Source organism: Clytia hemisphaerica, unplaced genomic scaffold (genome assembly GCF_902728285.1).
Source record: "Clytia hemisphaerica strain Z4C2 unplaced genomic scaffold, Clytia hemisphaerica genome assembly, whole genome shotgun sequence".
NCBI classification, from domain to species: Eukaryota; Metazoa; Cnidaria; class Hydrozoa; order Leptothecata; family Clytiidae; genus Clytia; species Clytia hemisphaerica.
In genome coordinates this window covers 163,983-236,071 of record NW_027103855.1, presented here as the reverse complement: position 1 = coordinate 236,071, position 72,089 = coordinate 163,983, and the positions used below count along the sequence as shown (strand labels likewise).

General features: G+C 35.8%; 3 protein-coding genes and 2 long non-coding RNA genes across 5 annotated transcripts; 1 reads left to right on the top strand and 4 right to left on the bottom strand.

Moving 5' to 3' along the window:
* Positions 1 to 10,253: 10,253 nt before the first annotated feature.
* LOC136808168 (uncharacterized) lies at positions 10,254 to 11,020 on the bottom strand. Its single transcript, XR_010846830.1, has 2 exons — positions 10,687 to 11,020; positions 10,254 to 10,436 (listed from the first exon to the last, which is right to left on the bottom strand). It is a non-coding gene; the product is annotated as an uncharacterized lncRNA (long non-coding RNA).
* Positions 11,021 to 12,676: 1,656 nt separating this feature from the next.
* Positions 12,677 to 20,464, bottom strand: LOC136808148 (protein unc-13 homolog B-like). The gene is made up of 5 exons (XM_067064689.1): positions 20,459 to 20,464; positions 20,124 to 20,180; positions 18,378 to 18,568; positions 13,625 to 13,790; positions 12,677 to 12,772 (listed from the first exon to the last, which is right to left on the bottom strand). Exons 1-5 carry the CDS (start codon positions 20,462 to 20,464, stop codon positions 12,677 to 12,679), a joined length of 516 nt encoding a protein of 171 aa, XP_066920790.1.
* LOC136808147 (protein unc-13 homolog B-like) lies at positions 20,124 to 34,294 on the bottom strand. Its single transcript, XM_067064688.1, has 17 exons — positions 33,957 to 34,294; positions 31,760 to 31,823; positions 31,274 to 31,349; positions 30,846 to 30,953; positions 30,415 to 30,474; positions 27,675 to 27,795; positions 27,108 to 27,214; positions 25,781 to 25,819; positions 25,210 to 25,312; positions 24,380 to 24,549; positions 23,648 to 23,763; positions 23,396 to 23,458; positions 22,821 to 22,918; positions 22,261 to 22,411; positions 21,085 to 21,153; positions 20,459 to 20,537; positions 20,124 to 20,180 (listed from the first exon to the last, which is right to left on the bottom strand). Exons 1-16 carry the CDS (start codon positions 34,292 to 34,294, stop codon positions 20,493 to 20,495), a joined length of 1,728 nt encoding a protein of 575 aa, XP_066920789.1. The 3' UTR covers positions 20,124 to 20,180; positions 20,459 to 20,492.
* A 7,814-nt stretch (positions 34,295 to 42,108) lies between these two features.
* LOC136808145 (uncharacterized) lies at positions 42,109 to 42,842 on the top strand. Its single transcript, XM_067064687.1, has 2 exons — positions 42,109 to 42,269; positions 42,584 to 42,842. Exons 1-2 carry the CDS (start codon positions 42,109 to 42,111, stop codon positions 42,840 to 42,842), a joined length of 420 nt encoding a protein of 139 aa, XP_066920788.1.
* A 23,210-nt stretch (positions 42,843 to 66,052) lies between these two features.
* On the bottom strand, positions 66,053 to 70,324 carry LOC136808169 (uncharacterized). The gene is made up of 4 exons (XR_010846831.1): positions 70,163 to 70,324; positions 69,540 to 69,572; positions 67,788 to 67,905; positions 66,053 to 66,127 (listed from the first exon to the last, which is right to left on the bottom strand). It is a non-coding gene; the product is annotated as an uncharacterized lncRNA (long non-coding RNA).
* Positions 70,325 to 72,089: the final 1,765 nt, after the last annotated feature.

Here is a 72,089-nt window from a genome sequence, read left to right as displayed (position 1 = left end):
ATCTGACTACCCTTAGGAAAGAACTAAACAGCTGTGATATATCCCCGAAAGAGCCAGAATCGGTTAAGAAATACAACCCACCGAGAGATGGTAGAGCGTATTACTTTCAAGACGGCTCCCAAATAAGACAAACCAGAAAGTTTGATATCGATAAAGACAAAAAAGACAAAAAATCTAACTTTGATGATTTGCCTGACAGTGACGTGTGCTCAAAAATTTTCCCCACTTCAAAAGGGACCTCTTACTTGTTTTTGTGGTTTTGCCCAGCCCACGGGCATTGTTATGAGTATCATATTATACCCCATGCTGAGGGCAGAAAAGATGCTGCGGCATCATTATACGCGTACATGAAGCAGGCGCCATATGAGATTTTTTACGATTTTGCTTGCTCGCTTGAAGAATATTGTCGAAACCGAGAAAGTGGCGTTTTCAGGACACACGTTTTTTCCACGACATTTTCCATGGATATGGACATAAGTGTTCTGATGTGTTCAAGTCAAATCGGTTACTTGGCTTTAATGGCTTGAACACATCCACCTGTGAGCAATTTAATGCTTTCTTGCAATGCATTAAAACATCTGCAAAATTGATGACGCAAGAGCATTTCACTTTTTATGTACAATTTTTTGTCAACCAGTGGAACCTTGCAAGGAAAGAATCGTTCGCCAAACGAGTCGCTGTGGCAATGGCATGTTCTAGATGAACACATTTATCGAAACAGTTATTTTTATAGCTACAATTCTTTGTAAAACCGAGATTTCTACCTCTCAGATTCGGTCTATTAGTTTCTATTCAATTTTCATGGGTGCATTCAGAGGTTTGGAAAAGGGAAATATTAAATGAATTAATTTTACCGGTTATTTAAAATATATTTTCTATTCAATTTGGCTACTATTAAAACTGGACTGGCTAAAACTGAATTCTTCAATATTCAGCCCTCCAGAAATCTAAAGGGCACCTAGGCCAGGTTAGGGGTTGGGGGTTAATATTTTGCAATTCTTTGAGGTTACCTATTCATTTGGGGTACCTAGCTGTTTTGATGGAGGCTCTTGGGACTGTATATTTTCCAAATTTAATATTTCAAAATTTTCAAATTATTCAGTTTTTTACCCCAGCACCCAGTTTCCCGAGTTTCCCGATTCTCTTGATGATTTCAAAGGCACTCAAAAAGAAACAATTAGATTTGATGGAACTCGTGGACAAAAGTTGAAAAGACGTCTTAGTTTCCCTTTTCTAAATCTCTGATGCATTATATCAGAAAGAGTTATTTTTATAGCTACATCTTATCAAACAGAGTTGTTTTTATTCTTTGTAAAACTAGTTTTTTCAATTTGAATTTTCGAGAAGTCCATCTCTCAGATTTTCAGTCTGTTAGTTCTAATTCAATTTTCATATAGATACATTATATCAAAATCAGTTATTTTTTTGAAGGATTCATTTTCAAGTATCAAAACTATATATTTTCTAGAACTTGCAAATTTTACTTTAAAATGAACAAAAATTGATGTCATTATCTTAAATGATACCCTAATATCATTTATTTTTGCGGGCCTCTAATTTTCGCACCTTTTATTTTCGCGCAGCTTTTTGAAATACTGTATGGTATTCAGACACCTTCGCATCGCATCTTGTAATTTATCTGATATTTTTTTAGTATTTTTAATGAAAAATATAGGTAAAGAGGTAAAAAAGACATGAAATCAGTATTAGTTCTTTTTTTAGTTCCCAAATTAACTAGATCTTACTTTACAGAGGCATATTTAACCTAATTAGAGAACTCGCTTCTAAAAAGAGCACCGAGATGAAAAAAGCGCGCGGAAGTTAATGGAATTAAAGATGAACTCAACTAAACAAAAAATCGTTGATCCCATGCAACAAACTAGTTCGAGCTGTTGATGGGTTTACATTACGTTGTTCTGCTCATATTCTAGCGAAAAAAGTTTCTTATAGAGGCTGCTTAATACTCGGTAGATCGGTAGACTCGGTAGACTCTTTCCTAGAAAATGCCGATTTTCGCCGAACAACTTTTTTTAGCTGGTGAGTGCTTATGATGAAGAATTTATAAAGATACTCTCCCCGTTACGATTTAGATTTATCATAGCCTGTATCAAACCAATAACAAATATTTTCATTTATTGATGGCGATATTCAAAATAATATCCGTGTTACAGGCTAGCTTGATCGTTCAAATTTTGAGCTTCACAGAAAATCGAATGACATTTGAAATATTGGACATGTCATTCCTCAGAAACCTGGGCATTACAGTTATTGGGGACATAATGAAGATCCTCCAACACGTCAGTAGTAGCTGTACCCCAGACTCGAGCACGCATGCTACTAATCCGACTCCTTCGATAGAACCAACCGCCTCAAAATCTGCAAGACTACCTTCTATTACGTCTGACATGACACATCCGCAATTTCGTAAATTCAAAATCAATTGAGCCGTTTACAAACAACTTCCACTTCCAGGGGTCCCAACAAACCGGATTACATCAACGATTTATAACGCGTGTGATGATGCTACACAAACGAATGTCATCGACAACCATCCAAACTTTCTAACGTTCAATGAAAACGATATCCTAAGTACCATTGAAACCATCGTTGCTCATCTATGCAGGCTCAACATTTACATCTGACTCCGAAAGCCGTTACAGTCCAACAGAAGGAGACGCACTTGCCGTTACCTTGTCACTCGATCACGCCAAGATATTCGTCCTTGGTTGCAACAACCTGATCATCACAACAGATCATGAACCGTTGCTGGGTATTTTCAACGATCGAGACCTCAGGTCGGTAAAGAATCCTCGAATTATAAAGCTGAAGAGCCATTCCCTCAGATTCAGATTCACCATCCAGTATTGCCCCAGAAAATGGATGCGTGTACCCGATGCCTTGTCCAGGAACCCAGCTAGCTTTGCTTCCATTGACTCATACAAGGAGACATGGCCTACTAAAAATACGGCCATATATGTCACATTTTTTTCAAAAAATTAAGAGGCCTAATATTTGTTGCTTTATTACTATTACTATTATAATCTTGGTCATATTTGCTGGAAAGACACAGGGTTTTGGCTTGTTTTTTCAAGCTTGTAAACCATATTCCTTTTATATTTTGATTTTTCTTCTTCATTTATAATACACAAAGAAAAATACAGTAAACAAAATATCCAACAAACAATACAGAATAATATAAATACCGGAGAATGAAAATATTATGTTTAAAAAAAAACGAGAATGTTCGAGAGGCTGCAAGACAAGTTGTTGTGAGCTCTTTTAGCTTTAAAATGATGAATTATGAGTCTTCCATGATTATTTTTAACTGGCTGTAGTGAGCTAAAGTCAAACCCAAATTCAAATCAAAAGTGGAACAATAATATCACATTGAACCATACTACATTAAAAGGAAGACATCACTCTTTGGCACAGATCCTGCAGACTCCCAAAGTATTCCAATCACTTTTTCTCTGCAAAAGCAATTCAGAATTACTACGGTTACTACTTCATAGCTTCACAGCCTCATCAGCATAAATTTCATACATGTAATCACTTCATATCATCCTCCAAGAAGTTAGCACCCTCTTTGATTTTTAAGCTTGAAATGCTAAAATTCTCTCCAAAGTATATCATTTCACGCACCAAAAATTTACCACCGTTCATTTGACGATACTGAGAAAAGCGACGTTCGATTGGGTCACTTTTGAAAACGTACTTTAAAAACCAAATTGTAGCCAACAATTACAACTGCTCATTATTTACGATAGCAGCTCGTGATGTACTAGTGGTTCAAGGGTTTGAATCATCAAAGTACATACAGGAGGTTTTGATCTCTCATAAGTCGAAATAGGCAGAAATATTCATAAACTTAAGTTCCATTTACTCTGCAACAGGAATGTACCTAGCTTTTATCGTTCATTAGTACAATATCGTTCGATCACTGACACTACTACAAATTTAGTGACTCCATCTAACCACATCAAACATAAGTAAATCCATATGAAAGCCACAGAACGACAGTGTTTTCAATTCTGAAAAGTAAATTCTGATGGAGATTTGTTTAAAGTCAATCGAGTTTTAACATATAATAATGCCTCTGGATTTGAATTCCTTGTTAAATGGTCTTCTTGTGAGTTTTGTTTGATGGAGGCTTACAAGAGGCTTACAAGTTATTGTTTGTAGTTAGTACACCGATTTTCAAGCTCAGTCAAGCTCCTTAGAATGTTTTGTTGGAAGAACAGGGTCTAAATGACCTAAATCCCAGTTGAGTGAAGCCCTTTTGCGATTTCATGTCAAACATTTATACTCCGAATACTGTGTGTTCACATAAAACTGTATGTTTTATTGGAGTCCAGTGAGCACGATTGGGCGAATCCATTTGTTATTCATCAGTTCCTCTTTACGTTTGCTCAAAGAAAAATGAAATGTACATTATCTCTACGATTTTACCAGTAGGGTCGTGGCTTGTGGCCTACAAGAATAGAGTTATGCAAGAATACCCAGTCTTGCATTTCATTGTAGTAGAGCATTTGGTAACCATAATTTTATGTTCATATAATCATATAAATAACCTTCTGAAATGAAAAAGTCAGTTAGTTTGAAAAAAATATCCCATCTAATTTCTTTCTACACACTACACTCCACACATCTCACACAACAAACTACCATAACCTCTTGTGCACACACTCGCACAAAATAATCGGTTTTTCTTTCCTATTGTTTTATTGTAAAGTACCTGTCTGTTTATTTACTTTGTATGTAATGAATTTTTAATGAATTTTTTTTTTTAATAAATCTTTTATAACAATAGAAAATCTATAACAGTCAATTAATAGGTAGTAGAATTAAAGAGAAAGTATAAATAGTTTTCAAGTCTACAGTGCCTTTCGGTAGTAAAAATTTTTAGGCCTCTTAATTTTTTGAAAAAAATGTGACATATATGGCCGTATTTTTAGTAGGCCATGAAGGAGACCATACAAGTGTTGCGTTAAACAACAACTACTTCCCTTAATCCAGACATTGATTCATAAATTGAGCTTCAAAAAGCGCAAAAACTGGACAAAATAGCTGTTTCTGGCTGAAAAACACGGTTTTCAAGGGTTAATATCTCGAGTTAGGTACAGAAATCACCTATACTTGCAATATATCTCTAATCTTAATTTTTTGAGAGCTTTCCAAAATTTCCAACAGGTCTCCGTTTTCTCGAGCTTAAATTTTAATTAACTTTTAACCCTATGATTTTTGCCTGAGACCGTCATATTTGTCCGAAAATCACACCAAAGTGTCCGAAAAAAAATTGGAAACATAGTAATTTCGATTCCCCTACCCCTTAGCTTTCCAAAAATGTATAACAAGTGCTTCTAACAAAACAGTCAAGCGATTCCAAAAAATCGAACAAAATTCCCCCTACTAGAAGGCCTAAATTATGTGGAAACAAACTGAATGTGATTTGTGTGAGATCTTAGGCTTGGATGTTAAAGTTGTCGTTCTTATAGTTTTAAACCTTTTTTGCTATTAAGGTGGAATATGCCCCAAGACTGTTCAATTGAGTAGGTGAGCTGCGAAAGAAAGAAATCTGGTGGTCTGGTGGATTGCCTAGTGCTAAAATGTGAAATTAAATAAACAACAGATGAGATGGAGACAACCCCACCAAGGGGGTGCCTGGAGAAGACAGGTGCAGATCCTGGAGTAAGCTCTCCTTGCCAGTCTAGAGTCACCCACCATCTCATCCTGGCAAACTTAATTCTGTAGTGCTGCAGCCACCACAGTGTCAACATAAAAAAGAAATTGATTGATTTGTGTTTGACAACGAGGCATCGAAAGTTGGCGAGTCCCACCAATCAAATTTTAGTCCCAGCTAATCCTATTTATCCCCCCTGAAATCCAAAAAATCCAAAGTCCCCCTAAAGTTAGGGGGTGCACACTATGAACATCCATTCTAAATGATCACCGGTGATTATTTCATTATTGCAAGTCACCACTATATCTAACAATTATCGATAAATATAGCAGCTGGAACTGCTTGTATCATTTTGGAACCAATAAAGCCACTAGTGCTACTCTAATATCCACTTGTTGCATCCTCTTCACTAAACTATGGCGTGCCAGAAAAATTCCGCTCAGATGGGGAGGACCTCAATTGACTGCAAACAAGTTCCAACAATTTTACCGGTGTGGAGTCAAACACCGTCTATCATCAGCAAAATACCCTCAGTCTAATGGCAGAACAGAGCTAGGTGTGAAAGAAGCAAAAAGAATCCTACTGGATAACGTATCACCAAATAGCACCATCGACAACAAAAAGGTTGCTCGAGCAATCTTACAATTATAGAAACACTACTCGACCAGATCTTAAACTCAGTCCTGTCCAGATCCTGTTTCGCTGCCAGCTGCATGACCACATACTCACACACCCATCGCACTACCAGCTTCACCGGTAGTGATTGGCGCAAGACAACGGGAAGAAACATTCTCCAAACAAAACCACATCATCAGTGAGAAGTATGACTGTCATGCCAAAATATTGCAGTCCCTATCTGTTGGAACCAACGTCGTCATCCAAAACCGTAGTAAGAAACATCAACGTCAATGGATTTGCTCTGGGGTGATCGTAGAAACACTCCCTAACAGACAATACAGGGTCAGAACCAATGGCTCAGGGAGGATGACACTGCAAAATCGTCGCTTCCTTCGACCAGCAACATTTCTATCACCAACAGTACTACCCACACAAACCAATCTGCTTCCATCAAGCTTCACCATCAACCTCACCATTCATTAGAGACTACTGCCCCTTTAACCACTCCTCATCCAACAACTCCTATGCCTGCTCTGCCTCGGCCTCAACACAAGTAACAGATTCCCAATTTTTGTCTTTCTTTTCCAGTTTGTTTTTCTCATTCTGCTATTAAACTATTGATACTGTTGCTCGAGTTTGAGAATGTCTGAAGACTTGTTAGGTCTTCAGTATTTGGCTCTAAAGCTCTAAAAAGAGCACCTAGTAACATGAAAACCTGTAGGGATGTAGGATCTTCAAGAGAAATCAAAACAATAAAGATTGATTTGTCAGATGGCACAAATTTAATATCGGCACTGTCATCATTTGACAATTCAACAAAAGAATTATGTTAAAAATCTTGTATATAAACATTCAAACAACCATCCGAAATGATCTGCCGTATGAAATTCTACTATTTTGAGAAAAAAACATGCGCAGATTGGGGTCTAGGTCAAGTGAAAAAGATCCACCCTCCTAAATGCCATTGTGGGTGAACAAATTGGCTAGTATATATTCAATTATCAATATCCCTTTATTTTCATTTCTGGAACATTTATAAAAAATTGGAAAAATAGAAAAGTTGTATTTTTAGTTGTTTGATCCAAATGCTAAAATTTGAAAAAACTCCTGTATTTTGACCTGCTTTTGTGGGATATTTATTCATTATAGCATTACAGGTGAAATCAAAAGTGCAGCATTGGGTACAAAGTCCAATATGTGTTTTATGTATATTTTGTCTGAAGATTTTTAGAGCGATACTGTTCGGTACTTCTAAAAGCATCCAAGAATTCGCACTCGACGACTGTCGAGTGTTAAAATTTCTAACTTCAAGCACCAGAACTGTCGGGTGATTTGGCAGATTCGTTAGATTTGAGATTGAGGATACTTTTCCCTCACTCTTAAAAAAAACAAGCAACATGCTGAATGGACCTACCTGTCGATCAAAATCAGAAAAAAATAGGACAAATAGCAAGGGAATAAGAAAGTGTAGTGAGCAGCTTGAATAGATTACCGTGAGTATCAGAGCTCAAATTAGTCTAAAAAGTCTAAGAAAAACAAACATTAGGCACTTTTCTACCCAAAATACCACTATACAAAAAATAAGAAAAAAATACCAAGCCAATCTCGAGAAATGCTCATTTTCCCTAAATATGACAAAAGGGAATTTCCCCAAATAAGAAAATCCGATTTTAACGGCCAAAATAAATTTTCCGAAAACAAGCGATACTTTTATGGACCTACCTGGTTATCAAACTAATCAGTGAACATTGAAACACATAAGACATAACTGGTCAAAATACAAAAAAAATAAAGAAAATGAAAGCATATCTATTGAGAGAAACTATCAACACTATTGAAAAAGATTTTTGAAAAAGAAATAAAAAAGCTATTAAGCGCTTTTCTTTATAAAAACCACTATCAGAAAAATGCACAGCTTAATAAATAAGGTTTCCAGAAAACTCAAACCGTCGCACTCTACCGTGACATTTTCTTCTGTTAGAAAAAATAATAATAAAACAATTTGGCTGATAACATTGATATATGCTCATAAATAGTGATTCTTATAGATAAAGATTCGTTTTTCAGCCAAAAAAATAATAAGTGTTTACAGAAAACTCAAATCATTACCCTCCACCGTGACATTTTCATCGTAAAAAAACTAATAAAAATAATAATAATAATATGGCTAAGAACATTGATGTTTTCTTATTAAAAGTGGTTCTTATAGATAAAAATGCGATTTTTGAGCCAAAAAATTTTTTTTGCAAAAATCTGCTTGAGCCAAGCTTTAACTATGATTGTACCCTACTTTCATGCTAAAAATCAGAAAAAATTAATGATCCAATTTTTCACAAAGTCCAAAAAACCCGTTTTTAAGCCGTTTTTTGGCCCAAATTTGCCCAAAAATTTTTTTTTTCGAAAATCGGGCTCCGTCACATTCGAGGGTTTATGGTCATGCACCTTTGTGCCAAAAATCAGAAAAAACTAATGAACCAATCTCGAGAAAAGCTGGTAACTAACACACTAACTAACGAACGAACGAACATGGGTTAATTTATAGGACCTCCACCCCACCGGGGTAGGTCCAAAAAACTACTTCAGTCACGTTTTAGAGAACCTTGCCCTTCATCTTTGTACAAAAAATCTGAAAAAACTAATGAAGCAATTTCAAACAAAAGTCCAAAAATCCCATTTTTAGGCACTTTTTGGCCCAAATTTGCCCAAATAAATTATTTTTTGAAAATCAGGCTTCAGAGTTTTTAAGTATTACCATTTACATCAAAGTGCAAAAATTCAGAAAAAAATATCAATCCAATCGCAAGAAATGCTCTTTTTCCCTAAAAATGATATAAGGGAATTTCCCCGAATAAGAAAATCCAATTTTTACGGCCAAAAAAAATTTTCCGAAAAAAACTGCTTCAGCCACTTTTTAGAGAACCTTGCCCTACATCTTTGTGCATAAAATCAGGAAAAACTAATGAAGCAATTTTGCACCAAGTCCAAAAAAACTTATTTTTAGGTAGTTTTTGGCCCAAACTTGCGAAAATCCGTATTTTACGACGAAAAAAAATTTTCCGAGAAAAATTACTTCAGCCACATTTTAGGGTACCTTGCACTCTATCTTTCTGCCAAAAATCAGGAAAAACTAATGAAGCAATTTTGCACAAAGTCCAAAAAACCTTTTTTTTAGGTAGTTTTTGGCCCAAATTTGCCCCCAAAATTTTTTTTCAAAAATCGGGCTCTGTCACTTTTTAGGCATTGCTATTTTGTATCATTGTACAAAAAATAAAAAAAAACTAATGAGCCAATCCCGAGAAAAGCTGCTAACAGGAAAACGATAAAAGGGAATTTCCCCAAAAAACGAAAATCCGTATTTTACGACGAAAAAAAATTTTCCGAGAAAAATTACTTCAGCCACATTTTAGGGTACCTTGCACTCTATCTTTCTGCCAAAAATCAGGAAAAACTAATGAAGCAATTTTGCACCAAGTCCAAAAAACCTTATTTTTAGGTAGTTTTTGGCCCAAATTTGCGAAAATCCGCATTTGACGACGAAAAAAAATTTTCCGAGAAAAATTACTTCAGCCACATTATAGGGTACCTTGCACTCTATCTTTCTACCAAAAATCAGGAAAAACTAATGAAGCAATTTTGCACAAAGTCCAAAAAACCTTATTTTTAGGTAGTTTTTGGCCCAAATTTGCCCCCCCAAATTTTTTTTTCAAAAATCGGGCTCCGTCACTTTTCCGGCATTGCTATTTTGTATCATTGTGCGAAAAATAAAAAAAAACTAATGAGCCAATCCCGAGAAAAGCTTGTAACAGACGAACGGACAACGATCAAATTAAAGGACCTCCCGGTAGGTCCAAAAAATATGTTTAGGGGCATTTTGTTTGTTGAGGAACCCCCTGAAATGTTTTATGTATGTGAACTATGTCTGAATTGTTATAAAAGGTAGGGGGATCAGTCGAAATTTCAAAATCATTTTCAAAATGTCAAACCAAGTTTAATGAAAAGCCCTTATCCTCAGAAAAAAAATGAAGGGTCACTTATCTTTCAACCTTTAGTAGTTTTTCAGATATTCCATTTTGAACTTCAATTTTTTTGAAGATTCCTGTTCAAAAACCTCCTACCATCTTGTAACATGTCCACGGCACTGAAATCAAAAGTGTTTTACAAAAAAATCTGCGCAGGAAGTTTGGGGCGAGAGTGTTTTTCCGTAGTGCGAGCCATAGAGACGGGGTCACTATACCATTAAACTTCCCTTACAATGGAGCAGATATAGATACACAAAAGATAATTGCACAGTATGAAAGAGGAAGGTCTAAGCTCTCTGCTGTTACCTTACACCACATAAAAAGTCAACGGATTCTTCGAAAAATTTTGGATTTAATTCTTTGATTTACATTTGCTGGAAGACAATGCACGACCCCACAGAACGAACGGTTTCAAAAGAAAGCTTGATCTACCATCTTTAAAACACAAAAAAACCATTTGTTACGGGACCGATCTGCTCCTTCGTGATTTTAACAAAAGTAACCATGGTTTTTCCAAATTTGCGGTGCCGTAATCTTGTTCACAACAAATAGGGCAACCCAAGCTCTGAAAATCGAAGATTACAAATGAACGAAGAACGTTAAAGACTTCTGGTTTAACATGCATAGCCCTCAAATGAAAGACCTGGCTGGTCATTAAAATACAAAATTAAATCAAAACAAAAATGGTAGAGTAGAGCTGCGAGCGGAGTTGTGTAGTTGTATTAAAATTTAGACAGTTAAATTTATTCTCACTTTAAAATCCACAAATATAATAGGCAGGGCAAAAAGTGGGCAGTCTATAAACCAGAGCTAGTAATCTTAATTCTCACCTTTGACATTGTTCCTGAATGCTCGACTTTTACTTTTTGATAACCAATATTTTTTTTCTCACGGCATAAAAACCCGAAAACCTAGGGCCCAAACATTCTGCGTAAAAAAGCCTAGTATTATTGGCTAGACTTTTACTTTTGATAACGAATATTTTTTTTCACGCTGAATGTGATTTCGCCTCCGTTTCTGACGAAATGTAAGAAAAGACCCAATCTTAATTTTTTAGCAATATTACCTAAAATAATATATTGTGTGATCTCAAGGAGCTATAACTATTAAGGTGATCGATCTTCCCAGGTAAGCCATTCATCTTTTTCTTTGATAATCTAGATACACTGAAGTTGCCAACAATGTACAGAAAGTGGAGACCATTGTCAACATTCAATTCGTTCTTCTTGATTCATCACCTCTCAAATTCTCAATCCTCAGTCATTGTAACGAATGGCAGAATGGATTTACACGAGTTCTCAAAGAGATGGCTATTTTCAAACTCACTGATCTACACACTTTCATGGAGGGTAACTCGAAGAGAGTCAGTTCAAGGTAAATTCTCGTATCTACCGAATTTATCGGATGCCGGCAAATTGATTTAGCATTACATCATTGAAACTGGTTCAATACGAGGCTATTCTACAATGCTAGTAGGAGTAGTGCGTCAGAAGTACAGTGATTTTTTTCAGGATGATGGGGATGAAGATCTGTTGTTCCTGTTTATTCCTTTACTGACCAAATTCATTACACATTTGAAATATTGGACCTTTTGTTCATGCGATGGGAAAATTTACCATCTTTTTATTTATACGGTCTCAACACTGAAAGTTTCTGGAGGGTGAGATTATGGACAATTATTGGTGATAATATATATACCTGCTTTTCGCTATTGACTGACCTGCTCTGCGCAGCAAGATGATAGAATAAGCATGCATGATGGCTGTTTTCAATTTGTGGTAAAGACATATTTATCTTCTTTCTTTTCTTAAAGGTTTTTATGAGCTGTCAGCTTGGTCTTGTTGCATTCTCAGTTGAAATGTTTTCATTTATGGTTGTTGAGCAAACTTTTGGATTGTTAATTTAGCTGCCGTACAGTTGCATTTAACTGTATTTAATGTAGCATACCAAGACCTTGCCGTATATCTTAAAATAGTAAGACATAACATCATTAGGCGGCAATCACAAATATCTTCATCTTGCGTCCTCGTTGGGTCTAGCTAAACATCATTATGAGCTTTTCAATGATGCATAACCCTCTTTTGACGTCAATGTAACGACATCTGTCCATCTTTTTCAAGCAAATAATATAATTGCCAACTCTGTGTCCACTTTTGCCAACTCTAACAATTAGAATAGACAAGGCAGAAAGTCGGCCGTCTTAACTAGAGCTTTGTGTTATCCAAATATTAAATGAACCTTACCTAGAAATATCGGCATCAAAAGAAGAGACAGGTGGGTTCAAACGTTGGTAACGGCGAATGAAAGCCTCTTTGTCTAGTTCCCAGATCTCTCGATAACTATCCCACGTGGTCAAGTATTATAACAAGAGGGTGGAGTTTTGTGACATTCCTGTTGCTAAGTGACTTTGTATTTTCTTTGTTTCATCGTCGTTTCCAACGATCACGTGATAAGGCTGAAATGAGAAATGAAAATAAAGTTGATACTCTGTAAGTCGACGTTCAACAGTTCGATATGCTCCATTATCTAGTAATATTTAAAGTCACATTCAACAAGAAATTCTCACAAACGGCGCTCTACTATTCGATACTCTCTCTTTTATTCGATATTTGAAGAAAATTACCCCCCCCCTTGAAAACAGAGTCAGAGAGCGTTAACTTATAACTTTAATTTCAATTTGAACTAGCCGTACTACATTTCACGGCCACGGTGATATGAATTATCAATAATCAGAGCGCGCTAGTAGAAAGAGGGGATATAGTACTCGAGAATTCTTTTTTGAAATACCAAAATAATTGAATAATCCAAAAAAAATCGAATAAGATTCCACAACTACATAAAAAAACAAGAGAATTCCAGAAAATACCTAAAAATCCCTATTTCAAATTATTCCACTCACATTTCGAATTTGTAAATTTTTAAAATACACCCTAACATAGTTTCCTGGTCGAAATTTTGTCCAATGGGATCGTTTTGGAGTGCAATTTTCTCATTGAATTTCCAATGAATAGAATAGTAAGTAAAGTAAGTTTGCGACCGCAGTCGGAGGCGACCCAAAGGCTCCTTTTTCGATAGCTATCTACCGGAAGGTAGGGGAGGGCGCCACTCTTTCTCCCTCGATTTCCCCACTTACCCTCGATCCTTCTCTTAATTGCTGAGCACCAAGCAAGAGGCATTAAGTACCATTTTAAGAATCTTTGGTATGACCCGACTGGGGGTTGAACCCACAACCTTGCGAGCCGTAGCCGGATGCTCTATCACTGCACCACAGTTCGAATAGAACCAAACCTTGATTATTCAGACTCACCTTGAAATAGAGATTCATATAATCCGTTCGCTTCCACGTATTCGTTTTTTCTTCGTCAGATAAAAACAATTTTTCGTGTTCCGAAAGAAACTCTTGTAATGCCTCACCAAACATCGTCCACATTCTAAACGCACTCAATTCACCAACGTTCAAGTCTGATGGAAACCTTCAAAGAAAGATGATTTTGATATACAAAGTCTTGTTTTATTAAGCAAGCAGATTGATTACCTTATTACATGAATATAAGTATGGAAGTATTTAACGGCCTTGAAATTAGCACGCAAAAAAATAACATGAATTTTATTGCTTTTTTAAGGACACCACGGCTGGTTTTAATTAAAGGGGTTTTAATTAACACGAAATTTCTCAATTCGTATTAATTACACGTCCCCTAATATTCATGTAATAAGGTAGGTTCGAGCCCTAGAATGAGCCGAAATCTTTCCTAAACAGACTTGGCAATTGACGGAGGTACTGAGTAAATGCCTCGGTAAAAGCTGCGGTAAAATGGTTAAAAAATATATCGTCAATTTCGGTAAACGATAGCATAAATGGTATAATTTTAAGGGTGGTCACACCAAATTTCACGGAAACTGACAAAGCTAGGATTCAAAGCAACCTGCAAGGCTTTTTTCAATGCAGCCAAAGCAAAGAAGATTCGGAAAGAACACTTGCTCACAATTACTCTCAGTTATGCCTAAAAACAACTTTCGTCATTTACTACGTACAGTCGATGCTCTCGTTTTACTAATCGATACGCTCAACTATTTAACAATGTTGAAAGTCACTGTCAACAAGAAACTCTCATAGACGAGACATAGACATTTACCTCCACTGTTGAGGATATTGATTTTTCGAAGTATCGAACCCCCTAGATATCCTACTTTATTAGTAAAGACCCCCTGGATATCCTCTCTTATAAAGATGCTTACCCCTGGATATCGTATTTTTAATTTCGCCTAGCGAAAGTATTACGATAGTCTTTCGCGGCGGTGCGGAAAAAAAATTAGAAAACGAAAGTACTTGATACGGTGGACGAACTCACTAAATTTAATTTACAAATTACACGCTCGTATAACCACGGACAATTTTCGCGGGTTTTCTTTGGATTGCGTCATATATTTTTGTGTCTTTAGCTTCACAGTTTTGATTTTTTCTTTATTTTCTTATAAGCATATACTTTATAAGATTCTATAATAAAGAGTTGACACAATATCTTTGTTTCAAACTCAGAGTTTCATGGTGCACAGGCACCAATCTTCAGTGAAAATTGGGCTACTTTATAAGATTCAAATCAATAACTCTTGATAGACGGTGATATACCTTTCGTCAATCAGATCTTACAAAATAAACAAGAGATGGCGCACAATATGAGCATATTCATTTTTCTTATAAGCATATACTTTATAAGAATCAAATCAATAAATCTTGATAGACGGTGATATACCTTTCGAGAATTAGTTCTTTCAAAGTAAACAAGGCATGGCGCACAATATGAGCATATTTATTTTTCTTATAAGCGTGTACTTTATAAGAATCAAATTAATAGCTCTTGATAGACGGTGATATACCTTTCGGTAATTAGTTCTCACAAAGTAAACAGGAGATGGCGCACAATATGAGCATATTTATTTTTCTTATAAGCATATACTTTATAAGAATCAAATCAATAACTCTTGATATACGGGAATATACCTTTCAGTAATTAGTTTTTACAAAGTAAACAAGGGACGGCGCACAATATGAGCATAATTATTTTTCTTATAAGCATATACTTTATAAGAATCAAATCAATAACTCTTGATAGACGGTGATGTACCTTTCGGTATTTAGTTCTTACAAAGTAAACAAGGGATGGCGCACAATATGAGCATATTTATTCTTCTTATAAGCATATACTTTATAAGAATCAAATCAATAACTCTTGATAGACGGTGATGTACCTTTCGGTATTTAGTTCTTACAAAGTAAACAAGGGATGGCGCACAATATGAGCATATTTATTCTTCTTATAAGCATATACTTTATAAGAATCAAATCAATAACTCTTGATAGACGGTGACATACTTTTCGGTAATTAGTTCTTACAAAGTAAACAAGGGATGACGCACAATATAAGCATATTTATTTTTCTTATAAGCATATACTTTATAAGAATCAAATCAATAACTCTTGATATACGGGAATATACCTTTCGGTAATTGCTCCGGCCTAGGAGCCTTAAATTCTCTCTCGTCCGACGACGGTCAAGACATTTTTTGTTTGTTTATCTAATCCGATGATCTATTCCGATTTGATAAAAACGGATTTTCCAATAATACTGTGATTTGATTGGCCGAAAGTATTTAAGAAAAAGATGGCTGCCGAAAGTGGACTAGCTGACTGTGTAGCAAATACTGGCAAATCTCAGTGAAAAATTGATCATTTTCATCATTATTCATAATGTTTTGGACATGATTTATGAGAAGTTTGATGCATACTGGCTCTCTAACAATGTGGAAAGACTTTGGAGAAATTTTGGCTATGAATCGTCAGCTGATCGAGTGCTTAAATCTTGCATATATGGCTAAACAAAACCATAAAACTCTGTACAGGTAACTTGACAGTGAAACTTTCAATACACATTGGAATTTAAAAGAGAATACTAAAATTACAACATTACGGTGCAAATTTGAAAACGATCTGAGTAGTTTTTGTGGTGTTATGTTTATGGCTGAAAATGATCCTGTTTTGGATTATATTAATCATTGTTGACCGTTCCTTTTGATTTTTCAAACCCGACACAGATTTTTTACAAACGTATCACTATGAGAATTCAGTAAAGGATACTGAAACACAATTCCTGTGAAAATTTGGACAAGAATGGAGAAATTTTCACAGTATTATGGCTGTAATTTCAACACGGCTTGCGATTTTTCATACCCGACACAGATTTTTTACAAACGTATCACTATGAGAATTCAGTAAAGGATACTGAAACACAATTCCTGTGAAAATTTGAACAAGAATGGAGAAATTTTCACAGTATTATGGCTGTAATTTCAACACGGCTTGCGATTTTTCATACCCGACACAGATTTTTTACAAACATATCACTATGATAATTCAGTAAAGGATACTAAAACACAATTCCTGTGAAAATTTGAACAAGATTGGAGAAATTTTCACAGTGTTATGGCTGAAAATGATCGTTTTTGGACTTTGTCGTAATTTCATATCATCGCGGCTGGCGACCGTTTCTTTTGATTTTTCAAACCCGACACAGATTTTTTACAAACATGTCACTATGAGAATTCAGTAAAGGATACTAAAACACAATTCCTGTGTAAATTTGAACAAGATCGGAGAAATTTTCACAGTATTATGGCTGTAATTTCAACACGGCTTGCGATTTTTCATACCCGACACATATTTTTTACAAACATATCACTATGATAATTCAGTAAAGGATACTAAAACACAATTCCTGTGAAAATTTGAACAAGATTGGAGAAATTTTCACAGTGTTATGGCTGAAAATGATCGTTTTTGGACTTTGTCGTAATTTCATTGCGGCTGTCGACCGTTCCTTTTGATTTTTCAAACCTGACACAGATTTTTTACAAACATATCACTATGAGAATTCAGTAAAGGATATTAAAACACAATTCCTGTGTAAATTTGAACAAGATCGGAGAAATTTTCACAGTGTTATAACTGAAAATTATATTTTTTGGACTTTGTCGTAATTTCATTGGCTGGGGCGACCATTCCTTTTGAAGAGTTTTCAAACCCGTAACAGGTTTTTTCCAAATATAACACTATTTATTACATACACACTATTGTACCAATTTATTTGGTTTATCCTACTCTCCTCCAAGTATTATCCCAACAGAAAAAGTAATGCTTAGCTAAAAGCTGTGGCCTCTAATTTAGGCTATTTTTCTCCCCAAAATTTTATCCGGACAATCAAATCAACGCAGATCAACGGCGTATCATGGCTTCGCTATTGGCAAGTTAAGAAAAAAAAAATTTATCAAGAACTTGGAAATATTCACTTCTAAATGTTTATCTCCTTTAGCTCCAATTTTGAACTTTTTAGTCATGGATGAGTGGGCGGGGGTGGGGTTGGTTCTTTAGGCAAGAAAGTGCATGTGTAATCACTTAGAAGAGCTAAACTTCCAGCTGGTTTACAGTATTTATTTGTTAAGATTATTTCTCATACTCGCTCTGCAATAGAATTATTACTTTGCTTTCTGATGTGTTCTGATTAGTAGTTTGTGGGCAACGTTCTGACACAACTAACTCAACAAGCTCATCTTTCACATCTTTTTATCTCTTAAGCCGGAGCTTCCAGCGCAGCTGGTTTATTAGTTCTTACAAAGTAAACAAGAGATTGCGCACAATATGAGCATATTTATTTTTTTTTATAAGTATTTACCTTATAAGAATCAAATCAATAAATCTTGATAGACTGTGACATGCCTTTTGGTAGTAAGTTCTTACAAGGTAAACAAGGGACGGCGCACATTCAGATTAGCTTTAATCTCTACTTCTTGTTTTTCCCATGCAATTCAAATTCTAGGCGAAATTTTCGACTTCAAGTCGTCTTGTTTACTTCAAAAGACACTTTACCCCCTAGATATCCGCTCCCTTGAAGATATTTAACCACCTGGATATCCACTTTTGAACAAAATTCGATATCCAATATCCTCAACAGGGGGGGGGGCACGGACTATTTTTGGAAAAGCCCAATCAAAGAAGATGATCTTACTGGTTCAAATGGTGAGTGTAGACATCTCCGTCTTCTTCAATCACACATACAACCAACTCCATCAATTTCACCCAAAAATCTAAATCTTGAGATACAGAAGAAGTCCCTGTGGCGTCATCATTCTTCTCTTGGTCATTGCCAAGCACGGTGCAATTGTTGTACAAAAAGTTGAAGTTGGCTTCGATACAATTCTAAAAAAGATAAAGATCGAATATCTTTACTTAACCCTTTCCGTACCGATACCTTATTTTAGCACCTCGATCTATTTGCCGAGGCTTTAAAAAAGATGAAAATTCTATTGCCGAGAAAATTTATAATCAAAAATAGATTTCCACAGGTTACCTATTGTACTAAAGTTCCTTCGGCTATACCTTTACTGATCGTATCTAGCGCCCTTCTAACGCCCAACTACGCCTTCCACGCTCCACTGGGCAGCAACTTAGCAATTGCTGTCCAGCCCTCCTAAACTTTAGTGTTGTTTCGGCAGCGATCGGCGGCGGACCTGCTCAGGACATAGGTTTGTAAGTATCCTTTTCTTATTTATAACACGATTGTAGAGCGTTGTCATTATTAAATATTAGTTTATTGTAACTGCACAGTCTCCCGTTCCTGTCTGCAAATAGGATTAGGTTCTACTCCCCTAGGTTCCTCTAGCCCGCCCCTTTCGTAGTCTAGACTCACTCACCCACTGCGTCTTATTCGTCTGCTAGGCAAGCACTCGGATAAGGCTCCAGTACACTATTTTTTTCCGAAAAATATTAACACTACGGGGCCGTGGGATCAGCATTGTGCGCCAAAATTATGAGACGTCAAAATGGTTGGACTTGGTTGGAATTCGGCATATTTGTTCCTTGGGTCAATAGATAAGACCCTTGTATGGAAATTTTTTAATTTTGGGGTTATGAGAAATTTAATGCATGTCGGGTATATCCGTCATGGGCAAATATAAATAAAATGTGCGTGTTGGATACATCAGACATGCGGCAAAGGAATTGAATTTTCGCATGTCGTATATATCCGACAAATGACACGGAAAGGTTAAATGTTTATCTGTAATCTGGATTTATACTCAAGTCAATTCGCTTTAAAATTGCTCATTCTTTTTTGCCACACTGTAGTCTAAAAGCAACCTGACATGATTTCTAAATGCTAGCAAAACAGAGTTTCACAGGCCCAACTAATGCTTTTTTTCAAACATCGAAAAAAAATATTGAATTTGTAAAGCTGGAGGATGAACTGAATAAGTTTTTTCCAGATCATTAGATGAATTTAAAAATAACATTATGGAAATGGCACGGAAGTCGCTCATCGATAAAGATGAAAAAGTCTACTGCTTCAAAACGTCAAAAACTTATTTAGGTCTTGACCTCCGACCCTATATTTTAAGAAATTGATCTTTATAATCACAGTATTCTCTCGCTTACTCGAACTTCCACTATTCGAATCCTGCCATAGTTTGAATCTTCTTATAGTTCGAATCTATTCCCAGTCCCCATCAAGGAGAAACCCTCTTAATATACTTTCTATAGTTCGAATCTCTCTGCAATTCAAAAAAATTTTTGAGTTCGAATTAGCGAGAGTCAAGTGTACCGACCGACCTATATTTTTCTGAAGACCTTCCCGTAGAACAATAAATTAAATTTGTCTCGCCAAAATCGAAAATAATAAAAAAACAGAGACACAATTCAAAATCCTCAATAGATCAAGGACCCATTCTTAGATGAGTTTGAGACAAAAAAGAATTACCTTGACACATTCTGTGACAACGTGAGCGGCGCGTGGCGGAGCACTGAATTCTTGAACCTGCCAGAGAAAACAATACGGAGATTCAAAGCCAGGAATCCAATAACACACGGGACAGAACAAATTAGACTTCTTAAAAACCTCAAGAGTTTGTCTAAATAAAATGATTTCATGAGAATGATGTTGAGACCGAGGCTGCTGACATCAACTAACGGATTCGTGCTCTTAGGGTTATATTACCATAGTACCTGGGGTTTTGAAGGTCTTCGACTCAGACTAGTTTTAATTAAAATGACGGCTAATAGCTTTAAATTAAAGCTTTAGATCCTATCACTTACCTTCATTCTAAAGAAAGTAATACTGGTTAAAAGGTCAACAGTCGATTTGAGATCTGCCAGACGACGCTGGGAACAGAGACTGAAAAAAAAGTTAAAGGTTTTGTTTTTAAATAAGAGGTCACTCTTCGTTTGCATATTCATCAATTTTAATCCACAAGTTTTTCCACATTGGATTGACACGGATGTGGAGCAAGATTAGTCAAAAAAGTTGAAAAGAAAAACATTTTTTTGCTTATATCAGCATAATATAACAATAGGCAGACACTGTCCTGATATGAAATATGTGTCTGATATGAAACGGGGACATTTATGTTAAATTAAACCTCCTTTAAGGTTTGCATCACTTTTGTTGTCATTTTAACAGAGCTGAACGATAAAGCAAATTTTTCGGTGGGGGTAGGGAGAGTAGGGCTAGTTTCCCTAAAAGTCTAGTTCACTAACTTCCTATTCTTTTAAGACCCCAAAAAACGATAGGTTTTATTAATGAAGAAGAGAAAGTTTTCCTATGCAAACTTCCATTACAGAAGGGGTTTAAAATGCCGCTTTTAGAAAGTTTCTAATCGCACCGGTGTCTTCAGATGCTGAAATAATCGAACAAACGTTCTTAAAATATGATATTGCCTTACTCTGTATGAACACAAATCGATTCTCAGCTGGTTATGAAGTTGGTTCAAAATCTTTTCGAACCGTGCTTTCTAAAAGAGAATCAGAAAAATAATAAGTCAGTGAGTAAGTAAATGTGATCTGGTTATCCACTAAGGGGTTGCCACGTACGCTAGCTCCAGCCCCGCAACACGCAGGGAAAGGTCAATTTGGAGGGTGTTCGATGGTTTCACATTGATTGTAGACTTATGGGAGTTACTAGTACTATGTCAGAGATTCCAGTTCTGAAGGGGTCGGTCGTATGGCACGAGACAATCGAATCTATCACAACATGTCCGCAATAAGTAGTGAGTAGATAAGTCTGCGACCACGGTCGAAGGCGATCTGAAGGCTCCTCTTCAGATGGCTATACACCCAGAGATAAAATTTAACCACACCCAGAATCCAACATATTCAATGGTCTAAAGACATATAAACGACTCTCAATTAGGGCTTTAATCTATAGTAAGTAAGTAAGTCTCCGACCGCAGTCGGAGGCGACCCGAAGGCTCCTCTTTCGATAGCTTTCGATAGCTACCCGAAGGTAGGGGAGGGCGCCACTCTTTCTCCCTGGATTGCTCCATTTACCCTTCATCCTTCTCTTAAAATGCTAAGCATTAAGCGGCGAGACACATCAAGTAACATTTTGGAGTGTTTAGTCCCGGCCAGGGAACACGAAAATATAAGGTCAGTATGAATGAATTTCTCTAATAAATTTAGCCTAGATCTGAGAAAACTGCTGATATAGGACGTAGACATAATTTTCTTTTCAGGCATAAAGATTCTTTGATCAAAACACAATTGCATGTTAAAGATTGTAGTAATTCGGAGCGTAGATGTATGTTATATACATCAGGTTCATGTATGAGGAAAAAACCGCCGTAGCATGAAGGTAGAGCATCCAGCTACAGTGCTCAAGGTTGTGGGTTCGATCCCCAGCCGGGTCATACCAAAGATTCCCAAAATGGTACTTGATACCTCTCTGCTTGATGCTCAGCAACTAAAGAGACGGATCAAGGGTAAGTGAAGAAATCCAGGGAAAGGAGTGGCGCCCTCCCCTACCTTCGCGTAGACAGCTATACGAAAAGGGAGCCTTCGGGTCGTCCTCGACTGCGGTCGCAAACTTACTTGATTACTTATGAGGGAAAAACAAAACTTACGCCAAAGTTTGATGCAGAGAATCTTGTTTTAGCTGAAGAAGCACTGGTAGCTGTTGTATGAGCATAGAAAGCATTAATGTTGGCTAACAAAGTACTCATAACAGCCGGTACGTTTGCTTCATTGTAATGTGCTGCCAAACAAGAGAAGTGCCTATAAATAAGAAAAATATAATTAAAATTTACGTTAAAAATGGAGCTTTTGAGCAAGAAATGTGAAAGATAGGTTAGAGCGTGGGAGAGCGAAACAAAGGCGGGTTCAACGGCTATTCAAGAAAAATGTCAAAAAACCTTTCCGATCGGGCAAGAAGGATTCCGTTTTCAAGAGAATGATAAAAAGAGTTTTCGAATTCCTACCTTTGAGAAATAAAATTTACGTTGCAAATGGAGCTTTTTACCAAGAAATGCGAAAGGAAGGTTAGAGCGTAATCGTAAAGAAAATTTGAAAAGCGGAAAAAGACGACTTTATTAACGAACATTTATAGGAAAGGCAAGTAGGGCAAGAAAGATTCCGTTTTCAAGAGAGTTATAAAAAGAAGAGAATTTCTCCATTTGAGACTTACGTCATAGCTTGGTAGATAGTCTCTACTCCATAACGAATCGCAAACTCGTTGACAATTTCAAGAGCTGGTTCATTGAAATATACTTTCCAAGCATCGTCCTGGAAAGTAAGAAAACCCTAAGAAAACCAATCAAATATCAGACCCTGGGGTCCACTTCTGGTTGAAATTTGCTTTTTGATAATCTGAGTCCAGTGAAGAAGACTTGACGAGGTTGATGTTTGAAAGAAAACACCCTTCACAAGTTTTATATTCTGTGTCCAAAAACGTACGATAGATAGAATGGTTTTTAAAAATTTTAGGTGAATATTACATTACGCGAGTTTATGTAATTTTGAACTTTTGAGGACGGTAAAGTGACTGAAGTGATTTGGAAAAACCCGCACCTCTGGCCCACAAAATCAATCAATCAGTTGGTCATGATCTAGTCAAATTAAAACCTTACCGTCTCCGTCGCTGAAAAATACACATAATAAACTCGGTAATATTATCTGACGCTACCAATAAGCATTAAGCCAATGATATACAGGGACAAAGGGACACAGGGACAAAGTTTTTTTTTGATTTTTTGAACTTACCCCGTATGTTTTTGGTATGACGACTTGATTCTCATTTTTCTCATACAAATGGTTGAAAAGAATCTAAAAATAAAAGAAAAATCAATTTTGATTAATTCCAAGGATCAAGAATTGTTTGAGATTTGAAAACACCCCCCCCAAACATAAAAACAACCAAAAAGTTCAAAGTTTCATTAATAGAATGTGAAGGAATATGTAGTCTTCGTGACCTGGCTACCTTTGACCTTTTTGATTTTTAACAAAAGTACATACTTCATGTAGACAAGTATATTGTGTATGATAAGGGACCAATTTTTCTTCGCCCTCAATTTCGATACTGATATGCAGCCTTATTGCACCAGAAACTGCTGATTTGTCTGTTCGCTTCCCTGAAAGATATAAAATGACGATGAGGTAATGGAAGTTGGAAAATAAACTGATTCTCCTGTGATTTCTGTATATTATTTATCGTTTCGAGTTTAGTATATTTACCAAGAAGAGTAGCACGACGCTCTTTAAATTTCAGGGTTGTAGGTGGTAGGAAATGGGGTTTATTGGAGGACATTATCTTTTACAAAATTTGAAATATTTGTCTGGATTCGGGCAAAGAACACAATTTTTACCACTATAATTTTGTCACTTTGGGGCTTTTCTTATGTTAAAATAGTGAAGGCTTTATGTTAAAGCACCAGAAAGGATAGAACATCTAATCTTAATGTAGAAATTACATGAAATTCTAATGGGCACCACCCATTGGGTATTTGGAGGGTAGCACTTTAAATAGTGGGAAATGGTACCATTATGGAATCATGTACGTGTTACCATAGTAACAGGGAAGAATAGCCTTGTTATCGGCGCAGAGCTTACTTTTATCAAGACTATTAACCTATAACCCAAGACAACGTGTAGAACAGAAAATACTACGCTCATCGCGTTTGCTCCTTGGGTAAATCTTGTCTTAAACTATGGCATATTCTAAGTTTAATTTCGATCTAATAACCTTACCTAAACTATACCATACGTCCATTTCTCCACTGAGTGTTCGAACTTCAATGATTGTTTGACCTAAGAACTCATCAGGTTCACGCGTTACACGCTGGCGAACGCGCGCTTTCAAATCATAATCTTCGTCCCCCACGCGGACTTTAATTCGATCGGATGAGTTATGACATTGGCTGATTGGAAGAAATTAAAAGAAAACTCAAGTTGTATAGTCGAGTCTTAAATGTTTTCTCCCCTGAGAGAACAGTGTGGAATTGGCCACTCTATTACTCGACTTGAATTATGTCTCTTGGAATTTGGAGTTACCTTATCGGGGAAAACTTTGTCGGGGAAAAGTGACGAAATTTCGGCCAAGTGACGAAAATTTTCCTCGGTCTTAATGCGTTTACCAACTACCAGCAAGTGACGAATATCTTTCCCCGATGAAAGTTTTCCCCGACGAAAATTTTCCCCGACGAAGTTTTCCCCGATAAGGTATGAAAATTCAATACTGGTAAACCATCCTCGTATAACTAAAGGTGGATGGATTCTCAAGACTTTATTGTTGTGTAGTGACAGGGATACTTTGAAAAATGATATATTTTTGGGAGGGGGAATAAATGCTTGAATTGAAACACATCGGTAGAGATTGACCAAGGCGAATTTGAGCGCCTGAGAACGCCGTGCGGCCCGCAATCGTCCTTACGGGAACTTCTTGCGCCGTACCAAAAAAAGGAGACTAAACCCGAAATTAGACGTGGATAGCCAACTAGTCTAGGTCATTTAGACAGCCTTTCGATTATTTTCACGGGGTCCATGGGCAGCCGGCTCCGCTATCTAAGAAAACTTCTTACAAATTGAAAATCTCATTCCAGACAGGGTTCAAGTTCTTTTGTATGGTTTTGGTTCTCTTCTTGACTTTACCGACTTGCACTGTCACGTACGGATCACTCGTCCCTTTGAAAAAAATAATAAAGGATAAAAAACATCAATCCTAAATTTACATATGGAACGCAATTGGTTCGCGGCCAAACGTTTTACACGCGGTCCCAAAATCTTTAGAACAAATTTTTCTAGTTTTGTTCTGATGTTGACATTTAGGGTTCTTAGATGGACATTGTTTCTTTAAAGGGGAATCAAGAAGAATCTTAAATTCTAACATGGAAAAAAAGTCAGTTTTTTCTAAAATAACTTTCGAACAACTTTGTTCAAATTTAATGTATGATAGCTCAAAATTCAAATTATTAGAGCATCCTCTATACGATTAAAAAAAGAATGAACAAAAAAATTTAAATTATGAAGCTCACAATATCTCGACAAACCTGTATACTTTTTATTGATGGTACAATAAACCACATAGAGGGCATAATAATCATATCATGAGATGAAAAAATTTAGAATTTGATGAAGGTCATTTCAACTTACCAGCTTTGTCTTTAGCAATCAGATTCTGTGCACTAAGTACTAAACAAGAAAAAGAAGAGAAAGGTGAATTCATTTTGGAAAAGATATTTGAGACAAAAGGGATTTCCCTACGAAATTCTAAACACCACAAATGATTCTTAAGCGCGTTTAACTACAGTTGGAAAGTAGAGTTTTAACTCTGAGTTTTTTTACCATAAGACTTAAAACTTAAGGCCTTAGGATCTCAGGATTTATAAGCTCAAAATTGATCCAATAAGGCTTGGAATATAGCCTAGAATCCCTGAAGTACTAAAATAGCAATTCTCGCCCGAATTCTAAATTCTGAAAAACGTTTAAATAAACTAAAATCTCAATATAATTCGATCAAGATTGTACATCAAGCTATATCCGACATCTTTAATCAAAGTTTTTATGAAAGTCGACCCTCAAATAAAAAATTACAGTGCTAAAACTTTGTCCAACGTTCAACGATGTACTCAAGGAATAATAGATCTAGCGCTCTCGGTGCATCTTACACCGTCATCGAGTAATATAACCTATAAGGTACCAATTTCCAGTACACTTCGATCAGAGATTTTAGTTTGGCAAGATTGAAAAACTACTTCCAGGGTTTTTATAAAGCTCAACACCTGCTTCCTGTAGAACAGGGACTGTACTCTCACATTCTCAAAAGTATACTATCGTGGCTATAAGCGCTAGCGACTTTTGTGAGATCAGCCTCGTTAAAATAATTCAAATCATTAAGTTGATTGATTGAAAGATTTTCACCCATTCGAGCTCCTTTTTATATTTTTTAGTGTTTGTCTGCTCTAGTCTAAACGGCTGACTTTCTACCCCGTCTATTGTAATTGTAGAGTAGGCAAAAAGTGGGCACGAAGTTGGCAGTTGAAATCTTTGCTTGAAAGAAGACATTGCATTGATGTCAAAATGGGCAATGCATTGACTTTAGACAGCAAACTTTATACCTACTTTAATTCACAATTAGAATAGGCAGAGCGAAAAGTGTGCAGTCTGAACTAGAGCTCATATTTTGATTAGTACTAGTAATCGTATGGTTTTGAGTGTAATTAACGATTAATCACAAATAACAAAGGAAAAAATAGTGATTTGCACAAGTCCATTGGATCATTGTCGCTGTATTGCTACACTGGAAGGATTGAAAGGAACAAGGGGGGGGGGTAAAGCGTCCCCCCTGAAGAATACACAAAGTGGTATTAGTTAAATTAACGATTAATCGCACTCCTCTAAACCAATCAGATTCGAGTGCACAATTGACGTGCAAATGGTTGAAACTACAATGTTTGGGTTAGGGTGCTAGAAAATATACCTGTAATCGCGATTTTGGCGAACCACTTTGAAGAACCGTCCAAAATATTTTGTTTGACGGCATCTACATATTGCGCATCTTTCGATTCCCCAATCTGAAACATGTCCCTGTCAATGGCGAACAGAGGTAATAAGGTATAATGTGTGTAGAATGAAAGTTATTTTAAGAAAGTAAGACCGGGTTTTTATGTATTCAGAACCGTCGCCTGGGGGTAATTGATCACTTGTGCTGCAAATCAAAGATGAGAATGTTTAGTTTTTTAGCATTCTTAGCATTTATCAAGATGGATAGATAGAATCGATATTTTACGTGGATATCCCAGCAATCTAGGACTTTCAAACTGTCTTTCAATTGTTTTCATAGCGTCCACGGCCAATAAACGGAAACGGAACAATGGAAAAGGCGGGATTCGAACCGAACCAAATGTTTAGTTACCTTAACCGGAAAAACTAGAATGTCACAAATTGAAACCCGTATATTTTACACAAGGTAAGTTTACAAACAAAAACCATGGAGGAAATGGTTAAGTTTTGATGGATAAAAATATATTTGTGAATTATGGATAACCTTATCATTTCAAAAATTTCGTATTTTTCGATACATCGCTGTTCCATCTTCTCCCTAATGTGTGATAATTTAGCTTTGGCGATGTGGTCTGCACCCTGCTTCGATGATTTCTCAACAGCACCTGCATTAGAGAGAACAAGAACGTTATATTGCGCCTATAGACCGCTGTTAATAAATGCTGGTAATGTCATCACAATGTCATAGCGTCTTCCTCCTCATTCTGATTTTGCCCAATTTTTTGAGATATAGGGGAAAATGAAAAATTTGAAATTTGATGGGGGAAAATAAAGAGGGGGGACCATAAATTTTGGAAATTTTGATTGGGGAACCTCGCTGATCTCAAGGTAATCTCGTAGAAGACCTTTTTAAGCAATAAAATCAGCAAACCTTACTTGAACCAAACCAATTTTTCAATACAACTTTATTTTCAAGCAGTTTCAAGGCTGTTATTTTCAAGCTTTCCAAAACTTAAAACTTGATTTAAGGCATTTTTATGTTAACCATATGGGGAACAGCAAAATCGTCAAATAACTGGGGGAAAGCAAAAAAAAGAGGGGGGACCAAAAGGTGTTTAAATATTATGGTGGGGGATAAAAAGAGGGGGGAATCGAGAAAAGTAATAACCTAGGAAGGACACTATGATTGCGCCTATAGACCACAGTTAATAAATGCTGGCTGTATATCACGACTGAAAAGCAACCACAACCACGAGAACATCATCAAGTCAAATCATTATTTAAATAAATGGCTTTCTTGCCCTTTAGACCGGTAGGCATTAGCTAATTCAACTCGATAAAAAGATGAGATTATGCGTATAGACTGCCTGTAGACCACGATAAAAATATTATCCCAGAATCGATGTCAAGAGCATTAACTTCCAAGCCCGAAGGGCTAGACTGGAGACTCCTGGATGGGAAGGTTTATACACAAACGCCGGATTGAAACTAAAATCTATCGCTAGATTTCAAAAAATTTAGTCCTTAAAAACAAAGGAACCGCTAGATACAATCCATCGTCATTATTACGGTGCGTTCTATGCGCGTTTTGGATGGGAAATAAGTGGCTTCACTTTTTCTTGCCTAAGAAATGTTAGAGATTCTACTCTAGCCCTTCGGGCTTTTACACTCAAACACTTGAAAAAGCGAATTATTAAAAGTTTTTTGAGATATGACTGTGAGAGACCAATTTAGTTTGTTTCAATATAAAACATCGTACAATAAATAAGGAAGAAAATGATCTTGCCTAAAACTTTTGCAATTTTCTCTTTCAACTTATTCATAATTGAAACCAGAGCTGGTCAAAAAAACAAACAAAGTAGACGGAGGTTGGTTATCAAATAAAAAACCAACTTCCACATCCAAAAAAATTTTCTTTTATAAAAACCAGCAAAAAGAGAAATCACAACGATCAACCACTAATTTGAAGAATTCGATTTCAAAAAATAGAAAAGGATCAAAGGGGGAGTTGCCTTGCTATCAAGCAATTTCTAAATAGGGTAAATATTGGACTCCCTCAGAGTGCTTTTAGTGTTCTTCCTTTAGGAAAAATAGGGTAAGTGCAAATATTCTATTCGTTGAGAATACTTTAGCAGATGAGTGTGATTCTATTAGTATTTTTAGCAGTAATGAACTGCGATTAAAAATAGTTTGTTTAATGGATGTTCTAAAAACGTTGTGCTTTGGAAATACCAAGATATTTTTGTAGGTTATGTGTGGGTTGGTGATTGAAATCCTGTGTTACTTTTTTGAAGACAGCTTTCCAAGTAAATGTATCGTGAAATGTGTCTACATTAGCTAGCGTGAAATGTAGCACAAGCTTGATGTATTATTAAGTCAAGAATGGAGTAAAACTTAAAGATATAAGACCATTTCAGACGGGCAGGTATAAGCAAAGTAATAATAACTTTGAAAACTAAAGTGATCGGAATCCAAAAGCTCAAAAATATTCCAATTGGGCCAAGAATATAGGCTGGCAGCCACTAAACCCTTCCAAAATTGAAATACTCAATTATTGTACTCGCCCGAGCTTAATATTCTGAAAAACGTTAAACTGCCCAAGATTTGTCAATATATATCTTTAAGTTGATTGAAGGTGTTTTTAAAACATTATTATTAAGAATCCAAGATGCCAGAGTACTAAAGGTTCTTCAAGCGATTGTAGTGCAGTGGTAGAGCCGGCCGGATGCTACGGTTCGCAAGGTTGTGAGTTCAACCCCCGGCCGGGTCATACCAAAGATTCCCAAAATGGAACTTGATGCCTCTCTGCTTGATGCTCAGCAATTAAGAGCATGATCAAGGGTAAATTGAGCAATCCAGGGAGATAGAATGGCGCCCTCCCCTACTTTTGGGTAGATAGCTATCGAAAAAAGGAGCCTTCAGGTCGCCTCCTACTGCGGTTGCAGACTTACTACTTACTAAAGGTTCTTTTGGATTGAGAGAGTGTACTTTGGATGTGAGTTGAACTAAAGAGGTCCATTTGTTTTTAAATAAGAGTGATAGTTCGCTTACTCATCAATTTTAATTCACAAGCCTTTTGATATTGAATTGGCACAGATGTGGAGCAAGATTGATCAGAAAGAGGAATAGAAAAACATTTTTATCAATATAACAATAGACAGACACTTTCCTGATATGAAATATGTGTCTGATATGAAACAGGAACACTTATGTAAAAACAAAACCTTTAAAGAAGGGAGCCCATGGTTCAAAAAGAGATTTCAAACGAAAGGGGGTTTACTTACGTTGTAAACTATCTGCATTGAGAAGGTCTTTACATTTTTCGTGACATTTTACACCACATTCTAAATAAAAGAAATAACTTTTATTCGAATGGAATAGGAGTACAAAAAAATACAAAATGAATTGTTGTAAAAAGTCAGATATTGGAAATAGCCTAAAATATGAAATCTCAAGTTTAGCATGATAGTGAAATATCAAGTTTTTTTAGAAGAGCATTAACATTTTATGAAGCCTTTCGGATGTTTTCAACTTTTGATTTTTAAGCATAAAAACGTTTTTAATTTCACCCATTTTGTGAGTATTTTTGTGCAATTTTCAAAGAAAGTGTGTTTTTAAAAGCCTTAAAATTTAAAATATTCTTAATATTTCGTGAAAAACGTAAAGCATGAAACAATGTCCGGCGGTTTTGGCAAAAAGAGCGAGAAAACCTTACCTTGGCATTTCAGCCCTTGACTCCACAACCCCCAAAGAATGTTACTGCACTCGTAACAATATACTGGGTGTTGAGCTGAAAATTTCTCGAAACTGTGTGGTGTTGTACCTAAATGTAAAAAGTTTATAGTGAGCTGTTATACTAAAAGTTGAAAATATTTAAGATCTTCCCTGAAATGGAAAACATCACCAAGCGAAAATTCAGATCAAAGTGAAATATGTCAGCATTTTTTCAAATGGACCCAAGCTTTTAAAGCAAAATTTTCTGACAAATCGTAAACTTAAAGTTCTTTGGAAGGACTAAGGATACGGCGTTCGAATTTTGGAAATGAATTAACATATGTAATAGATGAATCACAATTCCAAACAATTTGAAATTATATAACTAAGCTTTTAAAAAAATCTTAAAGGACGAGGTTGTTTATTTACGTACAAGGTCGTCATCGTTGACGGAGTTTCGAGCGAAGTTTGTTTTCTGTCGTTGTTGAATGTTCGTGATCGCTTGCTGAAAAAAGGAAGGATAAGATATGAAAAGAGGTAAGGTACAAAAAGTATTTCCTTCCAAAAGTTCATCATTTAACCGAAAAGGACACGCATGAATTATACAGATGACGTTGACCCAAGCCAAAAAGTCTCAAACAGCTTCTTTCAAATAAAAAGTAAGCGTTTCTTTGTCTGATCACTGGAATTATTCAGGACCAACCATTACATTTACTAAAGCGGCCATTCACGAGAACCATTATGTACTATTTGATAGAGAAGCAACCAAAACCGCCCTGGTGTTTTATTGTTTAAATTCAAAATTAGTGGAAAACACCCGGTTTTTTGGGTGCTTCCGTATAAAAGCATTACGTCATGAGCATCACATGTCACATGTGCTTAACTATAAGAATACAAAGATGAAAGTTGGCTTACACCGAAAATTGAATTCCGTCGAATTTTTGTCTCCGTCGAAGTGTCAATGTTAAAAAACTGATCCCTGAATAAGAAAAGAAAGGGGGAAATGAAATTTTGGTGCTGAAGACCAGGAGATGTTTACATTACATAGCGAGTTTATGTATTTACTCTTAGGTTCCAAATAAACGGTGGGGGGAGGGGGGGGTGGCTCGAATAAACGGGGGGGGAGTTGGAAAATTTTCAAAATTTTAATAAACGGGGGTTCCTAGTCCTAATTGCCGGGGGGTTGAAAATTGTAATTACGAAAACGGTGGGTCCTAATAAGGTCCGGGGGGTTGGAAAAATTTCGAAAATTAACAAGCGGGGGGGGCTGTTTATTTGGAACATAAGAGTACCTTTCTGCAGACACTGGCGTGATTTGGAACTTTGATCCACAAAATCGAAGAAAGTAAAAGTGCTGATTTACCGTCGTCTTCAGCATCTAGGGTATCAAAAACTAAACATCTCAATCGCAGGAAACATACTGGCTATTGTTATTTAAAGAGTGAAGATGTTGATAAGTTATGCTTGAGTGACTCTGAGATTTTAGTTTCAAAATTATCGCTGTAGCCCCTGTAGCCATGTCCCAGTTTCTTTGATCTAAAACAGATCGATCTACAGTCTGTGAATAATGGCCAATAAAAAAAAACATAATATTTCCGAGAAAACCTTGTTTAGCATTACGTAATTAGTTATGAGGGGGTTTATCTAAAGAATCCTGCATTACTAAAAATAGACAAAAAGAACGACAAATTTCATAAAGAACGACATATTTTGCCGTCCACAACCCCGACCGAAAGTGACTGTATCACCCCACCAGCGATTCAGTCCTCTTCGTTTATCACGGGAATTAACTGCACGTGGCTTAAAAGAACGACAAAATTACTTATGCGTGTTACAATGCAGGATTCTTTAGAGGAATAGACTGTATTTACGGGATTTTTGTAATCAGTACGGCACCAAATTCCTCATTGACCGTAATTACTGTTTACGTAGGTCTCATATTCTCAAAATTTGCATGTAGCAGCATTGGTCCATTGTAAACACATGTGTAAAATTTGAACAGCATACCTCTATTGGTTCAAGAGATATTAACGAATTCCGTAGATTAGTAATTTGCGGGAACAAAATTCCGTAAAATAAAAGTGGCGGAATTTTATTCCATAAATTACTATAGGCCGTAATTTAAATTGTTTAATGCATTCTACTCGATAACGCAAAATTTATTTCTAAATATTTACATCTATAAGAATGTCGTATCATTGAAATAGGATCATCGTATATATAATTCTCTAGAAATAGAGCATTTTCGTTCAGGAAAATGCCACAACCCACAACAAATACAGTAGTGACCGTAGTGCAGTCGTAGAGCATTCGGCTACGGTTCGCAAGATTGTGGGTTCAACCCCCAGCCGAGTCATACCAAAGATTCTTAAAATGGTACTTGGTGCCTCTCTGCTTGATGCTCAGCAATTAAGAGAAGGATCAAGGGTAAGTGGGGGCAATCCAGGGAGAAAGAGTGGCGCCCTCTCCTGCCTTCGGGTAGATAGCTATCGAAAGAGAAACCTTCGGCCTTTGACTGTGGTCGCACACTTACTACTTACTTACTAACTTACTTACAACAAATATTAATTACATCACCTTGAAGATATGACTCTAGTTCTTTCTCTTGGCGCCATGACAAAATTTGTCGAATCCTCTACTTCCATGTTTCAAACATTATATACGAGTTAAACGCGAGTCAGTTTAAGAAAAAAAATCGACCTTTACTTTATTTCACTTTCGACTTCCTTGTCTACCACGATGCAAAAACTTCAAAATATTCTATTTACTATCCTCTCAGTTCGATGAATATGAAAGATAGTTTCCTACCATCCAAAACCAAGCATAGTAAATGAAAAGATTGCTTTGTTGAAGTTTCATTTTTTTCATTTTAGAAAAGCTTTTTCAAAAACTAGATGGTGTCTTCAAAGTGTCCCATTCACAGATAATACAAATAAAGTAGATAAAGCTACTCCGTCCCTATTTGAATCAGAATCATCATCATCGATAAGCTGGCGAATGGAAAATTAACACTGGCGAATTGTATAGGAATAAATAAGACCCCTGAAGAAAAACATGGAGCCAAGAACAACTTGAGTCCTTTTTGAAAATTCACAAAACTTATTAAGCTTACATCATTGCAGACTCAATATCCCGAGAAACAGACGTCGAACTCGCCGACGCCGGTTCAAAAGTCGTCAATTCTTCATTCCGATCATTTTGTCGTTCGTCAGAAATCCAATTGTTGATTCGATGTACATAATGACCCTGTTTGCGCCTGCGCAGTGGCGTTTTTGGTATTTCTTCGTCTGCGACGTCATCATTGTTGTTTTCAATTTTCAAAGAGTCTTGGTTAAGATGTTCTTCGTTTGAAGTAGGCGGAGAATCGAGGGCGGCGAGCGGAGAATCGAGGGCGGTGGGCGCTTCATGTGAGGGCGAAACATGAAAGCCGGAGAATAATTGTTTGAGCATGATAAAAGGGTTTTTGTTTCCAGATTTGTTAATTCAAATCGAAGAAAACATCATATATGGACAGACCAAATTCGTCGCCATACATTCGAATTTCGAATTTCGAATTTATGCCCCTTCACATTGACCCAAAAAATTCGTTTTCGGCTCATTCATTTAATGCGTATTATACACGTTTTTTTTTCATCATTTTTTGATTGTTTTCTGAACAAAAGTGTATGGGAAATAAAATTATTATTCATATTTTGACCAGAGTATTCAGAGCTGTTTAGAGAGAGCATATGAAATGGCCTGTGCTAGACTTGAGTTATTTATAATCAGTAAATATGGGTGTTGTATGATATTGTTACGTGATAATATCGAGCTAGACTAAGACCCTCACAGAGGAAAGAGCACGAAAAATGACCCTACTGAAAGTTATTTAAAAATCAACCACAGCATTCTGGTCTTTGTCATCCCTTTATCAAATTTGAAACGACAAAACAGCGACTTCGCCAAACAGATTTGAAAACAATTAGTTCGATTAACTAATTAATTGATTAAAATCGAAGGTACAATTAGATCCGGTAGGTAGATACAAAATCGAGTTCATGTATTTGAGCTTTTGAGGACGGTAGAGTGATTGAAGCGATTTGGAATAACCCGCGATTCCGACCCGCGGACGGTAAAAGTACTGATTTAACTTCGTCCTCAGTTGGTCAGGATCTAGTCAAATTACAACCTCACCGTCTCCGTCGCTGAATTACATAAACTCGGTACAGTGTACGTTTTTTTATAAGAACAAACTATATTAAGAACATAAGGCTTCGATGGTCAAAATGTTCAGAACAAGTTAAAAACATTTTAAGGCTTTGCAGACTCTAGAACACCGAATTTCATATGAATATGACAAAAATACTCAAAAAATGGCAAAAATAAGAATATGTTATTATTAAACTCAAAAAGTTAAAAACATTCCAAGGCTTCAAAAATTTTGAATGTTCTTATAAAAAAGAAACATGTATCAGAAGAGCAAAAGCCTCGCATCAAATATATTACAAGAAAGAACGTTCAAAATGATTTCTATCTACGTAAGCTGACAAACGTTTTAAAAGAACCTTATTAAAATGTGTTGATATTTCTCAGCATGAAAAGTTGAATAAAAAGTGTTTTTTGAAAATTTCAACCAAAAGACTTTTCCGCAGAATATATCGATCTAGGTGTAAGTAAGTAAGTAAATCATTTATTTGTCAACGAAAGCGAGACTAGCGACCACACTCATAGACATAATGCTAAACTAAGGAGGTGGCCGCACGATATAATTACAACAACAAGTGAAAAAAATACTAAGTTTATAAAACGATCATACTAGGGTAATAAAGTGAAATAATTTTCGTTTTTTAATTTCGTTTTTAATAAAAACAGAAAAAAAAAAAAACAGATTTAAAAAAGAAGAGAATCAAAAGAATAAAAAGAAAAAGAAAAGAAAAGAAAAGAAAGGAAAATGTTAAAATTTAAAATCAAACTCGAAAAAGAAAAAAAAACACAAATCAAGTGTACGACGAGAGGAAATATAATTTGCTCAAATCTTTAAGACGATCCAATGCTAGTGTAGACAAATCATCGAGAGAAACGAAATTTTGAAGTTCATTCCAAACCAAGATGGATTGGTATAGAATTGAATAGTTACCATAAGTCACTGTTTTTACTTCGGGTATTTTTAGAAGTCCAGACTTACAACGAATTACTTCATGACGGTCAGTATCATTAAGACGTTTGTATTCAAGAGTTTGTAAAAGAGGAAGAGGTAATTTTCGATTCAAAAGTTTGAAAAGAAAGAGGATATTAAGGTATTTGACAAAGTCAAAAAATTGAAGAAGTTTAAATTCTAAAAACAGAGGAAAAGTATGTGCACGAAAGTCAGAGAAAGACATGATTCTGAGAGCTTGCTTTTGAAGAATAAGAACTCGACGGGCGTGGATTGTTTGGCGTTGCCCCCAAATCTGGGCTGCATAAGAGGCGTGACATTGGAAAAGGGAAAAATATAATGATGCTAGTGTTTTCTTGTCGACATAATGCCGAAGTTTACTTAGAGCTCCATTAGCTCGCTTCAATTTATTGCAGACAAAATCAATGTGGTGTTTCCAGTTCAGATGTTCATCGATGTATACACCAAGATACTTTACAACCTTGCTGGGTCTAAGCCGATGTCCGTTGATTTTGATTTTCAAGTCATAATCGATCTTCTTTCGGACAGGACGAAACAACAAAAGCTCAGTTTTACTAGTGTTGAGAGAGATTTTATTTGCTTTAAGCCAATTCATAAGAAGCTTTAGATCGATATTGGCTTGCTTAGCGATCGGTTTCAAGGATTCGTTCTCAAAAAAAAGCATAGTGTCATCAGCAAACAAATTGACCAAAGCATATCGAAGTGCAATATGGAGATCATTCACATAAAGGAGAAAAAGAAGTGGGCCTAAAACAGAGCCTTGAGGGACACCATGTTTCATATTTTTAGAAGTAGAAATTTTACCAGAGACTGAAACGAACTGTGATCTATCAGTGAGAAATGATCGAAACCAATCAAGAGCTTTTCCACGAACCCCGTAAAAATCTAGCTTTGATAGTAGGATAGAATGGTCGACGGTATCGAATGCCTTTTGTAAATCGATGAAAATAGAGCATCCATACTTACCTTCATCCAAAGCATTTGATATTTTGTTGATAGCATAGAGAAGGGCTGTTTCAGTCGAGTGGTTTGATCGAAATCCAAACTGTAATGGGTAGATCGAGTTTGATTGGTCGAGAAAGTTCATCAGTCGTGAATGCATGAGTTTTTGGAAGATTTTGTCAATGTTAGAAAGAAGAGAAATTGGCCTATAGTTCTCAGCATCGAATGGAGAACCTTTGTTTTTGAAGACAGGTATGACTTTCGCTTCTTTCAGCTGACTTGGAAAGATACCAGTAAAGAAAGAAAGATTAATAATATCAGTGAAGATAGAAGAAAGCGTGTCCAAGTTGGAAGAAATAATTCGATACGGGATGCTGTTTGGACCAGTTGCCTTATTTTCACTGAGAGACATGAGAGTTTTGATGACTTCTGGTTTTGAAGCTGGAGCAATGAAGAAGTCATTAGCATTTCGATTTTCGTTCTTTAGCCACTCTGAGAAATGATGACGCGTAAAAGGAATTTTTGAACGAACTTCACCTGCAATGGTTGAAAAGAAATCGTTGAAAGCTTTAGATACTTCTTCAGGGTTGGAAGATAAAGAATCATTGATGTTAAGAGAAATAGAGTTTGAAGAAGAAGGAGAAGATGTAATCTCTCTGACGCCTTGCCAAAGTTTTCGAAGATTGTCTGAGTTTTGAAAAAAGAAGCGAGAATAATGGAGTTTTTTACTAGCACGGATAAGAGATACAATGCGATTTCGGTAAAATTTGTATCTTTCACGAAGAAATTTCTTAAGATCGGGTGAAGAATCAGGAACTTTCAAATAGTCGTCTTTGAGGTTATCTCTGATGTTCATCGAGACAAGAATGCCTTTGGTGATCCAGGGTTTGAGAAGGAGGTTAGCTTGACGTCTGGTCAACTGTTTCAGAGGAACATGCTTATCATACAAAGAAGAAAAACGAGTCAAAAAAGAATCAAAAGATAAGTCAACATCCCCCCTTTCAGTTTTAAGAAGATCTTTCCAATCAACGCTGTCGAATTCATCTTTGAAAGTAGCCTCATCAAATTTGGACCAATCTCGACGAAAAGGAAGTTCAGATTTGTAGTCAGAATCACAGTCAGTATTAAGAATTAGAAATTGGGGAAGATGGTCAGATATAGCAACAGTTAGATTTCCAGAAGTTGATGAACAGTTAAAAGGAGAAGTAAGAATGTTATCGATAAGAGTACTGGAGGTATCAGTGATCCGTGTTGGCAATGTAATAGTTGGAAGAATCTGATAAGCACCAAGAATATCAAGAAATTTAGAGTGAGAGATTACAGAGTCACAAGTCAAAAGATCTATGTTGAAATCGCCTAATAAAATAAGATTTTTGTTTTCTTGGCAGGCTTTCTTCAGCAAAGGAGATATAAAATTTTTATTAAAAAGATCAACGTCAAGGTCTGGATGTTTGTAGATGCAACCAACGATATAGTTTTTCCTATTTTTTAAGACGATTTCAGCAAAAGTTGACTCAAGATTACCACAGGCTGAGTGCACTATCTTTGAAAGATCTGTGCGAGGTTTGCTTTTGAGAGAGTTAGAAATAAAGAGAGCAGTTCCCCCAACTGATGAGACGGCTGGGGTATCAAAGGATTTAAAGCCGTTGATAGAAAGTTCAGTGTTTTCGATAGAAGATTTGAGTCTGGTTTCACTGATACCGAGAATGCTAAAATTATGATTGAGATTATGAAGTAAAGTAGTAAGATTGTCATGATGTTTTTCTAAAGAACAGATGTTGAGATGAAAGCAAGAAAAATTTTGTTTTTTAAGAGGAAGAGAAGCAAATTCTTGAGTACTATAGTATTTGCAGTCGAAATGATTAACGTGATCATCATAAGTAATATTATCAAGTTGATCGTCGATTTGTGAATCAAAATTAGAAAAAGAATTCGGGATAGAATTTAGATGTTTAAAATAATTTTTTAAGTGACTTATGTCTTTACCAATGGGTAATTTTTCATCGGATTCAAGATTAGGTAGAGCATCATGCCTACAAAGTTTACAGAGCCAAATGTTTTTTATGTATTTTGGTTCAACGCCTAAGCACTTTGCATGGGATCGTCTTTCACACTTGGGACAAAAATGAAAGGTTTTAGAAGTAATTTTTTTCGAGCAAACAGAGCAATCATCGTTTGTCATTACTGGAAAATCAGTGTGCAAAAGAGAAATGTTTCTCGAGCCAAAGTATAATAAAAAACAGAGCATTCAAAAACTAAGATATAAATAAGAAACGCTACAGAATGAAAAAAATTATTTAGAAACAAAGAGATCTTTATGATCAGGAAAGAATTCAATTAAATCATTTAAATGTGTTACTTTCAAGACTTCATCTGTGTCATCATTAAATCTCAAGTTAATTCGTTAATAGAACCATTAAACACCCAAAACGATTCAATAGCATTACGACCATACAACGCTTTAACTCTTCCCCAGAGAAATCTGTAGTAACTGCAAAGGTTATTATTAATGTAAATTTTATTTGTCAAATCTGCTTTTTCAAATACCTCACGTTTACTGAAGTCTTTGCCTTTTTTGATTAACTTTTCTGCAAGTTTTCTGTTTACAAATCTCACTATTGTGCGCTTTGGACCTTTTTGATTTTTTCTTTGGAACAGGCGATGACAAGCTTCGATTTCGTTGGGAGGAATATCAATGTTGACGGCTTTAGCTATTTCGATCACTTTCGATTCTAACTCGTTTTGTTTCACAGAGTCAGGGATACCCGCAATTTCGATATTATTCCTTCTTATGTATTGTTGAAGTTCACTGTTTTGTCTCTCTACTGTGCTAACGTCGTCCAAATCAACCTTTCCTTTCCCAACTTGATCCAGTTCAGTTCTCAAATCGTCAATAATTTTGCTTTTCGAAGAAAGTTCCTGCTTAAGTTCGTCTAGTTCTCTTCTCATCTCCAAGTTTTGATTTTGGAGCTTGATTGTAATATCTTCTTTTACACTCTCTATCTTTGATGCAATGTCATACTTTATAACCCTCATTTCGTAAAAGATCATTTCAAGTGTAACCCCTTCCATAGGTTCCTCCTCGAATGATTTATGAAGATTATAAGGTTGAGAAAAAGAATAAGATACATCACCACCAGGACTTGTCACAAAGTCTTTATCTGTGTCTTTTGTTTGAAGAGAGTCTTTTTCTTGGTGTGATGAGGTGTCTTGAGTGTCTTTTTGTGTTGGAGAATCTTGTGTAGTAGTGTATAAAGGTATATCTTGAAGTACTTCTTCGATGTTCTTTTGCTGCTTTCTTGTTGTCACATTCATTGTAAAAAAATGGCTCGAGAAACAAAACGCCTACTTTTTACGCGCCAAAAATTTTTGACACGTCTGCACTCTACGGATGTCGTTTCCCTTATAAAAGTTTTCCAGTAAATCTAAAAAATTTGGGCTATTTTCTTGAGCCAAACTATCTACACGTTTTTTTTTAAAGAGCGTTTGAAATTTTCGAAGCCTTTGGATCTTCTCGACTTTTTTTCAGTTTTAAGCCTACAAATGTTCTGAAAATGTGCTTTTTTGTGCAATTTCCTAGAACTGGATGTTTTAGAGTTCGCAAAGACTTAAAATGTTCTTAACTTGTTCTTGGTAATTTGACCACTGAAGTCTTATGTTCTTACATCGTTTGTTCTTATAAAAAGTGTAAAGAATGAGCACTTTTAAAGCATTTGAGCAATACACCTTTTCGACCGGAGTCGCGCAGTCATGATCGTGCCACTTTATTATTTAATTTACAACCCTAAACTCGATCCAATCCTTTTTTATACTTTTTCTATTGTCTTTAGGTGCGAAAAAAAAAAGACTGGGACAGTTTTAGAGTGGCAAAACGGACAAAAAAATGCCCGCGCGGCAATTGGCGGCTACGGTCGAAAAGGATACACTTCTATGAAAAAAGAAAATCAATAGAACAGTAAAATCACCACCTCCGATTTCAAAATCTTTAAAGATAAAGGTTTGGATGGAAAGAAGCCTTCAAGACACTTCGAACGGGACTCTGTACCAGAGTGTATCTTTTATAGAAAAACCTTCGAATAAAGAAACCAATAAAGATTCAAGTTCAATATTTCTTATTGCAACTCTCTCCCCCCATAAACATCTGGAGACTTTTGGAGAAGTAAAGTTTAGTCTAGGTATAAACTTATTTCTTTTTTATATGATTTTTGTTGTTTCGCCAAAAAAATCATAAAAAAGAAATAAGTTTATACCTAAACTAAGTAAAGTTGACGCTCTCGAATTCGATGTTTTACTATAGATCCACTCCATTACTCGATAAAGATTGAAAGTTAAATTAAACAAGAAACTCGCATGAACGTCGCTCCTACTATTCGATACGCTCCCTTCCGGCTCCCTTATTCGATGAAAATCAAATTACTCGAAAATCGAATTAGAGAGCATATTGTGAAAGTGCGTATCCCTGATCGATATAGGTAAGAATTGGTTATCGCGTTTAAAAGCTTTTATACTTACTGCTCTGACCCTTTAGTCAGCGAACGAAGTCTCTCTATTCCTTGATAACCCAAAGAGATCAACTTCATGAAAATGACAGTCTCGAATCGCTCAAAGCAGAACAGACTGAAGACGTTTAGTTCTCTCTCCTTAACGCGCTCGAGATTATTAGCCTTAAGAGGTGTGTATTAAAAGTTAAGAAGCTGCACTTAATTAGCCATTTAATGGGTAGTTAACGGTTAAAGTATGTTAAACACACTTTCATGTCGCCTTAGAAACAAGACTTGTATATAGCGGAAGAAATCATTTGATGCCAATTTAAATATAACGGAAATAGCCGTCCAAGCTTTAGGAATGAAAGTAAAATGCACAACAAAAAGATGCATTGCTTCTTTTTGCAGAAGTCTTGTTCTGTATTTTATCACTTTATTACGCAAAAAATAAAAGTGACGTCAAATACTTTTTTCAACAACAACAATCTGTTGAGGATGGTGAAATTGTTGTTTTACCAACACTAGATGCTTTGTTGGATGAAAAAGATCAACAAATTGAAATGTTGAAACAAAAAATGGAATCCGAAAAAAAATTGTACAATTATAGAATTAACATTGAGAATAAATTGAATGTTAAACAAAATGAAGTCAATGATTGGGTGAATCGAAATTCTCAATACGAAATGGAATACGAGCAAGCCGTTGAACAACATGACCGGAGCTGGGTTTTTCGTATGGAATCCCAGACCGACACTTTGGTCAGCGAGAAAGAAAAAACTTGTCAATTCCTTAAACAAGTCAACTACAAAGAGAAAGCCATTCAATCCATTAAAAATAGTCGAACGTGCGCACCGCACTGGGCTCAACTTCAGATTTTCCCGTTATTAGAAGGCCCAATTGTAACATTTCAAATATTTAGTATTAGGTAGCAAATATACTTTGTCCGTTTTGGTGAAAAACTCGTCCCCAGGCCCCAAAAATCAAAATTTTCAAAAAATGAAAAAAACACCGCCAGATATTCACCCAAGGAACAAGTGTGCCAAATTTCAGCCAAATCCGACCTTTTTTGAAGTGTCCAGGCTGCCAGCCTCGTTTTGGTGAAAAACTCGTCCCCAGGCCCCAAAAATCAAAATTTTCAAAAAATGAAAAAAATTATAGCTCAACTGAAGTTGAGAACAACAATGCTTCAGAAATTCAACAGTTAGATGAAGAACTAGCTGGCAAAGACGTTGATATCACTTCCTTGAAAATCGAGAAGTTAAGACAGCAAAAAGATCAGTCAGAAAAAATCAAAGAATTAGAAGAATTACGTATTGTTCAACAAGAAAAACGTCGTGCCAAAAGACAACGCAGAGCCGCAAATAAGGCTGCCAAAATGGCCCAAGAAACAACCGAAGTAGAAAAAGTCTCATCTTAGAAGAAAACATCCTTTTAGAATTTATTTTTGTAAATAGTTAATTACCGTATACTTAGATTTTATATATATATTTAAAATAAACCCCTTTAAAACCCCAAAAATCTTCTCTTCACTATATATTCCGACAGTTGGCAGACCAATGGATTAAAAAAGAAAGTGTAATGTACCAGAGTATACACCATACGGTGAACTACAGTGAAATCTCCATAACTCGAACGGGATGTTCTGGAGTTTTTATAAGATATAAGATAATTTATAGATTTATAGATTAATTTGGTCATTAAAAGTAACAGAGATGACGCGTTCTTTAGAAAAAGTAACAAAATTGTTTTATTACAGGTTTAATAACGACCAACCAAATCAAATAAGAGCTTGTAAAAACTCCAGCTTGTCCCAACTCGAACCCACACGGGAACTAATAAATTTGTTCAAGTTATGAAATTTCGAGTTATGTACACTGGTTTATAGCTGAAAGGACTGGAAAACTTTTGAGTTAAGGAGACATTCGAGTTGTAGAGGCTCGTTCGAGTTATGGAGATCCTACTGTATTTTCTAAATAAATACTAGTTTAGTAAAAATACATCAGTTCTGCCGAGAAATAAGAACAGTATTAACTTTAAGCGCAAGGTGCCGGAAAAATAAAAACAGCGAAGCCTCGTCAAATATTTACTGGTTCTTATAAAAAAAAGATTGTCTGTATGATAGAAACTTCCTTCCGAATGTAAAACTCAACTTAAGATTAAATGGCTAAGTTGTACAGACAAGAGGGCTGTTAGCTTTAAACACATACACTTTTTTCTTTTATAAGAACAATTTTATAATAACAACGAGTCTCAAAATTGTCAAAAAATAAGAACAATTTAAGAACAATGCTGAGCCTGAATTACTCAATTTCAAGCTATTTCGTGGTTAAAGTAGTAAAAATTGGGTATAAATCATAAAATACACCCAATAAATAAGAACAGGATAATTTGAGGACAATTTGAGGCTCAATAAGTGCCAAAAAGATAAGAGCAGCCGAGCCTCATCATAAATTTACTGGTTCTTATAAAAAAGAAGTGTATTTTCTTGTTTTCGATAAACCCAATATAAAGTCACAGTTTAGATTTACAAAGTGCAGACCAGCAAATTCTGTTGGTCGGAGGCGATCAAAATACTATGAGACAAACCAAGTTTCGTATTATCATAAGCCACTTGAAAACATTATTCACGATTCCATTACTTGATGAAGTATGCAACAACAAAAACAAGTTTATCACAGCTCGAGTACAAAAAAAAGAAGATTTTTTCTCAAATTAGTGAACAAGTGTGTGAAAAAACTTTTCAAAGTGTTTTTCATTAGATGTTAATTATGTCTGGTGATAGAAGAAAGATTATGAAGATTCGATCTTTTTTTTTTTGAGCTTGAAAATTTTTGGTTTTTACAAGGTCATGGTATTTGTAACACTTGGTTAGCGATCTGTGATAGAAGCGAATCAGAAGGAATAGACCTTAAAAAAGGCCTTAAAAATGGTTTTCGTAGGGCACCCCTTAGATCAGGGCAAATTTTTGATGTTATGCTCCTAATAGGGTGTAGAATTGACAAAAAAAATTTGCCCTTCGAATCTCCTGCAGTTTTCCAGTGAATCGATTTTTAGTTAATCATAGAACTTATCAAGGGTCCCCCCTTTACTAACGGTTTTTTCGAAGTCTGAAAATCAAATATCTGAGACTACCAACGGACTCAGCGTGAAAAGTAGATAAAGAAAATGGGGTTATTTGTTAAGTTTCGACCACCTGGTGCCGAGAAATGGCATTTTAAAGGCGAAAAATCGACGTTTTTTGGCGTTTTCCGATGACGTCAGCATTTTCCTACGAGGATTTTCAGAAAAAATCATTCCCACAGCTGGATAGCCCTGAATTAGTAGTATCCAAAAATGTTATGGTTTGTCAACTTTCAATGTATAGATCTCGAGATAATTCATTTTTAAGGTGGATAAATATGCTGAAAAACTGCTGACTCAGCAAAAAATATCGATAATTTTCAATATTTAAACCAAAATATCTCGAGATCTAGACATCGAAAGTTAACAAACCATACCATTTTTGGATACTACTAATTCAGGGCTATCCAGTTGTGGGAATGATTTTTTCTGAAAATGCTCCTAGGAAAATGCTGACGTCATCGGAAAACGACAAAAACGTCGATTTTTCGCCTTAAAAATGCCATTTCTCGGCACCAGGTGGTCGAAACTTAACAAATAACCCCATTTTCTTTATCTATTTTTCACGCTGAATCCGTTGGTAGTCTCAGATATTTGATTTACAGACTTCGAAAAAACCGTTAGTAAAGGGGGGACCCTTGATAAGTTCTATCGATTAACTAAAAATCGATTCACTCGAAAACTGCAGGAGATTCGAAGGGCAAATTTTTTTTGTCAATTCTACACCCTATTAGGAGCATAATATCAAAAATTTGCCCTGATCTAAGGGGTGCCCTACGAAGTGACACAATCCACTGCCTCGGCCGCTGGTCTAGAAATTTGAACTTTAAATGATAAAGAAAAAGAGTAGAGTAGTTGATGAACAAATCAGTCGTGATCGAGCGGGATCGATGGAAGCAAAGAGCAAATATACCGGTATTGATTTACAGGAACTTTCTTAGAAAACTTTCTTTCTACCAAAGATTTAAGGAGAGTGTCAGTCTTTATTTTAAAATTCACAATATTCACCCTTGCAACACGTAATTTTTTATACCAGACATTACTAATCGATAAAATCGATTATCGATTAAAAACGATAGCTAATCGATACCCACAATTTTTTAGGACTCAATTAAATTATCACCATAGATTTTTAATCGATAATATCGATTACAGTGTTAATAATATCAATCGATTAATTATCGATTAGCTATCAATTTTAATCGATAATCGATTTTATCGATTAGTAACGTCTGGTTTATAAGAACATCCACACAATTTCTGAAGTCTTCTGATGTTCTTAACTTTTTGAGTTTTAAGCCTAAAAATGTTCTTATATTTTCACCATTTTCGAGTATTCTTGTCCACTTTCCTAAGAAATCGGGTGCTTTAGAGTCTGCAAAGCCTTAAAATGTACTTAACTTGTTCTTAACATTTTGGCCATCGAAGCCTTTTGTTCTTATATAGTTTGTTCTGTCCAGGAAATACACGTTTCTTTTTTATAAGAACATCGTTTCTTTTTTATTAAAACATCGAAAATTTTTGAAGCCTTCGGATGTTCTTAACTTTTTGAGTTTTAACAATGCACACTGTAGCAACCTCAGAAGATAATGCTCGCAAAATCTGAATAATGGTATTTTTACGCAGTCTTTAAATAATTTTTACAGCCCTTATTATAACTACTGCCACATAATCTTTACATAATAAATACACCAACATTTTCAAATGTGGCATTGATATAACTCTGGCGACATAAAAGACCAAACTACCTTATCGGCAATTTTTACGCCGGCCCGTTATACCTTTTAAGCCAGCCCCTTATATCGCCAAAGCTCAATTTTTTCACTTTTAGACCAGTCCTAATTTAATACCGATCGCCAGCGATGAAAAGTAGCGCTAATGGAGGGCCGACGTAAAAAGGGCCTATAAGATATAAAGTCTTTAAAAATCAGGTTTCGAACTAAGTCCTCCTACATTCCTCGTAGTATTCGCCGTTCTTTTCGCCAAGAAAAGTAAAAACTCTACAAAACTTTACAGCTAAAACTTTTGACATCTACTTTGGAAATAAAGGAGGTGCCTTCCTCACATTTTCAAAACCTAACGAGGTGTTTATATTATTTTCAATTGAAAATAGGTGAAACCCTCTGTAATGGAGGGAGTGAAACCAACTGAGAGTGGCCGTTTATGTCGAGGGAGAGCACTCGTGCGCGGAGAGGTTTTTGAAAAACTTTTTTGAAAGAGTGTTGATGGGGTTAACTAATAGAGGAGAAGAAGAAAATGATTTATAAATTGGACTTTTCATCGCGAATTTTTTGTTTGAGAAAAGAGTTATCAAAACACAGCCTTGTTTCACATTTGTTTGCAAAATGAAATCCTCAGCTGAAAAACAAAGTAATTCTTTAAAATGAGCCATGGCGAGGGACTAGCAAAGGAGAAACGCGCGTCATAGTTAAGTCAAAGGTTCGAGGTAGCTCTGTACATAAAAAATAAACCGTGAAGCACCTCAGAATAAGGTTTAAAGAAGGTTTCAAAGTACTTGTGTATCGAAAATGAAGTTTTTAGAACCAAAGAACTCCCAAACCCATTCGGTCTGTTTTCAAAGAAATTATATGTCTATCTAACAAATCCTGCATTAGTAAAAATAGACAAAAAGAACGACAAATTTCATAAAGAACGACAAAAAGGAACGACAAATTTCATATTTCGCCTTTCCCGACGACCGGTGGTGACTGTACCACCTCTACGGGTTCATCCCTATTTGTTTATCACGGGAATTAACTACGTGTGGTTTAAAAGAACGGCAAATTACGCATGCGTGTTATTAATGCAGGAATTGCAAAACGAACCTACTAAAAGTTATCGATTATTATATCAACGGTAAATTCATCGAAAGATGGAGGATTAGGAACGAACCAATTTCATTACAAATTTCTAAGACAGTACCGTGCATAATTAGAATTCGCAAAGTTATGCAAAATGGATTAATTTTCACCATTTTTGAAACATCTTACGCGTACGTGTACGTGGACATGCTTCGTAAGATCCGTAATTTAAATATCCATCATTAATTGAGTTTGACTACAATAATTTAATTTGAATATGAGATTCTTTTATATGAACATCCAAAATCTTTGAAGCCACCAGATGTTTTAGAGCTCCCAAAAGCCTTAAAGTATTTTTAAAATGTTCTCAATATTTTGGTTATCAGAGCATTTATTTTCTTATATATAGATTTTTCTTGCAAACAACGAAATGGTAAACCAACAAACTGAAACACCGGTAAAGAAATTCTTCAAAGCCTCCACTTTCAAGAGTTACATAGGGGCCTGATTTTTAATAAAATCACACTTTTTGAAATCACGTTTTTCTTGATTTTGGCGAGTTTTAGCGGCAAAAGGATCTCAGTTCAGCCTTCCTAAAATCGAATTTTGTTCATATTTACCAAAGAAAACGCTAAATTTTCATTCAAATAGATGGGCTTGGAGGTGGTCTTTTTGCTATAGATCTTCAAAGTATCGATTGTATGTCCGACAAAACATTAATTAAAAAACAGGCCCATGGGTATTACAATAATCAGAGGGAAATCTTAGACAGTAAAAAATATGATCAGTCGCCACAATACACCCCTGTCTCACAGCCCCGTGGAACTTTTCTCCTCAGTGGGGATAAAATTCCTATTGAAATCCTGATGGGGATAGAAATTCTTTTGTTCCAAGGTTAAAAAATACAGTGGGATGGTTTTGGAGTGCGATTTTTTAACATAGAATTTCGAGTGGGGATGAATGAAATCAAAGTCAATTCCCTAGTGGGGCTGAAATTCAAGGACATTTTCCCACCGGGGACGAAATTTTTGCTTAATTTTCCAGTGGGACTGGGGTCCCAGCGGGTCTGTGACACAAGACATAACTTTTTAAAGAGTTCAAAAAATGCTGATTAATGAAGAAACCAGCAACCAGACGGAATTGCAACAGTGATAAATCTTAAAAAAACAGAAACCTACAGGATACATTATTAGTATATGCCGGAAAGGTATTTTTCGGAGTTGAGGAAACGTTCAACGTAAAAGAAAGACTCCATCAAAAAAACATCACTCAAAGTTCACAAACTGCACAATCTAATAGACTGTCACTGGAGTCAAGTAAACGATATCGCGGTTTTTCAAAAGTCTGAGTCCACCTAAAAGTTTGACAAGGTAGCCATTTAAATGGCATTTTTAAATACGCTAATTAAAAACACGACATGTTGAAATTAAAAGGAAGAAAAAGATCTTCTCAAAGATGAATGATACTCTCAGATCTAATGACAAAATTAGTTGAGATTTCACTTTAGATTTGAAATTCATTTTACATTGGTCACAGTGCCAAAAGTTATACAGTGATTTCTCTTTGACTCGAACCTTTATAACTTGAATGTCTCCTTAACTCGAATAAGTTGTATGGTCCTTTCCAGTTAAGAAAGCTTACTCCGTATCTCGATTATTTCCTTAACTCGAAAAAAATGGAGTTATAGTAACTCAACTGTATGAAGTTTGAAGCATTGTCTAAAGTTGGAGTTGTACAGTATAGTCTATTTTCTTGTTGTTTTTTATTTAAAAATCCAAGGAAATGTTTATTTTTGGGTTATGCTTCTTCTTATACAGAATAGAGCTTAAACAAAATTACTAGTTTTCCAGCGGTTGTGGTGGCTGCTCAGATGACAAACTCTTAATCACTGTGTACACGTTTTTTATAAGAACAAACTATATAAGAACATAAGGCTTCGATGAAAAAAATCTTAAGAACAAGTTAAGGACATCTTAAGGCTTTGAGGACTCGAAAACACCAGATTTCTTAGGAAAATGGGCAAAAATGGTGAAATTAAGAACATGTCATAAGAACATTTTTAGTCTTAACATTGAAAAAGTTAAGAAGATCTGAAGGTTTCAAAAATTTTGGATGTTCTTATACAAAAATTCTAACTGATTACAATGCGTGAAGGGAAAAATTTTGTATCAAACTTTAAACCTAGTATTAGTATTGTAAACCTATGAAGCACCTTTCTCATACGAGAAAAAATCTTTCAAGGGATAATCAGATGGTTTGTAATATTTGGCATGTGGGATCCCTCTATTGTCCTGGGCAAAATCTCAAAATATTTTTGCCTAACTATTTTCCAGAGTCGAGCATATTTAAGTTACAAGTTTTTGGCTTTTAGGATGAAAACAATAGAATTTCAACGTAAGAACCGTGTAAGAACCCATTTTCAAAAGTTTCAAACTTTGATATCTCGATTTTGAAAAATAGTTACACAAACATACTTTGAGGTTTTACTAAAGGACCACAGAAGGTTTCTTTAATCCAAATATCTCAAACCATCAAATTATCCCTTTAAGCGAAATGCGCTTTATAATGTAGAATTTTCGAAAGTAAATAAATCCCTTTCTTGGAAAATTATTTCCTTCGATACCGTCAAACAAATTAGAGAACGATGTTTCGCTGAAATAAAAAATCAATAAAACCAAAAGCCTCTGTAAATATGAAACCCATTGTCACTCACAACCTCTCAAACAAACTTCCAAACCTAGAAACGAGTAAATAAAATGTCCGGTGTGGAAAGATTTAAGACAAGTTCATCAAAAAAGCAAGCATTGCGATCAATTTATTATTCTCGCAAACATGTTAATGATATTACTGCAAGGTCACATCAAGAAGTGAAATCAAAAGACACAAAGATGGAGGGTTGGATTAATACAAAATAAGCTCCCTTCTATTGTCTAACACTCTCCCACTGAGGTGAAATTAAGAGATCCAAAATTGCTAAATTAGCTCAAACAAAACGACTTGAAAATGTCCTTAGATAGATTGCAAGATTGATATAGAAACCAGTAATTAAACTTTATAAACTTTATAAGATTTTCCGACTATAGCAAATAAACCAATAAGATAACCCAATTTCCAACAAAGTTCCGAAAACGGATTAAACAGCTGTTAATCGGACTAATTACCAGGATTGTCATTTTGATTCTATCACTGGTACTGGCAAACAAAACTTAATATATGCACTATTTGTATTTTCTATAAGACGAAGAAGACACTTGAGTTGATTACAGATTTATAAAGCCCGAAGGGCTAGATGTCGTGCTTTAAGCCATTGCATGTAAAAAAAACTAATATCGGAAAAAATATTGTTGCTATTGTTTTCGAAAACCCGTGAAGCTTCTGGTTGATCAAACTCTAAAATTCTATTGTAATGTCACGTGACCTGGTTAGGATTTCCTACTTAATCACGGCACACTTTTCAGCCGAAGCACGACATCTAGCCCTTCGGGCTTTATAAATCTATGGATTTGATTCAATTTTATGAGCTTGGTTTGCTTGTCTTACTTATTTATTTATTGATATGCCCTCTTAGTTCTAAGTTTATTTAAACCTAACTTTTAAACAAACCTCTAAGTTTATTTGCACAAGCAAATAATGTTGAGACGAGTGTTACGGCAAGATCTCTAGGTTGGACTAAAAATCATCTAGATATAACTTTAGCGGGGATTTGATGTCATCTTGGAAAAAAATGAAAAGGGAGTTTTCTCATTAGAACCGTCTTTGCGTTCCTACTTGCTTGCAAGACACTTAATTATCTGAAGAGTTGCAAAAACAGCATCAAAAAGACAACAGACGAGGTTGACAGTGGTAGTTCCCTGTCGTAAAAATGCTTACCACGCTCATTGGTTTATCATTGGAAGCAGCACAACATCAACTAACAACATCGACAAACAACAACTTATTAAACTAGATTTTTAAGAATTATACAAAAACAACACCATATACATAGACGGCCTCAGATCCTTTTCATCGTCCAATATAAACTTCTGAAGAGATATAGCGACGTCTTGACGCTGTGGAAAGACGTCGTAATCCACCACTGTTCTTAACAGACTTTAGTTAGTTAAGGCCGGTCTCTACTTTCGCGCAACATGAGCCAAAACTTTTTGATGTTTTTGTAAGGTTTTTTCCGGGTTGGTCAATTAAACAGACAAACAAACCCCCAACCTTGCGCACCGTAGCTGGATGCTCTACCTTCATGCTACGGTCGCTTATCTATCAAAATGCCGGCACCGTGTACTTATAAAGATGATGCATAACTTCCTCGGTACAGAAAAGTTCTATCTAGTCTTTTATATAAGATATCCGTGATAATGATTGCTTGATAGCTAATCATCAATAAGCAAGACCAATATTAAAAACAAAGCCTTACGATCTTCGATGGTGACTGTTCCTTGGTGATTGCCGGAAACCGGGTCTTCTTTTAAATGGAGATAAGGCTGCATCTTCACCACCACTATCTTCACCCTGGGATACACTGGAAATCTTTCGCTCTTCCGGTGAGCTTGAATGCAAGTCTATGCTATCCGAATGTTGCATGAATAACTGTGAGAGAAGAGACAGCGAGAAATATATTATTCTATGCGTTTATCCATATCTGAGATTTTCTTTTGTGCTAACAGTGTATCCACTATATACGCTTAGCCTTCAAATGAACGCCCCCCCCGCTTGTTAATTTTTCGAAAATTGTCCAAACCCCCAGACCTTATTAGGACCCCCCCCCCCCGTTTATCAATTTTTAAGAATATTTTTAGTTGGCAAAAAGAAGTCCCCTTATTTTGCTCCAAAAAGCCTGATTTACCTTTTTTTTGGGTTTTCAGAAGTACAATTTCCGACCCCCCGGCAATTAAGGTCCCCCCGTTTATTTGGAACCTAAGAGTACGTCAATGAACAACAGTGAAGCCTCCATACAAAATAGAACCTTCATAAACCCCTTATGATAAGTGACTTTTCTATATGATTCGAACAGAGTTGCCCGTGCATATTCAAGATATAGAGCAACAACTCAATAATTCATTTCAAGTTCAGTTCAAAACTTTTCTTCAACATATAAGACACAGAAAAGACAATAGCTGATTGGTTGAAAGTGACGTATTGACTGATTTTACGTCACTTCCAACCAATGAGCTATTGGTTCTGTGACGTAATGTCAGAAGACATTACAGTGGTGCATATCATGAATAAGACACAGAAAAGACAAAGATCAACGATATTTCTTCAGAAATGGAGAAAACACTTACAGCATCCCCATCAGACTTTGGTCGAATTTTCTTTTTCGGTTTATCGGGATCTCCCTGGAGAATACTTTTCACTCGTTCACGCGCTGATTCCTCTTCTGTCTGCTCTGAGACTGAAGAATAAATGCCACTCTGGCGCGCCTTCTTGATATCATCTAATGCTTTGCGCCAGTTCCTCCGCGCAACAATGCTTGATACGGCCGCGCGACGTCTTGGTATTTGACGATCAGCCTCGGTGTCACTGTTGTGGATGGTATTCTATGAAACAAGAAGAAATATTTTAAATTATTAGTGGCCGATTTTTTTTGTGTATTTTTGGGTACATCTGCGTTGATGAATACACTCATTAATTACAGGAACAAGCTAAATAAGAACATAAGGTTTCCATGACCAAAATATCAAGAACAAGTTAAGAACAATTTATGGTTTTACAGACTCTAAAACGCCTAATTTCTTAGGAAATTACAGCATATCATAATCACAAAATAGTGAGAAAAAAAATAATTCAAAAATATTTTTAGGCTTCAAAAAGCCAGACGATTTAGCAACACATTTCGTTTTATAGATGACCTTCTTACCATCAACGATAACAATCTCTTCTTGGAAAATTTTGAGTCAATTTATCCTCCAGAATTAAAATTAAATCTTGAAAGTTCTGGTGATCGAATTACTTTTTTAGACATTGAATTGAGAAACATCAACGGTCGTCTAGATGTTAGACTTTTTGATAAAAGGGACAGTTTTTCCTTTGAGATTGTACGTCTTCCTTTTTGCACTAGTAATTTGCCTTCAACCATGTTTTACTCTTGTTTTGGTGCTGAAATCATCCGGATAGCACGGGTTAGTTCATCTTTGGAAAATTTTAGCTTGGCGGGTAGAGTTTTAATGGACCGTGCTTTGAAACAAGGCGGAAAAGTCTTTCGTTTACAAAAGACATTGAAAAAAATATATGGACGCCAGCAGGTATTCCATCCCCTTGCTAGCAATATAACACTATTCTTAGAAAGTCTTCTCTAGTTTTATTTAATTATCATCATCATCTAAAACATTTATCGGATTTGTCGTTTTTATTTTAACATTTTTAGTTTGAAAATTGTGAATGTCTCGTTTGAACTTATTAGAAAGTCTAGTGGTTGGTAGCGCTCCACTTGTTTGCAGGATATGTGAATTAGCAACTCACATTAGTAAAAAAATTTGGTTAAAGAAGTTCACGCGTATTGATATAAATTTGTGTGTTTTTTGTTTGAAGTCCTCATTTCCTTCTTCTCTTCCTTTCGTACGGCCACTCGGACACGGCACGCCGAACCGGGCTCTGGGCCAACTTTTCAAACTTTTCGATTATGCGTCTTTCTTTCTAAATCTTTTCTTTTCTAGATTGTGATTGCAACACTTTCTAACCTTTCGTTAGATGACGGGTGACTCTAGAGTAGCAGGGCAAGCTTACTCATGGCCACACCTGATGCCAGACTTTGGTCTTCATCTATCCGCTTTCCATTTATTTCTCAACTTTCTTTAAATTCACTTACCGGTTTTCTCTCCGCTAAATTTGTAGATTTATATTGATTGTTTGTCTATTGTAAGATTGTTTTTTTGTGGGTTGTTACTTTTTGGTTTTGTTTTTATTTTTGTTATTGTTGTGGTTTTAAGGTTTGTCGCTGTTTTGTTTTGTTGGTTTTCAACTTTTGTCCTTGTTGCGTTAAGTTGGTGAAAATGATTTCTCGCTCAGTTTGAATGTTTTTGATTTTTAGTTTGACACGCGTTTTCTGAATTTTAATTAGCTTTTTCAGATTAAACTGACAAAGTTAAAACCATCCAAAGGCTTCGAAAATTTTGGATGCTCTTGTAAAAAATTGTTGAATGTCGTTCAGTTTTGAATAAACCAACACTGATTTCTAAGCATCTTGGTACAATCTTACGCCCAAAACACCGTACACTTAATGGCCTTATTTTTTTCGTCACGGGAATAATGAGGACCGCCGTAAAGAATCGGATTAAATGAGAGCAGGGCTAAAAGTGGAAACTATTTGAACTTTGGCGTAAAAAGGTCCGGCGTGAAAGGGACTGGCGCTAAATTATGGCCGACGTAAAAAGATCCGATCAACTAATGAGACTATTTCTTAGAAGTGCTTAAGAATATGCAAGCCTTCCTTTTTTCCAAATGTGGAATGAAATTGAAATCAAGACAAATGATGATCATATCAGTGCCTCTACAATATGATTCGAAAAAGCATGGGGAAGGCATCTTTTTTCAAGTTTTTTCGAGTTGTGGTATTCGAGTGAAAGTTCAATTTAAAAAGTTTAACTGTAATTCAAATTTACCTCTTGACTTTCATCTGGATCAGTGAGCGGACGATCAGAGTTTTGCGACCCGGTGCTTTTCTCCATTTCGTTGATGATATTGTTTCGATCTTCGAGGCGATAGAGCGACGGCTTGACGTCGTTGAAGGACGTCGCGATCCATCGATGTTCTCATCGTCAAATACTGGATAAGGAAAAGAAAATTATCGATTACTAATTGTACTTTTGTGTAAACTTGGCTACTTTTTCGGTCAAACTAACAATGAAATATACTCGAATGATTATCATTGTTATCTGGCACCCAGATGTAGAAATTTTCATCCGACACGCCTAAAGCTCTGAAGGTCGGGAAAATTTTCCACATCTCGAAGGTTTAGATTACGGGACTTTGCAAGACCACGTCAAGGATTTTGCAGCGGTAACCCAGCCCTCGTTTTCGGGGATTGGGGGGGGGGGGTCGAACCGCTATATATTTTCAGGTTTAAGCGCAAGGGTAGTTAAACCCGGCTTAGGATGCAGCATATCAAAGGCCGACTGTTATTCCTCTCCGATGGGAAATTGACCCGCTCATTTAGAGCTTTATCCTTTAGCCGCCAATCCGCCATCGGAATATCAGATAAGTATCACTGCTATATGAAGCATTTTGATAATTATCCGTAGCAACACTTTTAACCCTGAAATTCCTCGTGGCTTATCCAAATCTGCTTTGTAGAATCAAGGTGTTATTTAGCCTGAACCAGACTCTTCTTCGCTGACTGAAAAGATAAGTTCGACCTAAGGCAAGTTTTTTTTCAAAATATAAAAAACGCCCGTGGCGGAGGGTTGGTACAGGCTAAGTGTTATCCGAACGCAATTAGTATGGTATTCTAAAACAACCAATGGGTACACTCTATATACTTTACATATTATATTCAATTTTCCACCCAACGTCTTGATGTGTTGTATTTATACACGATTTACCATTTGCAATTCCGATCATCCTTTGCATTTCATATCATCCTTTTACAATTATTCTCAGACGTTGGGTAGAATAGAAGCTGAGCTTCCGTAATTATTATTCTACAGATATAGAATTTGAGAGTTAAGAGGGAGTTATCAAAACAGTTTTAATAAGTGTTCTACTTGTGGTGATGTCATGTTTGGAAATGCGCAGAGCAGTTTCATTGATCGAGTAAATTCAGTTGAATTATTCATGGGAGTCATAGACACTATGGATAAGTTTTGTCAATGAAAAGCAATTCATGAATAAATTAAAGCTGAAGGAAATTCTTCAATGATCAAGAAATGAAAAAAGTTTAGCTTTTGGTAGGCTGCTAGCATCTTCTGATTTTTTCTGTTGTAAGGAATGTGAATCAGCCCAAAAAACGGCGCCCGCTTTAAAATTGTCTGCTAAGGCGAAAATAAAAAAATGTAGTGTTTCCGGAAACCAGCCTGTTGAAAAAGAAAAGTTTTCTGACCCGGCCGCAGACTATGGGTTCATCTATATGGTTCATCTAGAAAATCAAGTTGACCGTTCCAGCTATCAAACGTCTTTTGGTTAGATATTCCCGCTTGTAAATCAAGTTTTATTCGTTAGTAGTTGATATATTAGTATTCAGGGCTTACTTCATACTGTTTGTACATAAAAGTTATCTTTAAAGTTCTATTTCAATGATCAAAAATAGCAACAAAAAAAATTTTCTAACCGGCCGCATGAGAGCTTTATTCCTTCACCCACATTCCGGAAACACTACATTTTTTTATTTATGCCCATCAAGCTATTTATTTTTGTGTATATTGTTGACGTCATCGAAATTTCCACGAGAAAGGGTATTATTATTGTACACAAGGCAATAATTTTTTTTCAATTCTGGAGGGAAAAGTTTACGCAATAAAAAACTTGCATAGCAAATTGATTAACATTTTTGGAAAATTCAAGTTCGAGCGAGAATGTCAACTTCGGGCCTTCAACTTGATTTCATCGAATATTTCGATCTGGGAGGGATTTATTGGTTTCTAGGCTATATTTCAAGCCCTACCATTTTTGAACTTTTGGATCCTCAGATCCTACGGTCTTAAGTCTAGCGTTAAAACTCGGAGTTAAAACTCTACCCTTCCAAATTGTTTGTGGTTATAAAATTTCGTGAGGAATTTCTCTTTTGTGCCAAGTATTTTGGAACTGATTGTAGACCCCTTTCTCGATTCGCATGTAAATTACAAGCAAACGATATAATGAAAAGATTTTTCAATAAATCCATAATCTTTAATCGTTTCAATTTGAAGGGACAAATGGGTTGAAAATACCCGTCCATCCAAGCCCGCGCAACACGTAGCATTTGCCATCCTGCGACCCACCCGCATGAAATGAAATAAAAAAACATTCTTATAAAAAAACGTGTTCTGCTTGGGACAAAATAATTTAGGAAAGTAATATGCCCAAAAAACGCCTACTCTTTTCGGTTTCGAAGCAGAAAAACCAATCAAAATTAACCAATTATTAATGATTAATCACTTGAGATTAAGCAAAGTTATATATTATAAAATTCAAGAATGGCTTTCTTCTTGTACAATCATGGTCATAATATTTGAGAAAATAGGGAAATTCCTAAGAAATCTTATAACCACAAACGATTTGGAAGCGCTCTAAATTAGGTTGGAAGGGTAGAGTCTTAACGCTAGACTTGAAACTTAGGAGCTTAGGATCTTAGGATGCAAAAGTTCAAGAATGGTCCAATAGGGCTCAGAATATAGCCTGGAAGTCTATAAACACCTCCCCCGAATTGAAATACTCGAATAAATTTATCAATAAGCCCAAAAGCGACTTTCTTGTCCGAACTCCAAATTTTGAAAAACGAGGAAATAAGCTAAAATTCTGAATAGATTTTGACCATGATTGTAGAACGCCATGAATATAAAGAGGAATAATTGAGATTACCTTCAGGTTTTTCATTAAATGTTTGTTCTTGTTCGACAGAAGAGATGAATTCCTCGTTGATGGAATCTTCGGTGAAAACAGAATTGTTCAGATCACTTGGTGATGGCATGGCCAGCTGAACTTCATTCTCATCTTTTGGCTGTTGGAAAAAAAGATTAAAGAACATAAGTGAGAAGGTGTATCGTATAGACCTTTTCATGAATTACGTCACGGACATCACTTGCCTCGTTTTGAAATTATTTCCATGGTGATTAACTCCCAGTGGATTTTATCAAAATTACTTTCTATTCATAACGTAATAGTCATAGTTGAAACTAGACCGGTTCCCACCATTTTGAATTCGCCTCATTTTCTTTATCGTTTGAAGAACGTCGAACAATCACATAATAAATCTATCACACAATCAGTACGGGTTCAGTATATTTTCCGATACGGCAACAGTTACCCGATCGAGTAATGTTACCCCCCCCCCTCAAAGAGTAGAAACATATTTTCGGATCGAAAAACTGTTCCCATTTTGGAAATATTCCTGTACTGACTGTCAAACAATGTTGTCTTAATTTTCTCAATATGAAGTCCTGTTTCGTATTTTACACTGACCAAAAACGACATTTCCTAGATCATAGTCAACTAGTTAGGGACTAAAGAAAAAATTATTTGGTTATCCCTATGTTTCAATGAGCAAAAACGCCTCGTTCTCGCACTTGAGAATGCAGACCATTGTAGGGCGTGTCAAAAAAACGCCCTTATTTTACAATCTTTGACGTACATTGTTCTATTCAGTTGAGCTGCTTGAATTCTTTTGTGAGTATTATATTTAGAGAGTTACCTCAAATGAATTTAAAGTTATGAATATTCTCCAAAGATCACTACTTTTAGTGCCGTTCACAGAAGCAATTAATTGACGTCAAAGATGTTTTAAATTTCATTCAAATAAAATGAAAACGCCTCTGTGCTTGAACTTTACGTGGTAAAGGAGATCATTTTTACAACTAAGCCATCAAGTGGCCGATTTTCACAAAGTAGAATTGGATTTTCATCGAATAAGGGATCGTATCGAATTAGTAGAACATCGAATTTGAAAGCATCAAGTGTACATCAAAAACCTATCGCGTGACTTGCATGTCTATGCATTTTAAAATTATTCTCAAACTTGGTTGAATCGAAGAAAGACTAAAACCCACAACTTAAAAACAACAGATGAAAGAGGAAAGCCCATCTTCAAAAAAGACGAAATGGAACCCTAAGAATAATCATAAGTGATGCAGAGAGTGCAGAAATGCAAGGCGATGAAGAGCGGTGCACTTCTCCATTTTCCTTTTATGGAAGTTTAGTTCTTCACTCGCCATTTAAACTACTTTTCTGACAACCGAAAAAGAAACCACCATTTTTTATAAATAGGAATTCCTAATTCATTTCCCATATTAAGAAAACACACAATATAGATAATTCATCCTTTTTCGCGGACATCGGCTTCTCTTTCACACCTCGTGTGTCGAATGCGCATGTGAAAATGATTTAAATCACGATTGCGTAAACTTCTTTTGTGTGGCCACATCAGTGGAAAATTTTTCAAAAATTGAAAACGGAAAATTTCGAAATGGAAAATTTAATTACAACCGAATCGTAATGAAATGCTAATGAATTATCAATGAAAAGATCACAAAGACAAAAATAAACAAAAATTGAAATTAAAATGAGAAAAATTTTTGAAAATTTAAATTAGATACAGAATGGTTCGAAAGAATCAAGACGTCTTTTGAGAGTCTAGACGAATAAAAATCATTTTCGCTTGTGGTTCAGTTGAAAACAATATGTATCTATTTCTCGTCTACTGCTTCATATTTTGTTTGGAGTTGGTGCATTCTTTAACCAACGAAGGAGAGTTCAGGCTTAAAAATGAGAACATGAAATCTTAACTTTTTCCTCCTTATCAGTACACAATATCCAAAACAATAAACAAATACAATTTTATCGGAGACAATTGGATTATCTTTGTAACGCGAGAAACAAAAAAGTAGCAGTTCGAAGAAAGTTAAAGTCAATTCTTAAAGGGATCGGTAACTCATTTTTAAAGCCGATATATTGATTTGTAATGGCTATGTAAGGCTTAATTCCAATGATATCTTAAATATGGTATGCTCCGTGTTTACCTAACTTATTACTCCCATCGACCTGAGCTCCATCTGAATCGTTGTTGGCTACTTCTAATTCCCCACTAGAGATATTAAATATTGGTTTCTCTCCTCGTAACTGTTTTGCATTTTTCTGCCTTTTTCTAATAATATCATCTCTTCTTTCATTTTCTTCAACCTTGGTTAACCGATAAAAGCGCAATTGATAAGTGATTTGGGAATTAGGGGACGAAGTTAAATAAGTAAGTCTCTCATACCTGTTGTCCGTCGAAGTTCAGACGAATTCATCAATAATCATTAAATTCTAATGCCTATTCTGACACCCACAGGCTGGAAAATGCCTCTACCAATCAATCGACTGGTAAACATAATACGATCCGGTCCGCTGACCGATCAATAATTTTGTCAACTCATTAATATCTCCTTCACTTGTTCTAACGTCACGTCACCAGTTCGTTTTGAGCACGAAAAGGAAGAAATAGAAGAGACGTAATACTCTGACTCAAAATAGGAAATTAACGATTGTTTTGTAAGCATGTTCGCCTTAATGCCTTAGTCCCTCGTTAGGCCCTTGAAAATCTTAACATCATCCTAATATCGACATGAAGCCAATGGACAATTGTTTATTTATTCATTTTTGAAACTATTCAAAATTGATAATGTACTTGAATAATTGAAAAAGGAACCGATCTATTTAAGCATGTTTGACAAGAAACTATTAAATGCCGTCTTTCCTCCACTGACTTCATCAGTAATCATGAATTCTAATGCCGCGCTGTGCTCATCTGACACCAACGGGCTGGCAAATGCCTGTACCGCTGAAGCGATTGGTACGAATAAATAAGATCCGGTCCACCAACCGATCAACTTCGCTCTAACGTCCATAAACTTTTTTTTTTTGAATGGTTGTTTTTATTTTTCAAAAACTCATGCAAAATCGATAAATAGTGTTAATTCTCGAAAACCTGGCGTAAATACCATGTGTTCATCTACCTTTCCGCTTTACTCGTTCTAACGCCCGTAAATTCAATTTTTGAATGGTTGTTTTCATTTTTCAAAAACTTATTGCAAAATCGAAAATAATGTCTCCAAAATAATAATAATTGATTCTCAAAACCTGGTGTAAATACTATCTGGTTCATATTCGCTTTCCGCTTTATTCGTTCTAACGCCGGTGAATTCAATTTTTTTTTTTTTTTTTTTTTTTAAAAACCTTTCTTAGATGAGATCCCGTTCATTAGCCAATCCACAATTCCGTCAACTTCTCTACTTTCCCCCTTTACTAGTTTAAGCATCGTATCTATGATGTTTTGGCAAAGGAAGAAATATCCTAAGATTACAAAACGTTGTCTCTTATTTACCACATCTCTACTTTTCTTTGTACAATTTTCGCGTTAAAAGATCGATAAATAAATCGGTAAATAATACGAAGAAATATTCAATAGCTTGCGTAAATAACGCATGTTCCGCTAGCCTATCCACAATTCCGTCAACATCTCTATTTTCCTCGTTTACTAGTTTTAAAACGTCCTGTTTATACGGATTTGGCAAAGATAGAAATATCCTAAATTAAAAAGCGTTGTCTCTTATGAATCATTAGTTATTGTAAACTTGATATGTAATACGAAGAAATATATATATTTTTTAAATCAGATAATTCTCAAAAGCTGGTGTAAATAAGGTCTGTTTCACGAACCAATCGGAAATCCTTAAACATAAAACTCGACAAATTGTGCAAAATTTCTCAAAACCTTTGAAAACTCATTAATTGCGAATGCCAAGAATCTGTCAGTTTTCATTTTTCCATTTGCAATGCGAATGCATTTTTGAAGTATAAGCAATAAAATTACAGTTAAGGGAAAAAAATAGTCCAACTTTTAGGTCCCTGGAGACTCATAGAAAGTATGACAAATTGTCACGTTGTCGTTACACAAAGAATTAAAAATTATCACGCATACTTTTCAATCAAATAACTTCAACTAAGTTCAATCAAATTCTCTTTGGATTTCCAGCTCCTGTTCTCTTCGACTCTTAAGACTCATCAGTTGCTCCCTTGAGGACGGATAAAAAATCAAAATGCAAAGTTTCTAAAAATTTTAGCTGTTTAAAAAAACAACGTATCGTTCCATCTTTCCTCGTGTTATGTTTATAAGAGAAGTGTAGTATAGTAGTATGAATTTTTGAGATCACTACAATGCTATCCCGATTTTTCAAATGCTTTTGAAAACTTAACCTTTATATGAATTTTTCGAAAACACATGACGCTTTCAATGCACACCTTGCTCTTGATTCTCGATACTAAGTCATTACATACAAATGTTTGATACGTTCTTAAAAAGAAGGATTTCTTACCATATTGCAAAGCTTTCTTCATCCTTTTTCTTTTCGTACCCTCTTCAGTCTCGTTCATAAATCAAAGTTAATTTCTCATATACGGTGCATTGAGCTTATGATCTAACAAACTATTTTCGATTTCCTTTGAAGTCTCTTTTTGTATCTTGACATTATCCAGTGCTTTCTCAGTTTTTCTGAGTTTTGCTGCCTACTCCTGTAAACGTCTTCAAGTACACGACCTTTGCGTTGCAATGAGATGACACGTCTACTAATCTCTCCCTTTTATAGCGCATGCTCAAGAATTCGCATGCCGGTACTTTCGTCCGGAACCGTATAAGATATTCGATTTCCGGATTATTTTTTCAAAATATATCGGAAATCACACGTTCATTGGAACTTCACCTTTGGCATCAAAAGAAACTCGATCACTGGTCGAATGTCAGTTATTTTGTCAACAACACAAAACCGAATGTTTTTCCATCAACTTTGAAATAATCAGTGAGGAGAAATCAAAATGCGAGATATTCGAAGGACGTAAAAATTATGGTTTACATCCAGATCAATTTGAAGCAGCGACCAATACATCGTACTATATCATCCATAATTACGAGTTTCTACCAAGCAGTTGTAAGGAATGTTATGAAATCGGTTTCAAAAAATCTGGAGTCTACAAGTTCCACCTGACAGGGAACAAATCACCTATAACATCATTCTATTGTAATATGGACTCAATAGGAGGACCATGGCTAGTCATACAGCAACGCGGTGTTAATAGCATGAGTTTTGATAAAACTGTCGACCAATATGAAAACGGCTTCGGAAGTCTTGAAGAAGACAGGTGGATTGGATTGGAGAAGATACACTTGCTAACCAAAAACAAACCAGTTGATTTGCTCATCTTCGCTGAAGCGGACGACGCCCAATTCACGTATGGCAGATACAGCAGTTTTGCCATCGCTTCTAAATTGGATAAATACCAATTAAACGCATCATTATCACATACAGAAGGTACCGCTGGTTTTGAGCAACTAGCTGGCACTTTCTTCTCACATACCGTTTACGACAAAGATTTTGTTGTCGATAAAAACTGCGCCGCTAACCGCCAGTGTGGATGGTGGTTCGGCGACACATGCTCACCGGACGTCTCATTGAATGATGGTGACCTCGCAAATACAAAATGGAACACTTTTTTACCTCTGGACTTTTTTACCTGATGGGTGTTCCACCAAAAATCGTTAAAACGAAAATGGCAATCAAAGTGTAAACTTCTTCGTCATAAATTAAACAAAAACTGGCAAAGCAAATATGACAATCAATGTATTGTTGACGCTCTCTAGTTCCATTTTCAAGGGAAATGGGAGCTTCAGGTAGTAAGGGAATCATTTATGAGAGTTTCTTGTTGGACGGCGACTTTCGAATTTTATCGAATAATGGATCGTATCGAATAGTAGAACATCGAATCAGAGAGCGTCAAATGTATTGTGTTTTTTCATTGTAAATGTGCAAGTGAACTGAGCGAACCCTATGGGCACGCAACGTCTTATGGACATTCAATGGACGGCTTTAAAACCTTTGGATGTCCTAGAAACGTACAGTAGACGTCCAAAAGACGTTTGTTCCAATTGGGAAAGATGAAAGTCAAAACAATAAGTCTGTGACTTGCTGCCAGTTGCAGAGAGCTATATTAAAAATCAAAACTGGATGATTTGGTAGCTCTTGTAGCCAGAAAAAATTTGTATCGATATGTAAAAAGGAAATTTTTCATTTAAATTTGTGTGAAAGAATAAAGAAAAATTTTTGATTAAAAATGAAATTTCTTGATTGAATCTTTTGAGCGTTAGGATGCGCGGGAAATACGAAACGAATACGAAAACTAGATACAGTATCCATGAACCGATATTATGATTACAACATCGCAAAGAAAAAAGGAAAGATGTGGGATAACGGTTTTTTCAAAATTTATTGCAAAGTTTATTTGACCAGATTTGACATGAATTTATAGTACTTCAGGAAACATGAGTAACGCAAACATGAGTTAGGGGAACATCTCTGCATTAGTCGTGAAGCATGCTAGCGACCGTAGTGAAGTGGCAGAGCATCCGGCTACGGTGCGCCAGGTCGTAGGTTCAACCCTCGGTCGGGTCATACCAAAGACTTCGTATTTGGTACAAAAATGCTACTTGATGCCACTCTGCTTAACACTCATCGATTAAGAGAAGGGTCAAGGGTAAGAGGAGCAATCTAAGGAGAAAGAGTGGCGCCCTCCCCTACCTTCGGGTAGATAGCTATCGAAAGAGAAGCTTCCGGGTCGCCTCCAACTGAGGAAACAAGCTTGCTTTCTCATGGTAGACTAGAGAAAGATAAGATTTCAATTGTTAATCGCCATGTTCTTCTTTCAGAACATCCATTTGTTGCAGTGACACAAAAAAGGTTTCGGACGTTTGCTGACTCCCTGAGAACCCCAAAGATTCGTAACTTAACTCAAATTCATTCATATTATAAGGAGGATAATTCATTTTTTTGAATTTTGTCACGTAATTGGCAAGTTAAGCTTTTGAATACGATTCATTTGTGAAAAAGTATAAGGAGGCCTACCTTGGCAAGGCTGAAGCCTTCAGACTGTATTTTCTTGTGTTGATGTGAAAGTGTTTCTACTTCGTCAATTAAGACTTTATTTAACGCCGATAGTTTGGCGGACAATTCTCTCTCCTCCGCAGCTGATAAGTCTAAAAGAAAAATGATTTGAGAAAACTGATCTTTAAATATTAGACGATATCGGCTTCACATGAAAACTCAGATTTGACCTCCGAAATTTGCCCACAATGCTTTGCGCGGAAAAAAGTTCACGCGACGGCGAATTATTTTCCGCGCAAAGCATTTAGGTGAATTCTCAGAGGTCAAATCTGAGTTTTCATGTGAAGCCGATATCGTCTATTGACTGGATTGGGCTTCCCGTATAAAAAGGAAGCTTGCCCAGTTTTCGAGATGGCTAGTTCACCACCTTGTTTTCAATTCTGGTCGTCAACAGCGTGATTCGAATGTTTTGAAATTCGAACGTTCAAAAATATAACGTTAAGTAGAATATAACATGGAGGACTACTCTCGGGTACCTAATAGCCAGGGGGTTTGGAATAAGCGGGGGGGGTTGGAATAAAAATTCCTGGGTGGAAAATTTTCGAAAAGAAGGCCAATACAGTAGATTTAGGGCAAAAGAAGAAACCTTCAAAATAATTTTCCCAAAAATCAATAAGAAATATCGAAAAATTAAATAGCGGGCACCCCCGGCTATTAGGTACCCAAGAGTAGTCAGCGAAAGCTGTGAAAAGTTAGCCTATCTAGTGTGCAAATATGACAGCTGTGTTTGAGACCACTATTGACTCATAAAGATTGATAACGGAGTAATATTTTGCAGGTCTATCGTTCGGTCTACATTTTTTAGGTTTTTTCATTGATTGTTTGTTTGCTCTATTATTTATTACACCGCTTATTCAACCAGTATTTATTTCCGAATTGTATTTAAATTAATTAAGTATTAATAGGTTTTCGTTGGTTATTGGATTTATTAACCTGAGGTGAAGTGATATTCAAAGAGGCGAAGCCGAGTGAACTTAACCAAAAAGCTCTAGTGAACTTAACCAAAAAGCTCTAGTGAACTTAACCAAATATGAACAACCTCTATCTATACTACTTTTAATCCTTCTCAATTCCAAATAAAAATGTCGTGGATTTTCTAGAAATATTAAAAATTCGAATCTTGCATCACAAAAGAGCTCGCTGTCTGTTTCTCTTAAACCTTGCAATACGGGGTGCCATGTGCCAGGTCCTGCCTGAGAAAAGAGAATGTTTAAATACAGCGTTTGCATAAAAAAGGTAACAATTCTATGTCTAAGACATTTTTTCGCAGTTCTCTGAAAGTCTCTGTGGTTTCCATTTTTTGCATGTGAGCAGCTTCAACTGAAGTGGCGTTCCTTTATCCATATCGTTCATTTTTCAGCTCGCATGTTTTCAGATGATTTATAGTACCATAAAGTTGGTACTAGTGAAACGCTCAGAACCGCTCCTCTAACCGTAACAGAGCGACATACGGTATTTCTTTAAAAATGCAGAGATCACCCGTGAGCGTTCGAAGCATAACATTATATGAACATGGCTCACTAACACCAATGGTATTTTCTGCGACTGGTGCTTACGGTCGAGAATGCGGCAAAGCTATTCGACGGCTTGCCTCTATGATTTCAGAAAAGAGACATTCTTCATACTCCGAGACAATGTCTTGGATAACAAGAAAGATAAACTTTTCGCTGATAAAATTCATTCATGTGTGTTTTCGGGGTTCGCGTACTGTGAGTCCCGTACGGACTCCAGAACAGGACAGTTTTTTGTCCGAGTATTTCTGAGAGTTATTCAAGAATCTAATTTGCTTTTATTTAACTATATATTTATACGAGTATTTTTATATTTATTGTCAGTTTATTATTTTTGTTTGTCTATAGTTTATTTCTCCAAATTTTATAAATAGTCTCATTGTTATTCGGGTACAATATTAGAAATCGGGGAAAAAAAAACATTATATGAAACAGTCGGCAAACAACGATCCACAGCGTGCAACCTAATTTTCCATGGAATCAAAGAACATTTGGAGGATCCTGAGAATACAACGAAAATTTACGACGAGAAATTTATCAAGTACAGAGTCCTTGGATTACAACTGGGTATCAAGGACATAAAAATTGTAAACACACAGAGGATTGGAGTATTCACGGAAGAGAGAGAGGAGGAAGGGAGGTATCGACCAATCAAGGTAGTGTTCGAAAATGAAGAAGACAAGAACAAAGTCTTGAGAACCATCACGACATACAAAGGCCCTCCTTCACCCTATCGAGCAACAGAAGACCTCACGATTTTGGAACGATTGACAATCAAAGAATTTTGCAAGAGAGCACGCGAGCTCAATGCTCAAATGAAAGACAAAACCATTCAATTTAAAGTCAGGGGAAGCCCCAGAACAAAACTATACCTAAAGAAAATTATAACAACAAGCATTTGTAAAAAAGATAGGTTCTTAGAGGCCCACGGCGCGCCTTGAACCTCAATTCTTTAATAAATAAATATGAAAACCAAGGTTTCTACCGTGGTCTTCTTTTAAATGTTTCACTTTTACATAAGTGTTTTCGTTTCTTATCAGACAAATATTTCATATCAGGACAGTGTCTTCCTATTGTTATATTATGCTGATATAAGCAAAAAGAAATATTTTTTTCCTATTTCTGACCAATCCAGCTCCACATCCGTGTCTATCCAATGTGAAAAAGCTTGTGAATTAAAATTGATTAGTAAGCAAACGATATCACTATTATTTAAAAATAAAACCTTTTAACAAAGATGAACGCAAATCCAAATTCTTTTAAAAATGCATAAGGCATAACATTGTATGAAGACCAAGGTTTCTACTATGGTCTTCTTTTAACAAAGATGAGGCATCCTTACTTTGCTAGCATAAATGATATCAGCGAAAGGGATTTGAACGCATCCGAGATCGGTATCGTAAAAGAATCCACTCTGCATCAGTTTCATAATGACTGAGCCTCTCATATCAAGAATTTTACTGAAAGAGAAAAGAAATTTGTTTGTGAAATAGGCTCTTCCAGAAAATGTCCGTACATGGGGGTGGAGGATATATTGTCCGGGGGTAGCAAAAAATCATCAAATTTTGCATTGTCCGGGAGGTAAATTTGCTCTGTCCGGGGGTAATTTGGGTTGTCTGGGGGGTCAACTGATGCTTGTCCGGGGATAAAAACCGTTTCCCGGGGGTAAAACCCGTTGCCCGGGGGTAAAACCCGTTGCCCGGGGGTAAAACCCGTTGTCCGGGGGCCAAAAGTCACTTTGTCCAGGGGGGGGGGGGTAAATCACTGAAAATTGTTATATCCTCCACCCCCCATATTCAAATTTTTTCTGGAAAAGCCCAATAGAAAGAACAGAAATTTTTCAACTAGAGACTTGTTTAGTACTAGTTTAGACTGGCGACTTTTTCTCCCTGTCTATTCTAATTGAATAAGTAGGCAAAAAGTTGATATTTAAAATCATTGCTTGAAAAAGTTTTAGAAGCGATATTTTACGCGGATATAGCCCAGTAATCTAGGACTTTTTACTCGATTGTTTTCACGTGGTCCACGGCAAGCCGGCTCGGCTATCTAAGAAGTGGACTGAACATAGGCCCTCACATCTTGACAACTCGACCAACATTCCGTAAAATGTTTAGACTTATGACAATATCAATGGATGAGTCACTTATCCTCCTGCTATCGTTCTTCGTCTTATTGAGGTTATCTGATATTCCGATGGCGGATTGGCGGCCGCCCACGCTGAAGCTCTAATGGCAGCGGGCCAATTTCCCTTTGGAGAGGAATGATAGTCGGACTTTGACCCAGTCGGGTTCAGCAGCCCTTGCTCGTAAACCTTAAAATATTTCGGTTGGGCCCGCCAATCCCCGAAAACGAGGGCTGGGTTACCAGACCTCCCGTTGCAAAATACTTAACGAGTCTTTGCAAAATTCCGTAATCTAAAGCTTCCAGATGTTGAAAATTTCCCCGACCTTCAGAGCTTTAGCGTGTCGGATGAAAATTTCACCATCTGGGTGCCAGATAAATTGTTGAGGTAACAAAAGTGAACAATTCATATTAAAATCTTTTCTTTTTACTTTAAACAAACCTATCAGCCTCCCACTGTGAATTGTCGTGGAAACCCAGATTTACACTCAAGACCCCTTCCTTTTAGGAAGGGAAACGTTTAAGCAAGGAAGTTATACCTTAAGCCGGCAATGAAAACCTCGGTCTGCTCGTAAAAGTAATTGTTTAGACAACGAACGAAACTTTTAGACTAACTGCGAATTGCCAATCATATCTAAAGCATATCTAAGCATATCTAAACAAAAAATTTAAGCTCTTATAAAGCTGGCACACAACGTTGTTTCAACGTTCATCTAATGTTCACAACGTCCATATAACGTTAGATGAACGTTGTAACAACGTTGTGTGCCAGATGGGTTCACACTTACCAAGAAACTGGATAGAAATTCTGGTTTTGGCGAGGTACTCGCTATTTATATGTACAATGTACTCTTAACACTGTATTAGCTTTTTAATTTTGGTATATATGTAACAGGGATTCAAAAATAGAGAATGAAAAAATTATGTAAACAAGGAAACTAAGTCTAAGATTTAGAAATTTACAAAAACTTACCGGCATTTTGAAATCTGGTGTTTGCCTTTTTCACTGAAAATGAAAAGAAGTAAAATAAATAAAGTTAAAAGCCTCGATACTTTAATATCCACAAAACATACTGGATAGGGACATACCTTTTAAACAAAGCATTCTGATTAAAACATTATTTTTAAGTGCAATGTATTTGTAGTTTTTTAATGAAAATCACCATCAATGCCAAACAAATAAAAAAAAATTCTACGAAGAAGATGTACTGCTTTCATCAACTCAATGTTATGGGAAATGAAGATATACCGATAGAAGTTAAAATTTGAAGATCCTCAATAAGTCATATCTCATTATAACCCTAATTAACATATACACATTTTTTCATAAGAACAAACTATAATAACTTTAATGGGCAAAATATTAAGAATAAGTTAAGAACATTTAAGGCTGTAATGACTCTAAACACCCAATTTCTTAGGAAATGGCGCAAAAATACTCACAAAACGGTGAAACACCATTTTAAGGATCATTTTTAGGTTTAATAAAACTCAAAAGGTTAAGAACATCCGAAGGCTTCAAATATTTAAATGTTCTTATAAACAAAAAACGCGTAGTAAGTAAACGCCCTCGAACAGTTAAAAAAAATGAAGTACCTATCAACACCAAGTTATTTTCCATTTTGGACACTTTGTGATGATGTAGTTGATGTTGAAGCCCCCACTTCCTTTGCTTCGTAAACCTTCATTAGGTTGCAGTTCCTTATGCCAAGTGCATTATTTTTTGAATCCCTCTTGTTGTTTTTTTCAAATTTGTTTTCTTCTGTAATTAAATAATACAAATTTATAAAAGTCTGATCGAAAAATATTGAGAGTCCACACATTTTGATACATTGCTCTCGAAGGAGTAAAAAATAGTTAAAAGTAATATCTCGTTAACCTCAGAAATTCATCTATATTCATATTAGTAGGTTAAAATATATGGCTTACTTTAAAGGTTTTGTTTTTAAAAAAGAGTGATATTGTTTGCTTACTCATCAATTTTAATTTACAAAGTTCTTCACATGGAATTGACACGGATGTGGAGCATTTTGGTCAGAAAGAGGAAAAGAAAAACATTTTTTTGTTCATATCAGCACAATAAAACAATAGGGAGACACTGTGTCCTGATATGAAATATGTGTCTGATATGAAACGGAAACACTTATGTAAAAACAAAACCTTTAAGAAATTGAACGATTTTAAAAACAGCAAAAAATCTTATTTTGATTGCTACATCTCCTTGACTTTTAAAGATTCTTCACACATTGGGTATAGATGATATGCACCACTGGAGAGTCTTCTGAGAACTTTTAGAATTTTCCACCCATAATGCGTCACTTTTAAACAATAGAAAAAGTGACGTATTGGGTGGAACAAAAACAGAAAAGTTGCATAATTTCGTGAAGTCATTGCAGTGGTGCATATCATGAATAGATAAAACACGCATGCAACTTCCATAAAATACCCAAATAAAGTTTTCCATAAACTCTGGCAGTGAAAAGATAAGCTAACTTAAGTCAAGCCCAGTCTTATAGAAAAGAATTTAAGGTTAAAGGTTTTGCTTTTGCATAAGTGTTTCCGTTTCATATCAGGCACATATTTCATATCATGACAGTGTCTTGCTATTGTTATATTATGCTTATATAAGCAAAAAAATGTTTTTCTTTTCCTCTTTCTGACCAATCTTGCTTCACATCCGTGTCGACCCAAAGTGAAAAAAGCTTGAAAGTTAAAATTGATGAATAAGCAAACGATATCACTCTTAAAAACAAAACCTTTAAGTCGAACCCAGTCTTATAGAAAATAATTTTAAGGACAATGTCAACAAAATATTAATAAATTCAAGAAACAAATCACATTTTGTAGTTCGATATAATTCCATCATCTGATGAAGCTCAAACAAGCAGTAAGAATGGTTAAACACATCTTCAATTCGGAGTTCTTCTTCTAAATATTTACTTATTATGGAAAACTAATCAAACAAACATATTTCTATAGTGCTGGAAAATTTACTTAATTAAAATGTGTGCTGTCTTAACATTGGTCCCAAACTTGCAAGCTTTTTAATTGCAAGAATAAATTTGACAAAAAGTTAAGAATATCACCTTGTTAAATTTCAACTGAACCTATGAATGCCATTTTAGAACATTTTTGACCGTAAGTTGTAAAATACTCAGAAATACTCCAAATCTTCTCTTTTCCTTGTGAGGTATGTCATGCATAGTTAAATTTAGGTTGAATTTAGATCCTAACAAGAATACCGAAAGATTTGCCCCAAAAATGAAGAATACCCATGCTGAAATGTAAAAATATTATTCTTATAATAATTTTGTTGAAGAGACGTGTGTTCTTTTTTATTAAATACAATCGCATATGAATAATCAGGCTTAAAAGCGCAACAGTTGAGGTAATCTAACAATAATAGAAACCATTCATATGAAGAACGTTTACAAGTCATGAACCTACCCAGCCTCAAGATCCGGGGTAAAATCGGGGACATGGTGGAAGTATATAAACATCTTAATGTCTATGATAAATTTTC

What these genes read in the sequence shown, in the direction of transcription:
- LOC136808145 (XM_067064687.1), top strand. Translation starts at nt 42,109, where the DNA reads ATGGAATACGAGCAAGCCGTTGAACAACATGACCGGAGCTGGGTTTTT. An exon ending in TCCATTAAAAATAGTCGAAC is followed by an intron (nt 42,270 to 42,583) that starts GTGCGCACCGCA and finishes AAAAAATTATAG; the next exon opens with CTCAACTGAAGTTGAGAACA.
- LOC136808147 (XM_067064688.1), bottom strand. Translation starts at nt 34,294, where the DNA reads ATGCTCAAACAATTATTCTCCGGCTTTCATGTTTCGCCCTCACATGAA. An exon ending in GGACGTATGGTATAGTTTAG is followed by an intron (nt 23,764 to 24,379) that starts GTAAGGTTATTA and finishes TATATCTTTCAG; the next exon opens with GGAAGCGAACAGACAAATCA. An exon ending in AATATACTTGTCTACATGAA is followed by an intron (nt 23,459 to 23,647) that starts GTATGTACTTTT and finishes TTTTATTTTTAG; the next exon opens with ATTCTTTTCAACCATTTGTA.
- LOC136808148 (XM_067064689.1), bottom strand. An exon ending in TTGTCACAGAATGTGTCAAG is followed by an intron (nt 18,569 to 20,123) that starts GTAATTCTTTTT and finishes TATCTTTTTTAG; the next exon opens with AATTGTATCGAAGCCAACTT. An exon ending in ATATGAATCTCTATTTCAAG is followed by an intron (nt 12,773 to 13,624) that starts GTGAGTCTGAAT and finishes TTCTCATTTCAG; the next exon opens with CCTTATCACGTGATCGTTGG.